Source organism: Ammospiza caudacuta, chromosome 14 (genome assembly GCF_027887145.1).
Source record: "Ammospiza caudacuta isolate bAmmCau1 chromosome 14, bAmmCau1.pri, whole genome shotgun sequence".
Taxonomy (NCBI): Eukaryota; Metazoa; Chordata; class Aves; order Passeriformes; family Passerellidae; genus Ammospiza; species Ammospiza caudacuta.
Genome location: NC_080606.1, coordinates 15,033,848 through 15,104,507, shown reverse-complemented (window position 1 = coordinate 15,104,507; position 70,660 = coordinate 15,033,848). Strand labels below are relative to the sequence as shown.

Sequence of the window (70,660 nt, the reverse complement as noted above, 5' to 3'; positions counted from 1 at the left end):
CAGAACGGGCTGTTCTGTGAGAAATAACTTCTAATTACCTGCATTTTCTGGACCCTGAAACGTCATTGCTCATTAGTGCCTCTCTCTGCTCTTACAGAGCTTCAATTGCAGCACGTTGTTAACGATTTCCTCTGCCCCCAGTACAGACACACACGTCCCTCCTGTCCAAAAGAGAGGCTGATTCTGTTCCAAAGAAATGGATTTTTAATTCAAACCAGCTCTTTTCCTAACAGAGCTGCCCAGTAGCTGTGTCCAGCCCATCCCTGTGTCCCATGACAGCCGTTCCCTCCCGTGGGCGCTTGGAACGGGGATAAGGAACGAGCTGAAAGCACACACCAAGGGTTTCTACAGGAACAAAAATATATAAAATATTCCCCCCTGACAGCAGAAAAAGAAAGATCTTGGAATGCTGGTGGCCAAACCCTTGGAAGCTCGCCCTAGTTTTATTCAGAGCAGCTTGAATCCCTGGAGCTGGAGGAGAGTCTGAGGAGCTTTTCCAGTGGGAGAGCCAGGGCTGGCCAGTGCTGGCCGCAAGGATTTGCCCATCAGAACCATTGCTCTTTGTCAGAGTCATTTACTTCCTAATTATGGGTCTTTTGCAGAAACTAAAAAGCAGAAAATGTGTCTTCCCCTCTAACCAAGCAGAGCCTCTGAGAAGTATTTTCCATGCAGCTGATGCTAAAAATAATCGTTGGTTTTCTTTGCTGAAAACTTCTCCTTCGTCTCTTGCAGCTCAGAATCCCTTGATGGACAGATTCCAGCAGCCTTTTTGGAGGGGATAAATGAAAATTATGAAGGAGAGGAACCTGGGGAGGAAAATGAACTCCAAGTTTTGCCTGTGGTGGTTTTAATTTCTTTGCCCAGTTTAATTTATTTGCAAAGACCCAAGGGGGTCTTTGTAGTGGTGAGTTCCCCTGGAGCAGCTGCCACAAGCTGGCACATGAAATTCCTTTTCCTTGCATGCAGAGGGAATTGAGTGCATTGTTTGTGTTCCTTTTGGAGCTTTGTGCTAAAGCCATTGCTCTCGTTTTCCTGGGGGAGAATCACCAGCACAATCTGGTGAGGTACAGTTAAATGTAGAGGTTATAATTTGTTAATTTAGAGCTTCCAGCAAGAAGAGCTACTGGTGTTGGAACATCAGCCTCAGGGAACCAGCTCAGCCTGGACGTATCTCCTGGAATTCTGTCACCTCTCACCCACAGGTGACTCACTGCTCTGTAGAGGCAGCACAAGTCTGAGAGTCACAGGGTGAGCTTGGACACATCCCAAACCATCCTGGGATCCCAAAGCCAGTGTCCCAGATATTGTCTGTGACATTGGTGCAGTCTCCCCATGAAGGCTGCAAAGAGAAGGGTGAGAATTTTCATGAGAACTGGAAGGCAAACCTAATGAACTCCGTGGGGAATTCCCGAGACCAGAAAACCCCCTCCCAACAAACATGATCAACCCCAGTCATGTTCTTCATCACATTTTCTTCATGAGGCTCTGCTTCCCCTTTCACTTTGTCTGGAAACAGCACCAAAGACTCCAGCAAAGAGAGAATTTGTTTGCATTTAAAATTAGGAGACTTTTAGATGAGATACTGGGGAGAAATCCTTCCCTGTGAGGGTGGGGAGGCCCTGGCCCAGTGTGCCCAGAGAAATTGTGGCTGCCCCATCCCTGGAGGTGTCCAAGGCCAGGTTAGACTCATTCTTGTCAGGTTTTTCATGGAATCACAGGACTATTTGGGCTGGAGGAGACCTTAAATCTCATCTCATTCCAACCCCCTGCCACGAGCAGGGACACCTTCCTGGTGTCCACCTAGAGTAGGTTGCTCAAATCCCTGTCCAGCCTGGATTTGGAAGCAATCAGGTGCTCTGTAGGACACGTGTGGGGTGTGTTAAAATGTGAACACAGGCTTAGGCCTGGGCCTAAGATATAGATCTGCTCAGAGAAAAAAATTAATTCTGCACCATTAACAACTGACAGCAAGAAATCAACAGCAGCAGTTGTGTCTCAGGTCTGCTCTGGGTGCTCCTGGCTGGGGAAGGATTCCAAGGAAAATGATTCCTGGTAGAAAACAGCCTCATGAAACATTTTATAATTTCAATAAGATTACAAAGACTGGCAGCACGTACAAATCACAACAGCTACAGCCCAGATTTCACTGGCTGATTGGAATAATGAAAAGCCACGAGATAGTTTTGCTCTATCACTGTTTCCCAGGATTCTAAACAAGCAGGACAAAGTCCTGGGAGCTGGTTTGATTTCCCTGCCCAGCAGCAGAGATGCAGCGATGTGTGCAAATGTTGATGGAACAGTTTGATTTTAGCTCTTCCTGAGAAACATTAGCTCAGCATCATCTGCTTGGGCGTTTTTGCCTTATAAAGCTCTTTTGTCAGCTCTCAGTCCTGCTCCAAGTGCCTGGATGTGCCTGGATTCTGCTGAAGCTGAGCCCCACCAGTCACAAACTCCAACTTTTTGCCCTCTGGAGCTACAGCTGAAGACCTTTAGTTCAGCAAGTTCTCAGCAACAGCAAAGGAGAGCTGGGAAGGAGCTGTGCCACCCCACAAGGTGGATTTGTCTCCTGGAGCTGGTGGGAGGAGCAGAGCAGGAACCAGCAGCTCCTGGAGCCTTCTTCCCATTTTGGAGCATGCTGTCCTTTGCTCACATCCCACAAGGATGTAAATCCAGCTGAGTGTTGGAAAGGATGAGTAACTCTTTACTCTTGTAAGAGTTCCTTTGGATAGAGGAGTCAAGATTTCCTTGGCAGCCAAAATTCATTGGCCCTGTTGGATTTTGTTTCTTGTTTTGACAGTTTCTCCAGTAGCTCTGTGTTTAGGTTCACTCCTTGTTTCTGTTTTCTCTTTCAAATCTGTCTTTTACTCCTCAGTTTTCTCTGACACCTGGGGAGGAAATGCAGCACAATCATGTCTAAGCTGTGTTTGCAGCATCCCAGTCTTGCAGAAAGAATCCTTCAGATTCTGGGATCAAACAACAGTTAAGCTACACCCTATTTCTCCACTATTTTTCCTTAATGTTTCACTTTTTAATCTCATTTTCTATCCATAATGTGGATTACATCACACTACCAATTCCTTGGATAGTATTTCCAAACAGTTGCTATAAGGGATTTACTCTAAATGGGTATTTCTAACAGTGTTTTCCCAGATTCAGGAGTTGGGAGAAGAAATATTTGTTGTCTTTGAGCAAAATTGATTTCACCCCATATTCCAGCTGTACTCGGAGAGGGAAAGCACAGCTTCCAGTTCCACTCCCCTTGAACCAGTACCACAACTTTACTGGAGTGAAATCCAAACCTTAACTGGCAAAATCACATTTTTCTAGGGGCATTTTCTGCAGACACATCCCACAAACAATTTGCAGTTCAGCTGAGATATCTCCTCAAGGTATCAGATCCCAGGAGTCCTCACTCCTGGAAAAAAAAAATATCCCACCAACTCCCAATGGGTTTTCATTGCATTGGAACTCTCAAATCTTGCTGCTTTTAAATGAGAACCTCTGAGAATCCATTTGGGAGATTGAGAAGAGGCATTTGGGATTGGGATAACTCCTCTGCCTTTAAGATCTGTTGAGAAAATGGAGCACAGGGGAGGCTCCACATGTACAACATCCCAGTGAGAAGTGAGAGAGAAAAACCATTCAGAATTGGCTTCTTAAATCAACTAATTTTAGACTAAAAGCAAAGTTCCTTCTTTCCCTTCCTCCCTGAAATCAGTGGAAAAATCCACACCAGTCCTATGATTCCCTGATAAATCAGGCCATAGGTAATCCCAGTTAGCACTGGGCTCTGACTAGGAAATGATAATAATCTGTGAATTAGAACTGGAATTTTCTCTTTCTCATTTCAGGCTGAGTTATTGGGGTTTGGGTTTTTTGTTTGGGTCTGATTTGGGGGTTTTTTTGCTTGCTGAGTTTACATAAAACTTTGGGGTTGAATTTTTTCCTTTCTTGTCTTCATAAGCAGAACCCAGGTGTTTCCCAGGCTCGTCAGTAACTCTCAGGTTCCTCTTCCACCTTGATATCAGCTCCATCTCTGCTTTTCCCAGGGTGTCTCATCATTTTGTGTGTGGATAAGAAACCTTTGTAGCCACCACTTGACCAAACACCTCGTCTGGAAGAGCTGCAGCTCATAAATTCATTGTGCAATCATTTTATTCTGAAAATTCTTGTACAGGTGGAGGAGAAGAAAAAAGGAAATGGTTGGCTTGTGGTCGAGACATCAGTGAAATTGTGTAACAGTGTCAAGATACAAAGATCAGCTCTGCTAATTCCTTTTTCTTCCTTTCTTTCTAGCTGGAAGGAGAACTGAAGTCTGGAAGAAGCACTGGGCAGTCACTGGATCAGGGATTTTGAATTAGCCTCATTAGCATGCATTAATTAGATTTCTGCAGAGCCAGAGACAGCAGGCTTCAGGAAAACGATATCCTGCCTTTTGTCAGCAGCTCACAGATGCCCCGGAGGAAGGGGAGCTGTGCCTTCCCTGGGGACAGCAGCTCCGGGCAGGAGGGATATTCCAGAGGCAGCACCAGCGGCTGAGCAGCTGCACCAGGGGGGATGCTCAGGCAGCCCAGAAAGCAAGAAATGCTGGAAGAGGTGTAGGAAAGGATAATCCTGCCCTGAGCAGTCCTGGCCTGGCAGGTGGCAGCAGGGACACGGTGTCACCACGGCCCCTGAGCAGTGACAGACCCAGGGTCAGGTGCAAGTGAAGTCAGGTGGAAGCTGCAGGCAGGAAATGCCCATTATTTGCTGGCAAGTTGGTTTTTCTCTTGCCAAAACCACTCTTAAGAATCCCAAGTCCTTTGTGGAGCTTCAGCCTGAGTGTCTGGGACTGTCTTTGCTGAGGGAAAAGTCACCAGGGAAGGCAGCAAAGGATTTCCCATAGAGGTGTCCAAAGACAGTTTGGAGGGGAAAATGCTTTTTTCTAAATAAGAGAGTAAACTTGGGCAGAAGCTGCTGAGACTGGCACAAAGACCTGCCTGAATTCCCCGAGGTTTCCCATTCCTTCAGGAAATACTCCCTTTGGAGTGCAAGTTGGGGATTCTGTCCCTTTATATAAATTTGGCCGTTCCTCCCCACCGCTCACCTGACTGGAGTGTGACTGCCTTGGCCAGAACCCAAACCAGCCCTGGTGTGTTGAGTAATCCCATGGGATCCAAATCCCACATCCCATGGGATCCAAATCCCACAAATCCCTGTGCTGCAGCTGCTGCAGAACCTTTGAACCTCAGAGTGTTCAGCACTGAGCAGGGGCTGCAGGAGCACACTGAGTAGGAGGTGTGGGGACACTTCTGCAGAACTTTGTGAGCATTTCTGCAGCTCAGAGCCTGTTCTGGTTTCTCTGGTTTCGTGCAGCTGTGGCTAAACTGTCATTAGCTCCTCAGATCTGCGGGCCACTGAGCTGTGACAGAAGCGTTTGTGCATTAGATAAAGATTCTGATTAATTATCTGAGCACCTCGTGGCCTGTCAGGAGCTCAGCCCGCCCAGAAAGGCTGTGGGGTGAGCTCTGCTTCACAGATAGGACCAAGAAACAGCAAGGGCTAAGATATTTCTTAATTCTTCTTCTAATTTCTCATGTAGGGCTTGGTCCCTTGGTCCCCTGTCCCTGTTGGTTTGGCTCTGCCTGTCCTCATGAGAGCCCTCCCTGAGGCCATGGGCCAGACCACAGCCCCAGAACATCCTCATGGATTTTAGGGTCTTTTAACCTTCCTAAAGACCACAGCAGTGCCAAATCCCTCCCTCTGGAACAGCAGCAGGTTCTCAGTCTGTTCTCTGTTCCATCCAGAGAGGGAAGCAGGGATGGATCTGAGAGCTCTCCCAGACTTCAGTCCCTGGCCCCATCCCCAGGCACCTCCTGCCCTGGGCTTGGATGAGCCCAGCTGGGACCTTCTGGAGGGCAAGGACCTGTCCTGGACCCACAGGGGACATTCCCAGCCTGGAATCAGCACTCAGGGTGATGAGGAAAGGAAAGAAGCCTCAACTGTGCAGACAGGACATGGGTTTGCAGGAAAAGGAAGGAAGATTTTTAGGGGGCTGCTGGAAGGAAGGAAGTTCCTGTGGGAGAGACTCAGTGACTTCTTGTGGAAAAGTCTGCAAGCTGCAGAACTCCCCAATCTCCCAGCAGGGATAACCAGCAGCTGTTCCATATAAACCTTTGCAACCTCAGCACCCCTTAATGGCCCTGAGCATGGGGCTCCCCACAGCTGCTCACAGCTCCGTTTGAGCTCAGCCTGGATCCCTCAGCCCTTTCCTTGCCTTGGGCACACTCAGCTCTGACCCTGCCTCCGGCACAGACCTTTCAGCAGGTAATTTCCCTCTGGGATGAGCCCTTGGATGCACAGTTTAATTTATTTCCAGGCTGATCCTGGCTTTTGAGGGAAGTTTTGGAGTCTTGTAGCCTTGTCTCCAATCCTGGCTCTGTTTGCTTTAACTCTGGAATTCCTGGCTGGACCCTGGGTGGGGATTGCTGAGGGGCTGAGCTGCCCCTCCAGGAGGGTTTCAGGGAGGGCTGAGGGTGTTCCCTGTGCTGGGGCCATCCCTGGATCCCAGGTTCCTGCTCTTTTGGGATCAGCCACCCTCCTGCTCAGCCCAAGGCTGTACCCAGACCCCTGAGGGTGCCTGGAGCTGCTGCCTCCCAGAGAAAGTGCTTGGGGCAAATAATGGATTCCAAGGTGTTAGAGGGGGAAATTTTAGGATTTGGAGTGGATGCAGGGCTTGACAAGGTGTTGGTGCTTCTCACATATTCCTAACGAAAAGAAAATATCTTAAGATTTCAGCTCCTCAATTTCCCTTTCCACGAGCTGCCAAAATCCTTTTTAGGCTCTCACCTGGCACATTTGGCGTGAAAGTCAAAGCAGGGCCCCTTCTCCTTCAATCCAGGGCCTATCCTGGTGTTTGTTTTTTTTTCTTTTAAGCATGAAACCCCCAATAATGGGGTGATGTGGCTCTCCCTTCTTCCCTGCCACCCATTTCTTGCTTCCCTGGAGTTCATCCCAAATTCAGACAATTGCATTTCCAGGGTAAATAATTTCTCTGACAATGATTTTTAGCTTCTTGGGCTGACTTGCTGTTTTAAGTTTATTTTTCAGCTCCCAGCTCTGCCTAAATAGAGTTTCCCTTGCTGAAAATGTGCCTTCAGAGCAGGAAGGAACTTGACTTTGTGAAGATTTATGGCCCTTTTAACCTCATTATGGGACTATTTGTAACAATCAGCTTCAGTTCCACTTGAGATAGTAAAATTTCTGTAAGCTCTTATTTGCCTCAGGCTGGAAGGTATCAGCTACTGAAAAGCAATGAAATGAAGGCATTTATCCACTTAAAACATTGCAAATGTGCTGTTAAAAGCTGGATCCTGTCTTGAGTTTTTAATGCAGAAGCCTAAGGATGTGGAGTTGGGAATAAAATGGAGATGGAGAAGAAATAAAAGAAAATGTTAATTGTTAAAAATACCAAAACCAATCAAATAATCACCAAAAAAACTCTACTTGAAGTAGTTTTAAATGAACTTTTAATCTTTTCTATCTGAAATGAAAACGAGATGAAAAGGTGTATGGAAAGAGAAGTTATTGAGAAGATTTGAGAGGAGGAAAAGAAGTTATTGAGAAGATTTGAGAGGAGGAAAAGATATTTTATTGAAACAAGGAACCTGATGAAATTTTGATACAAAGCACTTTCCCCACTTTTGGTCTGACACTTTTCCATCCAACCTGAATTTATTTTAGCAGCAAATACAAACCTAAGAGGGTTTAAGGAAAGATTTCCCTCAGCAAGTGCTTCATTTCCCCCTTTTTCCTTCTTCTCTGCTGGTTTATCTTTAATTAAAAATAGATTTAGAGAGGTGATGATAATGGGATCCTTTCCAGCCCAGGAGAGTCCATGACACAATTCATTTTCCAGAACTTATCTGGGACATCCAATGTCATTATCAATGCTTTCAATTTGGAATTAAATAACTTTCCAAATGGTGTGAAAGTGGTGAGGAGACAGAGTTTTGTTCTGTAAACCTCTAGGGAGAAACAACTTTGCTTGGGCTGACAGTTTAACAGGTGGTTTTGGTGTGTTGGTTTGTTTTTTTTGTAATTTTAACCACTTCTTCAAAGCTGTGTCTGCTTTGAAGGTCAGTGTCCATGGGAAATGGGATGAATTTCAGTCTGTGTCTGCCAGGGAGGCTCCTGATTTACTGTAGAATTAGGAAGACAGCAAAAGTTCAGCTTTTCATGCCCATAAACTGTTTATAATTGTTTGAAAAATCTGTTACAATGGCCAAGGGAACTTGGGTTCCCTTTGAGGGCAAGGACAGTCTGGACAAAGGGATTCATGAGGAGAATCACTAAAACCAGCACCTGTATTTTCAGGGTCTCACCCTAATTCCCAGAGTTTCTGCCTCTGGGATTGTGGCTCTGCTGTCTCAGTGCCAGGGGGTGACTCTGAATTGCAGCTTTGAGGCAATTTGAGATCAGTGAGCAATTTCTCATGGGAGGGGAGGATGGAAAATGGGCCCAGCGGGGGCTTGTTCCACACCTGAGCCTCATCCTCAGCTCAGAACCAGATGGGGGCAGCAGGAGAAGAGGAGTTTGTCTGATGAGTGGTTTAATAATTGGATTTAAGGTAGCTCTGGGTGGTTTTTGTACTCTGACCATCTTCCTGTGGAGTCTCTCGGTGCCATTTGAGGGGAGGGTTTGCTCCACACCCTGAGGAAACACAGCAGTGTTGGTGGGGGGAAATTTTCTTTCTGTAGGGATGTTTTAGAGCTTATTTGGACAAACAGAGCTGCATGGAGCAATAAACCCACAGCAAACACTGGTGCCAGGGAGTAGCTGATTTTACAGGATGGGCTGAAGCAGGGCTGTTAGTCTGAGCTGCTTAAAAGTTCCTTTTCTTGCCTGGAGTGTTTTCCTCTGGCTGTGGGATGGCAGCAGGTGCCTCAGCACTGCTTGTGCCAGGTCAGTGTGGGAATAATGGAAAATAAACTTTGGCAGGCTGAAAGTGTTGGAGGACAGGAAAGCCTGGAGGACAGGAGCTCCAGGGAGATCTCAGAGCCCCTTCCAGTGCCTGAGAGAGCTCCAAGAGAGCTGGAGAGGGGCTTGGGACAAGGGGATGAGGGACAGGACGAGGGGGAATGGCTCTAAGGTGCAGAAGGGCAGGGATGGATGGGATATTGGGAAGGAATTCCTGCCTGTGAGGGGAACAAGGCCCTGCACAGGGTGCTCAGAGAAGCTGTGGCTGCCCCTGGATCCCGGGGAGTGTCCCAGACCAGGCTGGACAGGGCTTGGAGCAGCCTGAGACAGTGGAAGGTGTCCCTGCCATGGCAGGAGTGGCATTGAGGGAGCTTCGAAGTCCCTTCATCCCAAACCATTCCAGGATTCTCTAATTCCAATCCTTTCCTTTGCAGTAGCTTGGAGGAGATAAGGAAGGATTTATTCCCCCGTGCCTGAATCTCTGCCTTTCCCTTAGAAAAGTGTGATCCATCCCTTGTTTTCTCCCTTTAATTAATTTGTGCCCTTATCCCTGACACGGCTGAGCTTCCTCCTGGGGCTGTGGCTGTTTGAATCCCAGAGGGATTTGGGCAGGATGGGCTTCCCCTGGCAGATAACTCAGATCTGGCTCTGCCTGACACTGCCTGCAGCTCTGGGCACTGCAATGACAAAAACCACTCCTGGCACGGGAATAACAAACCTTTCATCAAAGGAATCTGTCAGTGTGGAATAAAGAAGATGTCCCAGGGGAACAGGACCCTCAAAGCAGCTGGGGAGGGAGAAATGTGAATAAATGGCAGAGGATTTGCAGCATCTCAGGCTGCCTTGGATAAGCAGCTTTTGCATGAGCTGGTTTTGAAGAGCCCTCATGAATTTTTGTTTCCTTATCTTCCCTCTACTTACAGGGCTCATGTGGATGCTTTTCCTGCAGAATACCCTCAGGGTTTTGGTGCCTTTTCTGTCAGGGGATGAATTTACAGAAGGAAGCTCTGTCTGCTGTGCTTTCCTGGTTCCTGTGAGCTCCAAGGAGATTTTTTGTGTTCCACGGCTGCCCTCTGGTGCTCTCTAAACCCGAAGCAGGTCCCTGGCTGTCACTCAGCACATTTTCATAGGCATTTCATAGCCTGCAGCTACCGAGGGCTTGTTTCATGTTGCTTCTCTCGTGCCATTACTGCATTTGAAAGTATAATTCAGGACTTTAATGGACAGCCCCTAATGAAGACACCATTTTGTTATAACAGTTGTTTTTTTGCTAAAATGTGGTTTCTTAGAACTACATTTGTGTTCTTCACTAAATGCCTCACAGTTTCTGTACCCCTTTCCTTCCTATATATATATAACACTTTTGTGATGCACTGTACTTCACACAGGAAAAACCTCACAAGAAGTGGCCCTTTTCTTTAATTATGCAGCAATTAAAGCTCTGTTCCCTTGTGTGGGATGATGCTTTTGGTCCAGAAAGCCAAGCAATCAAATTAATGAATTTGGGAGCACCTTGGATTTGCCATTTCAAGGTGACTGAAATGAGAGGCAAAAAGCCTGTGAAATTCAAGGCTTAAAAGTGAGATTTTTGTCCCTGAGTGCACATATTAACCAGTGAATAAATAATATTTTCAGGAGAAGAGTGGGAAAATAAACTCTGTAAAGAGCATATTCCAGCTTTTCCAAGCCCCAGAGAAGAACTGATGGTGTGGATGGAATTATTCATCACTGGAGAAAGCTCTCCTTGTGCTCAGAACCCAAATCATGACATGGGTAAAATTGAGGAGCATCCTTTGTCACCTTCAGGGGTCAGACTTTTACCAAAAAATGCCTTAAAAAAAAAAAAGGTCAACGAGGTTTTGAGAGCTGTCCTTTGGGAAAGGGAGCAGGGATTTGTGCTTGCACAGGGGAGAGTCCTGAAAACCCCAAGATGTTGAAATCCAGGTCTCAGCACAGCATTTTCCGCCCTGAAAAGGTTAATTAATGAGCCCAAGTTCTAATGGCAGTGAGGGCAGAGCTCCCAGTCCCTCCCAGCCCGTGGAGTTTATTGACACAGAATTCCTGCAGCAGGAGCAGCACAGGGGACAAGGCACTTGTGCCTGCTGGGAATTGAGGCAAACAAAGCCCCAGTGCTCCCACAGAGCCCTGGCCACCTTCCAGGCCCCTGGTGGGAAAAAATATCAATTGAAACCTGCCAAAACCTCCTTTCTGGCATTGCTAAAAGGGGTCTCAAACAGTCCTGGTTTCTGAGGTTCAATGTTAATGTCTTGTTTCAGTCATTAATCTGTGAATTAAATGTGCTGCACTTTGGAGAGCAGGAGTTAGGTTTGCAGCAAAGCACAGAACACATCCCTGAAAATTCCCTGCTTTTCCAAGGCTGGGAATGGTGCCCCCCTCACCTGCAGGAGGGAGGGGGGAAATCAGAAACTCTGAGTAGTGGAATTCTGGCTTGTCACCTCCTGAAGCTTTGCTGGAAAAGCAGGAGAAAATCCCTGGAGAGGGGGACTGGCAGGAGCTGGGGTGAGGGAGCAGCCCCTTCTCCCTGGGAACACCTCCCTGGCTGCTGCTGAGCCTCAGGGAGCTGCAGGGTCAGTCACCCACTCACCCATCTTCGGCTGTCAGAGCTCTCCGATGGATTCAGGAGATCCAAATGGATCCTGGGACAGCTCTGGGACTGCTCACCAAGCAGGCCCAGGAAGTCTCCAGGAGAAGGATTATGCAGAAAATGGGATCTGGGGATGCTGCCTGGGCCCTGAGCCATTCCAGAGCAGCTCAGAGGAAATCAGCAGCTGCCTTCCCCAGCAATCTGCTCCGTGCAGTCTGGGCTCTCCATCACTCTAATGAGGAGAGGTGTTGTAAACTTGTAGCAGCAGCAGCTCAGCAGTGTTGTGCTCCTCAGAGCTGTGCCAGGCTCTCACTGCCTCATGCCTGGCAATTATTTAGGGATTGTGTGGGTGACAAGCAGAGCTGGGAGGTTCCTCCTGCCCCCTCAGCCCCACAGCTCCCCCAAAAGCAGCTGCAGTTTTTGCTGAGCTTTTGGCACAGGCACTGGTGTGGTTTTGGTTGCTGCCCCATTACCCAGCTCAGTCATTTCTGCAGCAGGGAGCAGGATGGGCTGCTGGGCTGTGGGTGCATTTTGGGCTGAGAAACGTGTGTGTGGGAGGTGATACCATCAGTGACTCTGGACCTGCAGCCTCTGCCCTCGGCGTGGGGCCTGCAGAGGCAGCTTCAGCCTCTGATAGCTGGGCTGACTGTGGCACAGTAACTCATGCTGGTTTAACTTCTTTTGCATTTTATGCTTAGTTTAGGGTTTTTCTTCCCTATCTGTCCTACATCACCTTCCTCTTCTGCCCTGTTAGATTTGTTTTCTAGCCAGCTCTGTCCTTCCCTCTAGTTCTTAAAAGCTTCCTTTCAATTTATCTCTTTATTTTTACTCTTCATGTCTTTCCCCCAGTTGTCTGCACATCCTCTTTTCATCTCTCTCCATTATTCCTTGCATCCTCCATTCCCTCAGGATCACAGAAGGACTTTGAATTGTCTCCTCTATTTTTTAATTAGGCAAAGCCTTCAGCCCAGCTTGGCTGATCCCACGCTCTTATTTTCCCCCAGGGTATCACATTTAACTGGTAAAACCATGCTCAGGGGAGGTTGAGGAGATGTTTGGGGAGCAGCAGGTGCCAGGCAATATCCAGGTGGATTTCCAGAGGCAGGTGGATGCTGGAAAGGCAGAACCAGGACTGCTCATACCTTTAAAAGTGTCCCAAGGCTCCCTCAGGAGGATCTGCTTGGAGTGGGTGACATCCCTGTGCCCAGGGCACAAACACAGGTTCCTGATGAGCTGTTCCTTCCCGGGGTCCCAGGAAGTGTTGGAATGGCCCTCCAGCCTGATCCTGGCTGCAGTGCAAGGAGCATCATCTGCCCAAAGATCCCTGCTCACATCCCAGTCCCTGTGTGCCTCCCTGTGTGCCCTTGGAGCCCAGGTAAGGAGCAGAGCCCCTGGCTGAGCCTGCAGAGCTCCCTTCTGGCTGTGCCATGCTGGAGTTGCTCATGGAAGCTGGAAGAAAAGATGGTTCCTGTTCAGAGTCTTACCTGAGATGGGAGAATTTGCATTTCTGTTTGTTGTGGTGTCTCCTGAGCCATCACAGAGGCATCAGAGAAAGGGTGGAGGGACACAGGGGAGTGTTGAGTTATCCCTGGGCCCTGTACCAGGGATGTTTTAACCTCAGTTCTCACTTGAAATGTGCACCAGAGCATCAAAGCCCAAAGAGAAGCACTGAGAGTGCCTAAAAATCACATTTTTGTTCCTTTGAAATAATTTCAGAGCTTTTATCTGGACCTCCAACACCGAATCCAGCATTGCAGTGCTGGTTTGGCATCTCAAGGCCAGGCAGGCTGAAGGTTGTGGCTGGATCAGTGGCCACCCAAAGTGACCCAGGGCACAGCTGGGTGTTCACAGCCTCCTTCCCACTGCTGGGTTTTTGAGCTGGGTTTTTGGAGGGGAAGAACAGCACTGTCACCACTGTGTCCATGAGAATCCCAGGGCAGGGGTGGTTTGGCACCCCAGGTGTCCAAAATGCAGAAATCTGCGCCTCTGGGTGTACAATATGTTTTGGTTGTACAGCTCTGTGTCTGGGGGTTGCTGTTGTTTTAAGGAAAATTGTCTGGATCGTTTCCATGGTTTGGGGGAAACCTGGAATGTGGGGATGGGCTGGGATGGCTGCTCCATCCCTCTGGGTTTGGGGGTGGCTTCAAGAGGGTCTGCACAGCCCCTGAAGGCTCTGCTGGGGCCACATCTGTCCCGTGGCACAGCTCTGAGGCCACTGCTGGGCTGTGTTCAAACCAAATGAATTTGGGCAGCCGTGTGGGTTGGTTTTCTCCTTTTCTGTGTATTTCTTTTCTTCTTTTCTGTAAATTTCTTTTCTCCTTTTCTGTGTATTTCTTTTCTCCCTTTCTGTGTATTTCTAAACAATCAGTACAAATTCCAGTCCTCCAATTAACAGAGAAAATCTAGATTATTTAAAGGGAAATCAGGTTTTTGTCAGCACTCTGCCCTGGCCTTTCCTCTGTCCATCAGTGTGACCACAAACAATAACTGCTTTAACATCAGGGACTACAGCAGCAAAGATTTAATTAAAAGTATTTCTGCAAGATTCCCTAGAAAATAAATCCTCATTTGGTCTCTTGCCCTGTATCTTCACCAGAAAGATTTCCATTTGCATTTCTCCTCTTGCATTGGGAAGCACAAGTGTGAAGTGATGTGTGGATCTGCAGGCAGTAGGAGCCGACCAAGAATTTGCAGCTCCTAAAAGGAAGGATTTTCACATTGGATTTTCACCTTAGAAGGGTTTTTACTTTTAGCCCAAGCTTTAAAAAGAAGTTGTTCTTGGGTGTTTGGCAGCAGCTTTGCTGCAGAAGTCAGCAATCAGGTATTTAAATAATGCCCTTTCCCCTCTGCCAGCTTTTCCTGCTTAAAAAGAGTTGCTATGGGAGTTCCAACTTGCCATAGCATTAGAGTTTGCCTATGAATCAAGAAACAAAGGGGACTGGATGAAAAGTCTTTTTTATCTGAATACACATCTTCAGCAGTGATCGCTTGTAATCGAAATTCCTGCCTGATTTCCTGCTGGAGACACCAGGCTGGCTGCAGGACAAGCAGAGCTCTCAGAAGTGATTTCTGGTCGCCATGGAGCTGGGAATAAACAGCTTTTTTCTTAGGATAGCCTCCAAAACACCACTGGGCTTGCTGGCTAACACACAGCTCAACCCCTGAATTATTTGCATCCCTTTGTGTTTCAATTCATCCTGGGTTTCCTTACTTAAAATGTTGATTTTTCATGTGGGGATGGAGCTTCCTTCCTTTTTCAGGAGCAGAAATCTGCACTTTCCACCAGCTTTTTTAAATTTTTCCCTGAGGGATTAAGTGGCAACCTCTGAGCCCACTTGTTTTTAGCCAGCGGGGAATGTTGGGATGCTGAGCTCCAGTGTCACAAAAATACCTGGGCAGGTGGAGGTTTGGGAAGAATAAAATTACAGAAAAAACAGTGAAATAACTGAGGTGGGAGGATTTTTTTTTTTTTCCCCTGGTGTGAGACTGCAGCTGGGCTCTGCTGCTTCATGCAGAGCGAGATGTGCCCTTGAGCTGCCCAATCTTCCTGGATGTGATAAACCCCCCTTAGGGGGCTTAGAGGGTGTTGCAAAGCTGAGCCACAGCTTTCAGCAGCTCCAGGAGGTGCCTGCAGGCTTCTCCCAGAGCCCAAAAAACGAGCTGAATTCTTCCTGGGAATGCATCCTTCATACTGGGACAGGCCCAGCTTGTCCAGTGCGTGTCACTGATGCAGACAGACACCAGGCTCTGGCTCTGGGCTTTATCCAGAGCTTATTGCAAAAAGGAAAAAGGAGAGGGGAAAAAAAAAAAAAAAAAAAAAAAAAAAAAGGAGTAAAAATATGCTTGTTATGTTTTCCTAAGAGAGCACTGTGGAATAGGATCTTTCACTTCAAACCCTGCAAGGAAAGGAAGTAAATTTGATCTCTGTTCCTTGCCTGGAGCCCTTAGGTTGCTTTCTGGAGCAGTCAAGTGAGACAAAGCCAGGAAAAATAGATCCTGCTGAAGCCATTGGTCTCCCCCTGCTCCAGCTGCAAGTGCCTGCTCAGCCTCAGCAGAGCAGATTTTCCTGCTGGAGCTGTGAAACTGAGCTGCTTTCATGGGGAAGTGCTTTAAATCTCCCATGTTATCCATTTTCCCCCTGAACTACTGAGCAGAAGAGCAAAGGGAAAGAGCAGCCCAGGAGAGGTGTGAGAATCCTGCTGCTGGAAAAGTCCTGTTTGCTCTGAGCCCTCGTGGGATCCTCAAACTGGGATTTCCTGCTTGGGACAGGGACAGGGCTCTGGGTGATCTCTGGTACCAGATAAAGGTTCTGCTCTCATCTCTGAGGGTGAGACAGCACTCAGGGAGCTCTGCAGGACTAGGGGAAGCATTAGGCACATCCCCATGGAGCAGAGGATGAGTTCCCTTTATAGGATCCCAGGGGATTAATGGGGCCTTAAAGCCCACCCTGTTCCATGGCAGGGACACCTTCCACAGCCCAGGCTGCTCCAAGGCCTGTCCAGCCTGGGAGCATCCAGGGAGCCCCTTTGGCTGGAGTTGGGGTTTCAGCAGCTCTCAGCTCCCAAACAGCTCCTGTCAGAGTGGAAACTCTGCCATTCTCCCTAAATACAGAGAGAGATGTGAAGATTGCACAGAGCTCCCACATGCAAGATGAGATCCTGAGCTCAAGGGTAATTCCAGCTCCTGCCCACTTCACACACCACAGGTTTCTCTGCCTAATCAGGATTTTTTCCATCTCTCTGCAATTTAGATCCACTTGTAGCACTCCCCTTGTACCAGGGTGTCCTTTTTGAGCCGTGGTGCCTCAGTGTGTCCTTTCCTGTGAGTATTCCCATGGGTGGCTGTCCTGCAGCACATTTTCTGGGGCCAGGCTCCGTGGGATCCCTGCCAACTCTAATCTGCAGCTCAAGTGACTTGGCACCCAATTCCCACGAAGCCCCTTGGCATCCTACACCTCCAAACACATCCCAGATACTCAGATTTATCTTTCCCTGATTAGGGCTCATCTGTTGGGGAGTTTCTGCAGATGTTTCTTTATTTAAACTCTGCTGGATGAAGGGAAGGAAGGAGAGAGAGACCCCTGAGGAGGAAGGAGAGGTTTCACAGCATCCTTTAGTGTGCAGCAGCTCCAATTCCAGGAATACATGTCCATTGCTCATAATTCTTTTTGTCTCATTTGTTCTTCCCTCCTACTCCTCCCTCCAAAAAAAAACCCCAAACAGGAATTCCCTGCTTCCTCCCTTCCTAATTAAATCTCCCTGCCTATGACCAAGGAGGTCTATCCATGTGGTCAAACCATGGCTGGATCAGCTCAGCAGGAAATTTGGTAGGAAAATGCAGCTTCAGCAGCTTAGCAGGGTTTATTTTTAGGGGTTGAACTCCAGGATGCAAAGTGCCAGACTCCTATTGTTGTCAGATGGCTCCTGTCCCACCAGGCTGGGTCAAACCTGTGACTCACAGCAGAGGGGGAATGGCTTTGCAAAACCTCCTGGGATTTTTTTTTCCCCTCCCCCAGTCTCAGATGTTGACGATAAAACCTCCAGTTTAAGACAATAAAACTTGTTTGCAGAACAGGTTCCCAGCTTTTTCTGATTAAAAAAAGTCCTGTTTGTAATCAAATCCCCCGTTGCAGCGTTTGAAAAGCACCTGAGGTTTTGGGGCTGGGGGCTCCTGCAGATGTTGGGGCTGCTCTGTTTGAGGCTGGCCAGGTGTGAGCCAAGCCCTGGATGGAAACAACAGGGCTGTGTGAGCTCAGCCCTGCTCCCTGGCCAGGAATCCTGGACTTATTAAACCTGGAGCTGTTCTGAGGCAGGATCAGGTTCAGGTGTGAGCTGTGGGCACCTGGCCAGCTTGGCAAGGGGAGGTGACCCCTGTGGAAGATTCAGGCCCATGAGTTATTTGGGGAAATTTATGATCTAATTCTGACACACAGCTTCCCTCCTCTCCCTCAGCCTTCAACCTTCCAAATCATGGACTTGTTTAGGTTGGAAAAGACACCTGAGATGGAGTCCAACCATTAATCCAGCATGACCATAAAGCATGATCCCAAATCCTCACCTTCCTTTGTAGGACAAGCTACTCTTTCTAGAATCCCATGAATTAATTCCTGGAAATGCTCGTGGAGTTATTCTGGACTCCTTCCTGCTTCCCTTTCTGCCCCTGTGGCTCTCCCAGCACTCTCTGGGACACAGCACAGCCTGGGATGCAGCAAGGATGTGATTCCAGGCCATCATCCATAGGGATGGGGAATCCTTACAGCATTTCTGGGGAAGTTTTGGGAACAGACAAATGCAGGTGTGATTTAAAATCCCTGAAAACACAAAGTGCTCCGCAGTTTTAACATTAGTCCCAGTCTGGCTCAAGGCTGAGGCAAGTCAAGGACTTCTCAGGAATTCAGGCATTTATTCTCACTGCTGGACAGGGGTTATCCTGGTTAATTTTTCCCTCTTTGCCTTGTGACTGATGCCCACAATCTGCCCTGCTGTGTCTACCAGGACTCCTGAGATAACTGTCCCTCCTCAGCTGCTAGCTCCCAATAACTAAAGGATGTTTTTAGCAGGTTTTTTTCATTTCTTTCCCAAGGACATGGTGCTCTATTAGCAGAAAGACTCTGCTGTTGTGAGAGCTGGAGTGCAAACCCAAACAGGTTCTGCTGATGAAAAAAAAAATGAGAATAAAGGGAGAAATTGTGTGGGAATCACCCTCTAATTCTGATGTAAACCATGGGTCTCCAAGGCTGAGGTGGCTTTGAAGGGCTGGTGGTGTCAGCCAGGGAGTTTCCATGTTCAGGAGTTGTATTTAAGATTTCATGTGGAAATACAAATCCACCTTCAGCATCCCCCTGCTGTTTGTGCTGGACGGGCTCTGTGGGGCTGCAAAGTTGGTTTAGAAGTTCCCCTTGTCCTCCCTCCATGGAGACCTTATGTGTACCAGCACAGGGGTGAATGGGATAAAGCTGTTCCCAGGAATTGGATCAAAAGATCCAGGAGGATTAAAAAAAAAACAACTCATATTGGCTGAGGTGGTGGAAATTAGAATTCTATTTAATTTTAATTTAGTTTGCAGAAATCTGGGGGGCAATGTGGCCTCCCAAGCAGGTGTTGTACAGCCCAAGGCAATATGGAGAGGAGAAAATGAGGCAGCCTCCCAAATCAATGTCATTGTCCTCCTCCCCTCAAAAAAGAGAAGGACAAATATCCTGTGAGCCCCGGATTTAGAAAGTATCAATGAAGGAATTGTTTAAAGAGGGAACTGGAGGATAAATATTTGGCTGTGGCAGGACAGTGTTTTACAGGTGTCTCCCCATCCTCAATCCTGCCTGTGATCCCTCACTGCTCTGCCAATTTGGAATGATGAGGTAATGGATGGAAAAAGACAGGAATCTGAACTGCCAAAAAGTCACTTTTATGCCTAAATTATGAAAAATTTCCCCAATATTCTCCTTTCCCTTGGATGAGGATGGTTCCATCATCCATGTCATCTCTCACAAGTGTGAATGGGGCTGGAAAATGCCAAATTATTCTCCCGAGTAACCCTGAGGGAAGGAGCTTTTCAAGTGAAATCATTTGCAATGCAAAATCTGGAGGTGAGTGCAGGAATTTCAGTTGGATCCTTTGGGCCCCTGTCTGTGGCCTCCAGCTGTCCCTGTGCCAGGGGGAAAACAGCAACCCTAGGCCAGAAAGAGAAAATTTCTCCTCCAGGTACTCCAGGATGTGATTGTTGGACTCAGGACTGAAATTTGTCCTTTAATAAACCTGAACCTTTTTCCTGCCCAAAACCTGAAAATGAGGCAAGGTCTCAAATCCCTTCCTGGGCCTGTCAGTTCCAGGCCAGGCTTAATCCTGGTTTTAAGAGGAATTTTTGTCCATGTGCTGGAAATTTGGTTTCTGATGGCTCTGTGGTTGTGTGAGCAAATCTCAGCTCCACTGTGACCTCGAGCTCTGAGTGGTGCTGATCATGTTATAAATAACAAAATATTCCCTGGAGCTGCACAATCAACTCCTGGCCCAGCTGGGTTATGGCCTGGGTTTATCCCAGGTCTTATTTTGGGGGGTTTTCTTTAGTCTAGGCTTTCAGTTACAGAGCAGCCAGAATTTATCATGTTAATGCCACAGTGCCACTAAAACAGGTTAATTTTTTTCTTTGTGTGACCTATGTAAAATCTGTAAATGATTTCCCAAGACTCTTCATCTGTGCAGCAGGAGATGTGAGACACCTCTTTCACAGCACTTCCCTCAGCTCCCTAATGCAGCTAATATTGATTTAGGATATAAAATAACAGCTCCTCTAGGGATCAGCTGCTAATTCAGTGTCATCCATGAGGTTCTCAGACTCCCTGAGCAAGATTTAAACCCTCCCTGGTGCTGAGAGGGATTTTATTCCATGGCACTTCCAGGGATAACACACAAGGCCACCTTTGGAAGCAGCACAGCCCCTCCAGTGGCCAAAAGATATTTTTAAGGTTAATTTCATTCTGCTAGCAATGTGTCATCCTTTGCAGGAAAGATGAGAACTTGGGGAAATATGAATTAAAATAGGTTTTTTTCTGTGTGTTGTGGTCTTAGGAGTGATCTAGGGAATGAGTTCCAAGAAAGTATTCCATGGCTGCAGAGGTGATTTGGGTTAATGATGGAAGAAATGGGGGGATTTGTACAAACCAAGAAAAAGGAAAGGCCAGTTTCCATGCTGAGGGTTTCCAGGAAAATCTCTGTGTGTGCTGGATGTACCCAGGATTTGAGAGGGCTACAGAGAAAGTGAAATTTAAATATTATTCCAGCTAACACTGTGTATTTATGTAAGTCAGGGTAAATGAGAACACTCACACGTTCTGTTTGTGCAGAAAAAACTTTCCTTTTTCATTATCCACACACATCCACAGAGATACAGAAAAGAGCAAACAGTGCAAAACATGGGCGTTGGTCACTTCTATACAATATTTACATTGCTCAAATCCCTCAGGCAGGGAAAAGCCAGCCCAGTGTTTTCTTAGGAACTGGACAGTTTTCTTGGAAAACATAGGCCAAGTGATCCCAAAAAGAAACCACCCCACTCCTTGCTTGTCCCAGTGGTTTAGGGGTGTGAAGGTCCTGGTGTTTTGCATGGAAATTAAATTTAAGAATTAAAATCAAGGACAGCCAGCAGTGTTAAATGTTAGTTTTAAGTGATGTTAAAGTGTTAGTTTGAAGTGATGTTTTCCAGAGGAAAAAAACAGGAACAGCTCCATGTTTTGCTGTGAAATGTGAACATTTTATAGTGCTTAAAGTCACTGTCTTAAATCATGGAATGGTTTGGGTTGGAATTGGCCTTAAAGACCATGGGCAGGGACACCTCCCACTACCCCAGGTTGCTCCAAACCCCATCCAGCCTGGCCTTGGACACTTCAGGGTTTCACATTGAGCAGAACGAGCCTTTAAACACACCCAGGTCCTGACAGAACAAACAGGAAAGGGAGAATATTCCCATGGCTGCAATCTGCACCCAGAGAAAAAGGAGCTTTGACAACTTTTGTGGGAGGCAAAGATGTTTTGGGTAGATCTTCCTCACTTGCTTGAGCCTCCCACAAACCTGATTTTCTCCAAGTGGCATCTCCATGGCACAGAATTTCAGGGGGATACAGGAGATGTGTACAAATGTCACAACAGGATGAGAGGGAATGGCTCCAAGTTGTGCCAGGGGAGGTTTAGATTGGATATCAGGAAAAATCCTTCCACAGAAAGGGCTGTCAAGCATTGAAACAGCAAAGTGGTGGAGTGCCCATCCCTGGAAGTGTTCAGAAAATGTCTGGATGTGGCACTTGGGGACATGGGTTTGTGGTGAACGTGGTAGGGCTGGGTTGATGGTTGGACTTGATGAACCTGGAGGTCTTTCAACCTTAATACCATGATTCTAGGGGTGATTCATGGTCCTTGGAGTGTCAGAGGGCACACACACAGCTCAGACCAGCCTGGGCTCTGGGGTCAGCCTGGGGGCAGCAGCATTCAGAAATAAAAATTACAGCTTTCCTGGAATTACAGCAAAAACAAGGCTTGGGCTGCTAATCCATGGAGAACAACTCTGCCTCTTTCTTCAATTAATGCTGAGCACCAAAACCTGCTTAGTGAAGTGAGGGCTGCTTTGTTCCTGTCCCCAAATCCTGCCCCTAGTGCTTTGGGGTGCTGAGGGCTCCCTGTGGCCAGCAGGTCACACCACAGGACACTTTCAGAGGACCACAGGACAATTTCCTGCTTGTGGACAGCAAACCTTCCCCCTGGGAATAGCATGGGATGGCATGGGGAGCTCTGCAGGTCACAGCTCCAGAGAAGCTGTCAGAGGTGCTGTGTCTCTCTGGCACAGGGAAATTCCTTCTGGGTCATCCCTGTGTTTTTGCTGGGTCGGGAATGGAGCCTCCCTCCCTCATCCACAGAGAACTTCAGGGAGAACCACCAAAAAAACTCCCCAGGGTTAGTTTTAGAGGGATTTCAAGGCTGGGTCCGTGCAGGGAGCAGGGATAGGAGGAGCAGGGCCTGGCTGGCTGGTGTGCACATGCAGCACAGGAACTTTCCCTCCCTCTGGCTCATCCAGAGCTAATCCATGGCTTTTACACATTACTTGTGCTGCCTCTTTGCCCTTGTGGCTCACAGATGTGACTCTGGATAGTTTGCCCTGATTGTGCAAAGCTGGTGGAGATTTTCACAAGATTTACCCAAGACCTGGCACCTTTCGCCCATCGTAGCGCCCGTGGTGGCACCAAGAGGAGCTTCCTGGGACTGTAGAACAAAGCCCTGCTTCCCCCTGTGGATTGGCACAGAATTTCACCAGGTGTGGGCACCCCAGGGTGGGTTTGGGCTGGGCAGAGGGCCCAGGAGCCTTTTGGAGCTGCAGCTTTTCCAGCTGGGCAATGTTTGCAAAGCTGGTGAGTGAATGTTATGGGAGGACTGGGGAATGGGAGCAGAGAGCTGGCTGGGAGCAAGGAAATCCATGATTAATGTTTCTTTAGGATCTCTGGGTGCTGTCTGAGCCTCTAAAGGCAGTGACTTTTAATTAATTTGATTTTGTTTTTAAACCTGAACTTGTGGCATTGTCTTTGTTGACAGCAACCCTTTGTCAGGGGGAGGAACACTCAGCTGCCCCTCAGCCAGAAAATCTGGGAATCCACTTTTCTGCCATCCTCTCCTTCCAGCTTGGCTTTGCTGACATCTGAAAAATGACTTTTCCTCTCTCTGAATGCATAATTGGTTATTTATCCACAAACCATGGAGTGTGTACTCAGTGTACCTGACCTAGAAAAAACCAGATTAGTCAAGACCTGTCCCAGCAGATGTGTCAGTCATCATGTGATCTCCATATAATTTATGAGGTCTTAAATTACAAAATAATGGATCTTTTCAGTTGGCATTTTGGCACAGGATGATAGGATTACATTTTATGTGAGAATATCCACCACAGCTCTTGCCCCATAAAACTGCAAACAGAAATTTGTAAGCATTGGCACTGGTTTGGTTCCCAAAAAGACACTCATTATGCTGGGATTACAGGCAGGCCATGGATGTGGGGCCTGGAGCTTGTCCAGTCCCAGGCAGTTCTTTCCCTCCTTGCTTTCACCATTTCCTTCAGAAGCCCAGACAGTGGTTTCTAGCCTGGATTTTTCTTTCTTGCCTTGGATTTTACCAGAGGAAGGTCTGTGGAGCACACCCAGAGCAGAAGGTGTCTCAGGGCTCTGGAAATGAGAGGTTCTGCAGCCACCAGACATGAGAACAGCCCAGTCCCACAAGGGTCCCAAACCCCACAAATTCTGGAATCACTTCTTGCTTTGCAAGAGTAAAGGAGCAGCTTTAAAATAAGATTTCCAAGCTGGCAGTTGGATGTTGCCTGCTGAGAACAAGCAGAGTGTAAACAGGTTTCTCATCTCTGTAAATCTGAATTAAGCAGGGCTTTGCCTCAGAGAAGAGCACTTTGTTATGTTCCAAATATTTTTCTTGCAAGTAGGAAGATGTTTTTAGGCACAGGGTGGGATTCTTGGGGCTGTCCTGGTCTGGAGTTGGACTTCCATGATCCTTGTGGGTCGCTTCTAGCTCAGGATATTCTGTGGTTCTAAATGCACCACTCAGTTTTTTAGTGAATCCTTCTCACTCTTGTTCCTTCTCTCTCCCACCCCTAGAAATGAAGTTTGTTAATAAATTCTTCCTGCTCTTTTTCCTTCCCTCTCTCATCCCTAAAAATGCAGCTTGTGTCTCATTAGGTTCCAGTTCCTGGCCAGGTTTGGGATGAGGTGCCCCATTTCTCACAGAGTTTGGGATGTGTCAGAGCTGCTGATGCTTCCCCAAACCTCCTCTGCCATGGGATGAAGGATTTGCTCCTTAGGGAGAGCCCTGCCTGGCAAATCCCTCTCTTTGCCTTTTGATCTGAAGCGAACAACTTCTCTGAAATGCACACTTCTCTGAAATGAGATGGGCTGATCAGCCAAAGGAAATATGGATTTTAAAATTCCCTATGGAGAGTTTGGCTGCAGTAGGAAAGGGGCACAGGCAGGAAAAGTGACAAGGCACTGGTTAAATGGAAATATTGCTGCTTCCTAAAGCCCAGCTCATCCCTTGGGCTGGAGGTAAACCTTTCCCAGCTGCTGACAAATTCCCTGTCACTGCCTATCCCTTGTCCTGCCACACTGACCTCATTCCACCAACTTTTTTCAGTGATCTCTCCCTGTTTTCACATTCTTCTGCTCCAAAGTGCAATTGTCTGTGGGTTTAATCTCCAGAAAAGCCTCCCAGGCCAGTCCTGTGTGCAAGTTTCCAGTAAATACTGCTGTAACTCAGAGCTGAAATACAATATTTTTGGCTGCCTTCATGCTCTCAGTGTATAATGAGTTGATCATATGCTTTTTTCCAATAACTGACATTTTAGGGCTGAAATAGAATCATTTTTGGGGTCTCTCAACCTTGGTTAGCCACTGACTTCTTTATTCAAAGTGAATGCAGTGCTAAATAAATATTCCCTTGGAAGCATTAACATTTTACAGCTGAATTCTTCTCACACTTAAACCTCTGTTGCTTTAAATGATCACATTTGAGGTGCTGCTCTTGTATCTCATGAGGCTTCATCAGAGAGACTTAAAATAGAGTTGAGTGGAAAACATCTGCTCAATTAATAATTTGTCTCTTTTTTTGGCAATAATTCCCTAGGAGTAGCTTTGCCATGGTAATGTAGATTGCTGAGCTAACAAGTTGTAACTTTATATTTTTTTCAAATGAAATTGTTCTCCTCATTTCTGTCTTACACTTAAGAATGAACCAGCCTGGGAAGGGCTGTAGAGCTTCAAAGATGAGCCAAGAGCTGGAGAAAGGAACCAGGTGGTAAAATGCAACACATACAAATAATTAATTTTCCATATATTTCTGCAATCTATAAAAAGAAAGGTAATAAATTAATTGGAAAACAAGACAATATTGCTGTAACCAGCTAAGAAAAGAGTGCAGCAAATTGGTTTTTGAGTTACCTTGAAGCTCTAAATACCCATTAAACAATCACAGATCCTCCCTTAATTGGGTGCTGTGACAATTCTTGTCCATATTTCAGTGGGATCAGCACTCCTGGGCCTTCAGCTGCCTCAGCTTCTGTATGGGAGCTTTGCCCTGGGAAGAACTCTGGGGTTTCAGGCCCTTCTACAGCTGACCCTACAGTGCAGCCCTTCCCAGAAATAATCATATAATCCCCTGGGATATAAAAGCCCAGGTGCAACAGATCATTAGTGAGCTCTTTACTCCTTCCCAGAGGTGGCATTAAAAATAATCAAATAAATTAAATGACATCTTAATCTGATAAAAATGAAACTTCATCTTTCAAAACTGTAGTAATAATTATCTTTTTTTCTTATTATCTTTTCTGTCACCAAGCAACTCTTTTTGCCTAATTGCTAAACAATTATTTACACTTCAAACCTCTCCATAAATTCCAGTCTCTAGGAAAACCAGGCTCTGCACTCTGGCAGTGGAGTAAGGAAAAGCCACAAGCTTTTATTATGCCTTTGTAAGCAAACATACATATTGTGGGAAGTTACTGAGTTAACATATGAGGATGAGGATGCACCTGCAGAAGGCAGAAATATTGGCAGGAATCTCTAAAAAAATGAAATTTTCTATTTCCCAACTGGTCCCATGTCAACTGCTGAGGGGGAAAAATGCCAAATGTTGGCATCTTCTGGTTAAAGAATCTGTTCTGTTCCCTCCTGAGTTGATGCATGTGTTGTAGCCTATCCATAATCTCCAAAGGGACATCCATTGGGATTTTCACACTTTGTGTTCACCTGTGGAACCTGGTGGGACCATCCCAGTGTGAGGATCTGTCGTCCCCCAGCAGCTTTTCTTCATTAACCCCACGTGTGAGCCCCCATTTTCTGGAGCTGCTCTTTGCCACGTGGTGTTAATCAGGAGTTAATGGGGGGTAACTCCCTGTGTAAACATCTCCCTAGAAATGGGATTCAGATGTGGGATCTCCCCCGTTGGTGATGGCCTGGTCACTGATCTCATCCTGCGGCGCCGGCAGCGCCGTCTTTGTGAGCGGCATCTCTGTCTTGAAGAGAGAATCCATTTTGATCTGGGTTTTGATGTTGAAGGACTTCTGGAAGGACTCGGAGGTGAAGTAGTAGATGAAGGGGTCAAAGCAGCAGTTGAGGGTGGCGATGCACAACGTGATGGGATACATGGTCCTGGCAAACCTCTCCAGGGAGCAGTTGGCGATGGCCTGGGAGCGCACGAGCGCATACAGGAACAGGATGGAGTTGTAGGGGACAAAGCACACGACAAAAATGGCCACGTGCACGATGATCATCTTCAGCACCTTCTCCTTGTTCGTCCCAATCTGGGACAGGGTGGCCGGCTTCCGTAAAGTCCGGAGAACCAGCGAGGAGCACGTGAGGTTGAGCAGCAGAGGGATGATGAATCCCACCACCTCAATAAATATGGTGATCTTGGACAGGTAGGTTTTCCAGATCCTTTTGGAGAACCCTTCGAAACAGGTGGTGCTGGTGTTGGACACGTTGGTGGTGGAGAAGAGCGAGGCCGAAATTCCGCCGCTGAGCACCAGGATCCAAACGCCGGCGCAGACGATGGCGGAATTCCTCCGGGTGCGGATGGTGCGGGAGCGGAAGGGATACACGATGGCCAGGAAGCGATCCACGCTGATGCAGGTCAGGAACAGCATGCTCCCATAGATGTTGGTGAGGAACGCCGTGCCCGAGATCTTGCACAGGCTGTCCCCGAAGGGCCAGTGCCTGTTGAAGTTGTAGAAAATCTTAAAGGGCAAAGTGAAGACAAAAAGCAAGTCTGAAACCGCCAGGTTGGTCATGAAAATGGCCGTCTCGCTCCGCATCTTCATGCGGAAGAGGAAAACGAAGAGGGAGGCGCAGTTTGTGATCAAGCCAAGGATGAAGACCACGCTGTACACGGCTCCGTACAGGTTATACTTGAAGGAATCATCTGTCAGGCAGGTATGGTTGTTGCTGTGGTTTCCCATGCCAAGTCTGGGATGGGCTTCCAAAGGCCTTCAAAGTCTACTTCAGTGACATCCATAAAATAAGGCAGGGATCTCGTCCCTTCCCAAAGGAACGCATTCCAGGGAGGTGGCTGGACTCCTTCCTACCACATCTCCCTCACGGATCCTTTCATCCTAAAGGAGAGAGAAAGAACTGCCATCAGTCTTGAACCAAAGTGGCTGTGCAAGAGAAATTCCCAAATTAATGGATGTGCAAACTACAGCAGGAATTAGTTTTCAAGCGAGTCTTTACAAATTCCAGTATTATTGGGGTTTTTCACAGTTGGAGATGGAATTTACTGAATTTGGCCTTTCCTTTTCTTCCATCCCTCTATCATCCTCCTGTTTGAAGGAGAATTATTGTTCTGATTAGCCAGGTCTATGGAAGGTGTCCCTGTCCATGGCAGGGGTTGGAACAAGAGGGGCTTTAAGGTCCTTTCCAGCCCAAACAATTCTATGATAATTCCAACATTCCCCTTGGAAAGGTTTTTCTTTAAAATCTGAGATGGAATTGGCCCAGTATCTTTGGAAAGAAATTGAACAGAATGAAACATCTGAAATTTTGCCCTAAACCTGTAACAGGAGGAGAAAAGCTGAAAGTTGTAGTGTTTGCTTTAAACTGTGCACAAAGGTGAGTTCTATGGATTTTCAACCTTTTGTGATGCAAAAGTATTAAAAAACTCTGCCAAAATCTATGATAAAGAGCTGCTTTGCCTTTTTTCCTAATTGAAAATAGGAGCATCCTTACACGTTTTCCAAAGTGGAAAACTGTTGTAGCTCAGAAATATTTACCAAAAACACTTCCCAAAGCCATGTTTCCCTTTTTTTCCTTGCTTAAAAATATCTGCAAATATGGTATTACTTCCAAAAGGAATTTTTTTTGCAAGTGTAAAACTTTCCCAAGAAAGATTCCTCTAAGCTCTACCAACAGCTGCTTTTCATTCCTACTCTTTGTTGAGGTTTGGAATGTGAAATTTGGGAAATCTCAAGGACTACACTCTTGTAAGACTCTGTCCCAACTCAACAAGCTTTGGAGACACGTGAAGTGAGCATGTTTTTACTTGGACATAGGTGCTTCCTGAACTCCCTGGATCATCTCTCCTGCCTATTTTAAGTATTTTTATTGCCTGTGAGAATAATCCCTTGGAAAGTCTCCTCAAGAAAAGTCATTCTGGAGCAAGGAGAGTTTGTGAGTTGGATCATGAGCTCAACACTTCTTGGAAATGTGGAGCAAAGCTGGGTCACAAAGGGAAAGACCTTTTCCTTACAAACTCCAGCTAACCAAATAAGAACTAGTTTGGAATCTCCTTGTAATCTAAGAAATTTAGGAGCTACAACTGGGAGTAATTTGGAGGCAAAACCCTTGTGAAGAGTGGGATCCTTTCCAGAGTGAGCCCCTGACAGAGGAGTTTCAGCTCCAAACCTGTCACTGAGTTGTGTTAAAGGTTGCAATGGCAACATATAAACAAATAAAATGGAAAACAAATCATAGTTTGGAGACAATTTGGGATGCAAATGATCAAAATCAGATGTTTTCTGTATGTTTTCCTTCTGGAGTTCTCGCATGCGAGCTGTCAGCCTTGCTGGTAAAATGGCAAGTGTTGGGAAAGCTGGGATAGCCATGGCTTTGTTAGGGGGAAGGGGAAGTTCCTCACCTGGGAATGCCTGGAGAACCACAGGCTTCCCAAAAACTGGTGCTGTGCCCCTGGGAGCAGGCAGCACCTCACCTTTGCACCTGGCAAAGTGACAAGAAAGGAGGATGCCCAGGTCTGCCTTCCCAGATGACTTCACCCTTTGGACATCCAAAAAGATGAATTGGAACTTGGAGGTCTCTCCTGTGGAGATGTTTTCCTCCTAAATAAATGGTTAAACGAGCTTTATTGGAAAACAAGCTAAAAACAGGATGTAAAATATTTAACTTTATGGGAAGGACTGAGTAAAATCTCAAGTGTGGGATTGAATTCACTTTCTTTGGATCTGGGGTAAAAGGAAAAAAGGAAAGGTCTTGCTTGAAAGTTCAAATGCCTTTAAATAAGAGCTAAGTTGGATTGGAAAGCTCACATGAGCTCCAACAGGAATAGCTGAGCCTTGGCTTAACCTTCAGCCTAAAGCATTAAATCCTTGTCTTGGAGCTCCCTCCCAGTGCAGACATCCCTGTTATCTCCGTCAGGAGTTTGTGTTTATGCTGGAATGTGACTCCCTGGGTGTGTGAACCCCAGGTGTGCCACACTGTCCTGGTCCAGGGTCCCCTCTGGGGAGATCTCAGAGGGATTGGGTGTCCTTGGAAACCTCACACAGCCTGGGAGCCCTGTGGAAACCCCACTTTCCAACCTGGATTTGGGTCCTCGAGACCCAGGTTTGAAAGGTGCCTCTGGAACTCTCACCTTTGCTGCTGACCAGGTGCTCCTTGCCACCAGCCTGACCCAGATACTCCTCACACAAGAAAAAGGATGCTCCATCACCTGACTCTTTTCTCCCTGCTCTGCTCCAGACAGCCCCAAGGTCAAATCCTGCTTTTTTTCCAGTGTCTAATCTCTGGGAATTGCCTGCCAGCAATTGTCTAGTTAACTTATGGGCTTTAAAATAGAGCCTGCCTTGTTTACCTATGGAACCCTGAGGTGTTTAAACAAGCTGACAAGTGGCTTTGAAACCCAGCCATGTGCTTTAAATTCTGTAGGACGAATCCACAGATTGAGTTTTCCCAGTGTAAAATTCCCTTTCCTTCCTTTCCACTATGGATTAAAGCAGTGGGATGCTCTTCATGGACAACACTGCTGTTGCCTTGCTGGGAAAAAGTAAAGCAATATATTTTTTTAAACTGAGTAAATATAGGATGACAAAGTAGGGGTTTTTTATATTTCAGGCAGGGTAAAGCTTTAAATCCTATATTTCAACTGGGGGCCAGTCCAAGAGGGGATGAATGTAATGGAATAAACCCCCTGTTTAGTGTGATAAAATTCAGAATATTCTCTCTCCTAGCAGGGATGGTACCAGCAAACTTCCAGCCATGCCTCACAAAACTCTGTAATTCAGAGTGAAGATCAGCAGAGTAGCTCCAGACTTTGCTCTTTTATAGCAGAAATATCCCATCCTCCATGGACTGAAAAGAGAGGAAAACTTGGTGTTACTTCCTATGGTGCCTGAGTATCCTGTTTACAATTCCTGTATTTCCTTCTCCCAGCACCCCAAGACACCTCCAGACCGCCAGACTGCAGCTCCATCCAGAGGAGCTGTTTGTCAGAATAGGAATTACTGCAGGGAAAAAACAAATTTAAAACCAGCCCTGTCATTCCATTATCCCATTGTTCCTGCTCCACACTGATCCCGTTCTCCACATGTGCAGCAAGCTGAGGTCAGAAAAACACCAGCATGAAGTTTGGGGCTGGCATTTTTGGCATCATCACATTTTCTTTTAGTCATGTGAGGTGTCAGATGAGTGGAACTTTATCAGTCTGGACGTGAAGGACACCCTGGGTGTTCATTTGAACCCTGGCTTTGGGAGGTCTGGCACAGCCCTGATGGGAAAACCTCCCAGGGCTGAAGGATCTTTGCTGGATTATCATGGTGTGTACTCAGGTTATCTCTCTAATCTTGAGAAACAAAGGTTTATAGGTAGAGAAGCCAAAACCTGCAGGACAGTGGGGTTTGGGGGGTTTTTCTGAGTTTTCTCCCAGGTTATGGCACCACTCCTTGTGTTTTCATAGGGTCTCAGCCCCTGGCATGGAAATAAATAGGGATTTTCCTAGGGCACAGCAAGAACTTTATTTCTACCTTCTCCTGACAGAATTCCATTTACTCCAAGGTGTGCAGCTCCCTGCTCCTCACCCCATTGCTACAACACCTGTGGGATGAGTAACTTACTCCCACCACGGAGCCCAGGGTTCCAGCTGTACAACAAACTCAGCTCTGCAGTTTCTTGGCGTTTATTTCCTTCCTTTGTTCCATTTTAATTAGGCAGAAGGTAAAAATAAGGTTTTTTTTTTTTTTGTGGGGGGATGTTTGGGGTTTTGGCAGATTTTTGCAGAGATGGTAATTCTGTGTAAGTCTGTAGGGCTTGGGTTCTGTCAGACTGGTGGCTATAGATAAAATAAGTAAACTGCAATTGTCTGAATAGATAACATCAAAACTATTTTATATTTTTAAAAAACCCAAAGCCTTCTTCTTTATGAAAAACTGAACATCTCAGCTCCTGCAATGGAATTTCCACTTATTTCTATTTTCTTTTGTCAGTAAAAGTTGGTTTTGTTCAGGGAGATCTCTGAGAGTGTGAACTGGCAGCAGCTTTAAGGACAAACCTGCAGTCTGGGGCAATCTGGTGGCAGATTTTTCCCTGTTGGAGGCTGCCAGGGCAGGAGCTGGTGCTGCACTCTGCTTTCCCAGCAGTGTGGGTTTATGGAAAGCTGGAGCAGCTGGAGCAGGTGATGCTGGATCTGGCTCCTCCAGAGAAAGGTGCGGGGATGGGAAATAGCTTGGGACACCAATTTTGGGGCTGGGCTCAGCTCGCTGAGTGCTGAGAGCGCTCCATGCTGGCAGATTCCCAGTTCTCTGCCCGGTGCGGTGCGGTGGGAGCAGGGGAAGGCCGGGATTAGAGGCCGGGAAGCGGAGCAGCTGCCTGTAAACAAAGCTCCATTGACGATCCCGAGCGCTGGGAAGGAGAAACGCTTTAATCTCTTTCATTTCCTAATCCTAAGTGATGTATTGGAGAACAGTGGGGAAAGAGCAGACACAAGTGGGACTTTGAAGTCCACGGAGGTTCGTGGAGCTTCAAAGCGCCATTCTCGCCCGGTTTATCGGAGTGAATGCCCGGCCGGTATGCCGGGCAATGGGGACGTTTGCGGGTGATTAGCCTAAAAAACAGGGCAGGAAGGCTCTCATTCATGGCTTTGACACTTATTGTGCTCAGTGTCACCGGACCTGGCGGTCCCCAGCCCTTTTTGCGGTGCGACATCGCCTCCTTTACCTGTGGGAAGCTGGCGCTGGGAGGGACTCGCTTCAGTGAGGTTTCAGCAGATGGTTTTTCAGAGAAAAACCCCAAACCTGGGAGGCTTGGGGAGGCATCGCCTCTCACTGGGCCGGGAATGAGCGCAGGGATGGGGTGGGAGCCGCTGCTGTCCCCTGGGCTGGGCTGGCCTTGGCTCCGGGGACCCTCGCACCCCCTCCAAGCTCAGCATCTCCTTTCTGTTGTGCACCCCAATTCAATCCTTCTCCAGGATGGAGCAGGGAAGGAAACCTGAGCCTCTCAGCCCGAACCCTAAAGGCGCTCTCCTTTTTTCTCCCTTTTTTTTTTGTTTTTAATTGCTGAGCACCGCCGTTGTCTCCTCACTGTCCTCTGAGACTTACAAAGCATTTCCTGCTCGTGTTGCCTTCTCTGGGCTGTATCTGTTTTGGATTGAGCTAATTAAAATGTTTCCTTCAGAAGAGATTCGCGAACCGCCTTAGCCCACATTCAGCCACTGATCCTCAGGGCATGACTCTCCTTTTGTTTGCACTGGGAATGTCTCTCTCCATTTACATCACCCTTTAACCCTTGGCGTGCTCTGCCTCTCTCCATCCCCAGCAGCCTCCGGAGGGGCTGGGCCGCCGCCAGGAAACGATGGGATTCACCCCAAACTTCTCGGCCAAGTTTGCATTATTTAACACTTGTAAGAGCGGCTTTTTGCCCGGCCTTTGGTGCTGGAGGAGTGAGGGAATGCTGCTCGTTTGGAGCCCCAGGGATTGCTGGATAATGGCAGTGCTGGGTTCAATAGGGAAGATTTAGGTGCAAAGAAAAGCTGATGAAGTGCTGAAAAGCAAAGTTACCCTGTCTGACCAGGTTGTTTTCACCCAGGAATAATGTCTGTGGTAGAGGTTGCCGTGTCCTTGATGTAGCTCTGGTTCATTACAAAGTGTGGCTAAGAAAAAAAAAACAACATAAAAAAATAAGAGACTCCTGTTTCCCTGAGCCACTGGGGACTCCAACAACAGGCCTGGGTTTATTTGCTCACAGCTCCAAAAGGTTCCCAGTCAGCCCTGCCCAACAAGCTGCCTTTCTTTGCTTTCCCTGACACAATTTCCAGTGGTTCCTCGGCCATTCCTTGCCTTTTTTGGCTCCTTGTTGCCTTTCCTCAGCTCCTCTGAGCCACCTCATCCTCATCCCCTTGGGCTGGATCCTCTGCACTCCTTTTGCTGAAATACGAGAGCTGAACTTTCTCCTCCCATTATCAGAAATTATGGACTTTTTTTGCCTTGCCTTGCAGCAAGAAGGTGCCAGCACAGCAGCACAAAACCAATTTCACCTTGGCAGGGTGGCCTGGCTGGAGGGGCTGTCTGGATTGCTTTGGGTGCTGGGCCAGTCCATCCATGGGGCTGGACAAAATCCGTGTTTGGGACCTTGGGGGATCTGTGCCCTGCATTATTTACTGCAATGGGTTGATCTAACAGGGCCTTTTTCTCTTTAATGGCTCTATCCTGAGGGGAAAAGGGGAAATTTTGAGGATTGTAGAATCCCAGGATGGTTTGGGTTGGAAGGGAACTTAAACCCATCCTGTTCAATCCCTGCCATGGGCAGAGACACCTTCTACCGCCAAGCCTTGCCCAACCTGGCTTTTTCTGTAAAATGGTAAAATAACCAAGAAATTACTCCACAATGCAGAAATATCCAATCTCAGCTAAAGATCTGATTTCTAAGAAGCTTCACTGCAAAGCTTCTGCAGTGAAGCTTCTTAGAAATCAGATTTCTAATTATAAGATGAGGGCAAGGCAATGACATTTTGGCATCATGCAAGGCTGGCTGCTGCTTTTCCTGCTAAATATGGTTATATCCATCTGTAAAACATGCTGGGGAGGAAGAGGGTGAGTTGTCTGCAGGTTCAAGAAAGGAAAATGGGAATATTATGAGAGGAAAAGAAGAGGTCTGCTGTGGCTGTGGGTTTAAAGCATCACAGGGTCTCACAGCCTGATGAGCTCATGTTTTGAACAGAGAAAGGATCTGCTTCTGCTGCCAGAGCACACCTTTGTCTCAGGGCTCAGGGACTGATGAATGTCTCTTAATTTCACTTGCCAACATAAAGAGATCTTCCTTTTCCTACCAACCAAACACATCACAAATAATCCAGCAAGTTTTCCTGCAGCAGGGTCAGCTCAGGCTGGTCTGGCTCTGGAGCAGGGTGGATCTTTACCCCTTTGATGGGGCTGAAGTGGGAGCTGGTGCAGGAGGAAGCCTCGCTGAGCCACTGTCTGCTCTGGGAATAAAGAGCTCCTCTTTTCAGGGAGAAAATTTCCCTTCTGTGGAAAGTGGTGGCTCCCCTTCCCCGAGACTAAATCAGATCCTTATTTAGGGAGGAGGAGCAGAGTGAGGCTCTGCACACAGGCTTGACCTGGAAAGACCTGCTGAGGGTGGCTGAGTGCTCCAGGAACCATCAAATGAAAGAGATTAAAGCCTCTCCCCACCCTGCCCTGCCGGCTCCTTTGGGATCCTGGAGCACCACTCCAGCCACACAGCCCTGACCAGTAACACCCAGACACTGGGAAATATCAAAATCCCAAATATGCTGTAAGAAGGCGAGGGGCAGTGGCACGGATGGATCATGGACAGGGCATCCACCCAGATGGCTCCTCCAAGTGCCACAGTGACAGAATCCCAAATGGCTTTGCCACGTCCCCTCCAACAGTGCACCCTGTCCCCAGGATCTGGCCCAAGCTCTGGATAAGACTGATTTAATTCCTGCTCCTGTGCTCCAGCCACGAGGTCACTCACTGCTGGAGGACTGATCCATCTTCCAGCTGGGACAGCATCCTCTCCCTGCCCAGGGAATGTTTCCATCCCTCCTCCTCAGCAGCCCCAGGTGCAGCTTTGCAATTTTGGGCCTCATTGCAATGCCCTAAATGAAGGTGAGGGCAGAACTGGGGCATTTCTTGTGTTTGTCTGTGTGAAGTTGAGCTCTTGACTCCGGAATTTGGAAGAATCCGATTTTTATCAGTTGAAGAGGATTCTCATTTTTAGCCTCAAAGGATTCCATGGAAATGTTTGTTCAGCCTCCTCTCCCACCCCCTTCCTCCCTCCTCTGTGTTTCAGGACTTTCTTTTAAAATGCAGAGGCTTTGAACCCCCCAAAGTACCAGGGTTTCCTGCCTGTTTTTGCTTTTAGGGAATGCTCCTAAGGGCAAGAAGATGGAAAAGTACTACAAGGGGGGAATGTCCTTATCACCGAGCTGTGAACTTTGCACTTCCCATCCTCTGGATTTGACTGTTCTGTTCCTATAAGGCAGCAACACAAAAACCACACACAATTGTCTCCTCTCAAACAATGATTTGGGAATGTCATTAAAACCTCCAAACTCTTCCTGCAAATTTGTCTGCCATGTGCTTATATTGTGTTAAATCCTCTCTCCTCCAAACAGCCAAATCTTTAAATGATGTTGTTCATCGTTCATTTTACTTCAGACACCCGGGGTTTTTTTAGAGCTCTCTTTCCATTTTTCTCATTGAATTTTGCAGCTTTCAAGGAGTAGATTTTAGCCATGAATGGAAGCCAAAGCCATAAATCGAATTTTTAAAGTTTTCAGTATAATATTTATAACTTAATTTCTAATGTTTATGTATAGTTTATACAAAAACATTAGAAATTAAACATTATAGTTTAACCAGCCCTCCATTAAACGAAGGTGAATGCCACATTTCTATCCAACCCGTTATAAACCTAAAGTGTCTTTATGACACTGACTTCAAGTACAAAGCTGTAACCAAGGGATCCTTTTTACAAACACGCAACAAACAAGAAAACAGAAAACTCCTAAACTTGTCACCTGCAGTGCCACAACAAGAATCTCGATGGCAATGGAGAATCGCGCTGGGAGTCAGAACCATTTCCACGCAATCTGGAGGAGCAGCTCGCACGGGAATTACTTTCCCAAAACTTGGAGCTCATCTTTCTGCCTTTAAGCAGCCCCAGCCGCGGCAGGGCTGGAGCAGGGGGAAGGGGAAAACACCGCGGATCTGCAGTGAAACCCGGCGGGATTCATCCCCCACATCCATCCCATCCCTCAGAACCCCCGCCCGGGGCTGCCATGAAACCCGGCCGCTTTTCCTGCCTCGGCAAGGGGAACTTACCGGGACCGCCACCATTCCCAGGGCTCAGGGCTTCCAGGGGACCCGTCCCTGACAGTCCTTTGTGTCCCGGGGACACGAACCGCGCAATTCCCACGCGGGAATCCCACTTTGTCCAAGTTCAGCCGCTCATCCTCAAACTCCGCGCTGGGCGGCAGCTGCCCGGCCTTTGTTCCGAGCGGGACCGGGGCTGCCGAGCGCCGCCGCTGCCATCGCGCCTTGGGAAATCGGGAACCAAGAATGGGCCCAATGTCTGGGCAGGGGCTGTGGGCAGGGGGAACTCCTGGGGGTCTCCATAGGAAACGCTTTCCATTGGGCAGGGATGTGTTATTAGCGCCGCAGCCCGCCCCGCCCCGGGTCTCCGCTGGGTCCCTCTCGCGGGGCTCTATCCATGGATTCCCTTCCAGAGCCTCTCCCAGCTCGGAATTAGCAGCTTAAGGACAGCCCGACAATGAGCAGCGCGGATTTCCTGAGCAATTAGCCCGGGAGAGCGTGCCCGATGGGAACGAGCCGGGAAAAGCTCCTCAAAGCTCGGATTTGCCTTCCCGCGGCCGTAATTGTTTTGCCTTCCAATTAAAAAAAAAAAAGAAAAAAAAAAAAAAAGAAAAAAAAGTAAGGAGCAGAGGGGGGAGCTGAGAATCGGGAGAGCACTGGGTAAGATTAGGAAACTGCAGAGCAAAGTTGGCCGTGGAAATAAAACAGCAAATATTTCCCTGGGCAGATTTAGAAAGGCGCTGTTTGTTAGGCTGGGGGTTGTTGTTTTGTTTTAAATCTTCTCCGAGGAGCTGACAGGAGCAGTCTGAGCTCTTGCCCTGAATCGCTGGATTCCTGCTGGAAAGCCGGTCAGTTTTCCTTCTCCAGGGCCATAATTACAGATACTCAGAGAAGCGTGGCTGCGTCTGCCTGGGAGCTGCCCCGCGGTGAATCTGCCCTCCGCCTAAAAACTGCTTCTTTTCCCCCCTCTTACCTTCGATATCAGCCCTTCAGGTAGGGACCAGGCTCTTCTGGCAGCAGCAGCAAGGCGGCGGATGGTTCATTTTATTCCCTTTTCAGCCCTCTCTGCTTCCATGGGGCTGAAACGCCGGGGCTGCTGCTAAAGCCCAGCCTCCCCCCTAACGCGTCTCGCTCGCATTGTGTTTGTCTCTCCTCTTCCTCCGCTCTCCTTGGCTCTCCCCACAGGCAGCCAAGGCCAGTAAACAACTCATTGTGAAGCTGCGAGCGATGTAATTCCTTGGGCCGGTGGCCACCGTGGCTGAGTCGCCTCTGCAGCGCACCCGGCTGCTGGCACGGGCTTTTATCGCTCCATGCAAATAACTTCCTGAATATCTCATGTAACAGCCCAGCAGCTCCGGGCTGCTCTGCCCCAGCCCCTGCGAGCCCCCGGTGCAACGAAACACAAAAACAGGAGCGTGGATTCGGAGCGAGAGCGGTGGCCGTGCAGATGTTTCCTGCTCCCGATGGGCGAAGGTCCATTTTGTTTGTTCGGTAAAAATAGAGGCAGAAAATGTGGGGGAATGGTGGCGGCGTGGCCAAAGGCATCGCTGTCCCCGAGTGTGGGGATGGCAGAAGGCTCAGGGTGGAAAACCCAGCCAGTATCACCGGTACATTTGCACAGAAACCCATTTTCGTGGCTTGTGGGCATTTTCAGGCGGCTGCATGGAAATGCTGATCCCTGGGGAGATGCGGCCGCTTTTCACACCCATTCTCATGCAAGGCTGAGACCTCTCAGTGGGAACCCATTGACCAACACCGCCGCATTCGAAAGCTTTTTTTAGGGAAAGAAGAATATGGGGAGCTGGGTGCTCTGACACAGATTAGGATGAGCTCACTGAAAACTTTTCTCAGATTAACATCTTGAGTCTGAGTTTCAAAACTGCCTGGGCTGGGCAAACCCATCAGAGAGAAGGATGATGGCCCCTTAGAGATTAAATGCAGCATAAATCTTAACCCAAAACTTCTGTGCCTCTTCGAGAATTTAGGCAGAATGTGGTGATTGTGCCAACTTTGCTGCTGCTGGAACGGACCCAGGCAGCTGTGCCTGGCTGGGATGTTTGCTTTCTCTCCGCAGTTATTGGTTTAATTAAACTCTCCTGACAAAAATCTTCAGCTGTTGGGAACATCAAGGCCTGGGAGAACAACTCCTTAAAATGTTACAGGAGATTGGGAATGGGATTTATGCTCTTTGTGGAGTTCATCCTTCTAAACCACCGTGGTGATTCCAGCTTTGTATCCGTCCCTGGTTGCCATTAAATCCAGAAGTTGCAGTGAGCAGGTTATTCAGTCACCACTTGGTTTAGGATTTTTTTTTTTCTTTTATAAGGAGCATTTTTTCTGCTACAGCCAGAACTAGAAGCTGGAAAAGTGCAATCTGTAGGTTGAGCCATGATGGTGTTCCCTAACCTATAGGGATCACATTAAAACCTGAAAATTCCAATTTTCTCTGGATGGAACGTAAAATTTTTGCTATTGATGAGAAAGAAAACATCCCCAGAGCAATATATTCCTGCTGCCCTCCAAGGCACTCAAAGTAATCCATGGATGCCTTTATCCTTCTCCTCCTAAATAGGCCAAATGTTGTGCTATCAGCCCACTCTGTGTATTTTCATTTAAATAAATAAAGTACAAACATTTCCAACACAGTGCCCTTAAGAGAGGTTTATTTGCCAAACATGAAGAAAGGAGGAGGCTGCCTCTCCTCTTGGTTCCAGTTACAGACGAGTGTTTGCTTTAAGATGGAAAAACAAGGAGCAGACTCCTGGGCTCTTCATCTCTGCACAACCCACTTGGTGTCCCCACCCTGATCTCATGGTGTTCGTCCTAGACTTGGGACAGGGTGGGATTTAGCGAACTCTCCTTGTTAAAACATTGGCAGGACATCAATAATCTGGAGTTATTTTGGAAAACAAGGGAAACTGGGCTGTTATCTTATTGGAAAGGGTGGCTGCTGAGAAGGCACAATGTTTGGAAGCAGAAGTTTTACCCCCTCTTTGCAGAATTTGCTGCCTGTGCACAGAATCCCCATGGAAATGGCACTTCTGGGCTGTCTCTGGTTCTGTCAGTGGCTTTGGGACTGAGATGTGCAATTCCCATTGATTTCATCCAGGCAGGAACACCTGAATTTATGGGATAATTTTGCCCGGAAAATGAGCATATTGCATTTCCCGGTGATTAACACTTAATTCTTCTGCTGTCAAACCTGCTGAGTATTTTCACTCAATCGAGGCTTTCTTGTGCCAATTTTCCTACTTCAGGGCACTTAGGAGCCCTCCAAGGAGCCAAAGAGCAGAACCCAAATCCAGCTGGCATTTGAAGGCCACTGGAATATACATGACCAAGGCATTAACTTTGTTTTTTAATTTCTCCTTCCCTTCCTGTTCTTTCCTGCCCCAGCAGAACTCATTTGTCATTTGGGCCTTAAATATTGCATGGCTTTGGAGGCTTCCATGGAGCCTTCCATCCACAGAATCCATGAACAGGCTGCTGTGGCACAAATGGAGCATTCAGGGGTGGCTTGGTGGCATCTCAGTGGTTTAGGAACCTTGCCTGGGGAAGGGAATACCCCCGTGAGCCCCAAACATCAACTTTGTGCCTCAAATTGTTGTATTTGGAATTTTTTGCCTGTCTGCAATGCATTCATGATGTCCTGTCTCATTCTCTCATCCTGTGGCTCAGCTTCTGAAGATCTCACACTTTTAAAGCATCAGATTTAGGACCACAACTCCTGTGGAATAATGTTTAGTGTCTGGGTGACCCCAAAGGATCATTACTGGGGTGATTAAAGCAACAGGTTTAATTGTTTGAATGAGGGGTTTAATTGAGGGTTTTTCCAGGAAAACTAAAGGAAAAGATCAGTAATAGTGGCATTTTCCTGGGGGAAAAGAGAAAAACCATCACTTTACAGAACCAAGGTTGGCGATGGAAAAGATTTTAAAGGAAAATTCCTGAACAGAACCAGGTTGGACTTGGAGCAACCTGGGAAGGTAGAAGGCATCCCTTCCCACGACAGGAGTGGGAAAATTCTCTTCAGCCCAAACCACTCCATGATTCTGTGATTCTCTAACCTTTCAAAAACTCATTAATGCTGCAGAATTCATAATGTTCCGTGGTTTGTCAGGGCTTCCATTTGAAACCTTTTTTGAAAAGTTTTATAACACAGCAACCAAAAATCTCTTTGGAATCAAATGGAAATGCAAAGCATAATCTTTTCAATTTTGGGTTTTTTTTAATAAGCATTTAGAAGAATTTTTAAATAATTTTAAGTGCTGGAGAGAGATGGCAGAGAAGAAAAACAAAAGGGAAGTGCTCATTTGAAGCCGTCCCCTTGCAATTTTAAAAAGGCCTCATTTAAAAACCTTGGTTTGTTTATTTATCAGCACTTAATGTTCCATTACTTTCCTATCCAACAGAACTTTTTGCCAATGGATGCCAGGATATTTCTTCTCTAAATGTTTAGACCTTTATGTACTTAATGCACTTAAGCAAAGGCAGGATCATGAGCTGCTGAAATTGGGGAAAAGGTAAAATAAAAATTTGTGCTGTTTGCTGGGTCAGGCAAATCCAAACCTCTGGTGGCACCAAGGCCTGGACTTTAATATCCTTCCAAACCTCCCATTTTGTCCTCAGCCTTTGCTTTTATTTTATCCCAAATAAGTCAAGAAAGTCATCTCTGCAGACAGAGTCCTCTCCTTGTCTCCAGCACTCCTCACTCCTTTGCTTTCCATGTCTTACAGGAATTTCATCTGGCTCTTCCAAGGTTGTCTAAGTAGTTTCAGAGCCTTTAATTCCTCTTGTTGATGGAGAAGGGGTTCATTCTGCAGACTTCCCTCTCATTCCTCATCTTTCCCATAACATGGAGCCATTTCCAAGCCACAAGCACATCAAGCCCACTGTGTCTTCTTGCAGAAATGTTATCCAGGAAAGAAATTCCTGGTTATTCTCTTCTCCAGAATGAGTTCAGAAACTCACCATGTCTGTATTTTCTGTGGGATCTGGGTTTGCTGGCTCCTTTTCCCCAGTTCTGCTGGGACAGATCCCAGTGGGAATGGACACTGTTGTTTTGAGAGGAGGATGCAGCTACTCTGAAATCTTATCCCTGGCAAAGGGAGCAGGTGTTTTCCAGCAGAACCCTCTGCTCCAGCTGGCCAGAGCCTGGTTCCCAGGCTGTGACATCACTCCTGCCTGACAGTGCCCAAAGGGACACCAAAACCCTTCTCTTTTCTTCCCCTCCTGCAGAGCAGGGTTTTAATGAAAATCCAGAGAAGTAGAGTCGGTTTATTGGGGTTTTTCTGAATCCTGGTGACTGCTCCTATTCCAGACATGGTGGAGCCAGGGCTTTAGGCAGGGACAGTGGACTGGAAGGTGATGCTGCCCATGGCACAGGGGTTGAATGGATGATCCTTGGGGTCCCTCCCAACCCAAGCTGTCAGTGCCAGCAGGAGGTTCCACATCCACATTTCATCCCTCACAGCTTCCCTGGGCTGAGGCTCTGGGATGGCTCTACCTGGAATGTGACTTCAGCAAGTGCTGCTGTTTTCCTAGAGGAAAATGAGGCTTTTTTTTCACAAAAACCCCCTGGGAAATGTAGAGAGCCGCCTGGTGAGAAGAGCCACCACAGGGCAGAAATGAAAGAAGACACCAACAGAGGACTTGCCCAGGGCTCGCTGCTGTTCCTAGGCAGAAGCACAGAGGGAGGTTAAATTTCAACAAACCCCAAGGACAGGAGAAATCAGGGAGTTTATTCTGTGTTCTGACAGCAAAAACTCCCAGTTTTAAAGGGCTGGGAGCACCCCAAACAATCGAGGGCACAGCCAGGCAGGAGCACAATTCTGCTGGGCATGAATAGAAGGAAGAAGCAGCTGAATATCAGGAAATGTTTGGAACAATGCAGAGATTGGGCTTCGCTGGAGGCTCCCAAGGGAAGTGGTAAAAACCACAAGGGCTGAATAATGGAAAACCAGACAAAACCATGGTGTGTATGTCATGGAGAGAAATCCTTCAGCACAGGCCTGGGGAATTGTCAATCCTCAGGGAGCACAGCACTCATAGGGAGCTCTGTGATTGTGCCCAGCCAGGGTCAAATGCCCAAATTGTGCCTCACTTGTAGGACTTGGATTAGCAAAGCTCATTAGCAGAGCTAATCTTGCCCAGCCTGAGCTCTGCTGGTGCACAGGCTCCCAGTGTTATGCAAATCCAAGCAGGTTTATTTGTGTTATGCCACCACTGCTTCACTCCCACTCTCCAGTTGTTGCTGGGACTTTGGCCTCCCCTCAGCCTCTCTAATTGCAATTAAGCTTTTGGCAAAAAGCAGTCAAGGCTGTCTGCTCTGGGTTTGCTTCATAGCCCTGAATGGTGCAGATATGCATTTCTTCGGGAATGGCCCCAAAATGCCTCCAAAATGGCCCCAAAATGCCTCCCTGCCCATCAGGGAGTCCTCACATCCCCCAGCCCTGGTACTCCAGGACCTGACCTTCTTCCTCCCAACCCTCCTTTCTCCAGCCTGTAACAAACACTTGGCATCCACTGGAAGTCCAGCCTGAAGTTCAGATTCATCCCAAAAGTTCAGATTCATGACCCAAAATTCCTGCCCAGGCTGACTGCTGTCCCACAGGATCTCCTGACAGGAGGTGGGCACTTCTTCAGGACCACCAGGTTGGAAATGGAGCACCAAGCAAAGAAATCCAGGAGACAAAGCAAATAAAAGCTGCTTTGCTAAAAATATTTTTACTCCTGAGGGAAGAAGAGCTTCACCATGCCAGGGAGAGGCCTCCCTGTCCAGGACCTCCCTAGATAAGGATGGAATTCCTTCTATAACCTTTCCCTTTGTTACCAGAGCTTTGTTTTGAAGAGGAAAGCAAGCCAAACAGGGCAGTGGCTCTATTTTTGTCCTTTTACCTTTCCTCCTGATGTCCTTCCAAGCCTGGGGAAGGTGTGGCTGCCCCAACACTCCCCTGTAGCAATGGGGAGCAAAGACACACAGACCTCCTTGTTGCTCCAAAGAAGATCATTTATTGAAACAAACTGAGTCTTTTTATACCCTAAACTTAACCAAACTTAACCAAACGTAGCAGAATTTAACCAAAACAAGCACTCATTGGCTGCCTGCCACTGTGGTGTTGTTATTGGTGTGTTCCTTTATCCAGTCAGATCTCTGTGTGGTGTCCACAGGTCTCCCATGGACAGGATTTTAGCTTTTATTTTTCTCATATATTTGTAATCCTGCAATTCTTTAGTGTATAACTCTAAACTCCATGTACAGTGTTAGCTGCTGTTCTCCCATTTTGGGCAGACACAACAATTCCTCTCCAGGTCTGGCAGTCAAGGACACCTCACTGCCTCAGGCCCCAAGAAATGTACAACAAAAATGAGTTGAGGGGGAGCAAACTTGGGGTCAATTACTTCATTACCTGAAGATGCTATTGGAAGATTAACCCCCAATATGCAAACAGACCAAAATTTAAAAGTGTGAAAACCCCTGACCCGTGGTCCATTTTTGGGTGTAGCCCCTCAGGGGCTTTGTCTGCCCAAAATGTGCCTTTAGAAGGCCCTTCAATAAACAGAACCAATTTTTATTCCCTTAATTTTGCCTGGCCTCTGCTTTTAGGTAGCCCAAAAAGGCATCACCCCAACCAATGCACAAGGCAACCATCAGCCAACTCTCCAGCCCACATCTAATCCTTCCCAGAGTGCTTTCTGGTGAACAAATGTGAAAAATATCCTTATTCCTATTTCCCACACATCCCCACTCTGGGGAACAGCTCTCCATGAAATGTGAGACCCTCACTCATAATTCATGGGCTTCCCATTTATCACCCCTAAGTGACCAGGGAAGGACAACTGCACCTCCTGTGACTTGGAGCCAATACAGGATTTTCTCCTGGGTTCCTGTCTTCCCTCCTTGGCTGTCTTGCTTTTCCTCTGGAGAAGGATTTACCTAAAGCAAGGATTTTACTCAGCATTTAATAGTGGTTGTATCGAATGGAGTGAATAGACTGAAGCAAATCAGCCCCTCTAATTTTACAGAGTCTGATTGAAGTCTTTCCTGCTGGTTTCTTGTTTCTGGCAATGCAATTTCATGAATTATTAATCATGCTGGACTCCCCCAAGCCATACTGGCTGTGGAATGGGAGATAATAGGATGCTTTTCTTTTTAATAACAGCACCTGCAGCCCAACTTCCATGGGAGCTGCTGTCCTGGAGTGTGTCCTCTGGGCTTGGAGATCCTTTCATCCATCCCTTCCCCATCCCTGCCCTGTCACAGACACAGATCTGCTCAGCAAGAAGAAATCTGGGAGGATTGTCCCCGTTTTCAGCTGGACAGTGACACAGCCATGGCCAAAGGTTTGCTCAGGCTTTGGTGGAGCTACTCTGCATCTGTTGGAAAGGGCTTGGATTAACGTCATGCAGCCCAAAAGCCAAATGCCCCAATTCCAATTCCTCTACCCGGGGCCTGTCCTGGGGAGGGTTGGGAAGGTCTTGGAAGTGCTCCAGCCCCAGCTCCAGCCCCATCTCCAGCTCGAGCCCCAGCTCGAGCCCCAGCTTCAGCCCCATCTCCAGCTCCAGCTCCAGCTCCAGCTCCAGCTCCAGCTCCAGCTCCAGCTCCAGCTCCAGCTCCAGCTCCAGCCTCAGCTCCAGCTCCAGCTCCAGCCCATGCAGGGCAGATTTCCACAGCGGCACAGAGAGGTTTTCCCTTGGGAGCCCTGGCAGTGGCTGCTCTCAGCTGTAGCTCCCAATCAATGTTCCCATGAGAACTCAAGGTGACTTTTCGGACCATTCTGAGCAGGTCCTATATTTATCCTAACCGTGACACATCTTTAAATAGCACAGACACATGGCAGGTCCCTGGGCAGAGAGTTCACCACTGTCAGCTTCCCTTGGAGCACTTTGTAAAGGAGCAGATCCTCCCTAGATGCTGCTCTGATCCCACATTTTTCTGACCAGCAGGGATTGCCAGAGCCTCTCCCTTCTCTGTCAAGTCATTGTTACACCTCTTCTGTAAACATTCTTTCCCCTCTTTTGTTCTCTTTAGCTTTCCCAAAACCCCTCCTGCCATTGTCCAAAATCCTCCTGAGCCTCTCACAAATCCCCAGAATGAGTGAGGTTGGAAAAGCCCTCCAAGGCCATGGAATCCAACCTGTGCCTGATCCCCACTTGTCACCAGCCCAGAGCTCTGAGTGCCACCTTCAGGTGTTCCTTGGACGATGGCGACTCCAAACCTCCTTGGGCAACCCCTTCCAATGCTTCACAAGCCTTTCCATGGAGAAATTCCTGCTGATGTCCACCCTGATTCCACCCGGGGCCCAGCTCCTGTCCCTGTTCCCTGGGAGCAGAGCCTCCCCTGGTTCCTCCCTCCTGTCAGGAGCTGTGCAGAGCCACCACAAGGTCCCCCCTCAGCCTCCTTTTCTCCAGCCCTGCCTTTGCCCAGCTCTGGAGTTAAACTTTCCCCTGGTTCCAGGAGAACACATGGTTTTGCTTAAGCTGTGCCGAAGGAATTCCGAGCCGAGAGTCGTGGATGTGGCTGTGCCAAGGTAAAGTAACCTCTGCTGTGAACTTGGACCATCAAAGCTCAGCCCTGTTTGTTTTCCTACGTATGGATTTACCAGCTGCTGCTCTCTGACATTCCCTGAGGTTTGCTTTTCCCAATCCAGACGTCACTGCTGGGTTTGTCATCCCACGTGCAGGGGCAGCCAGGTATCCCAGGAGGCCTCTCCTCCACCCAGGGATCCAGCAGGGAATCCCAATTTACTCTTTGGACCAAATTTACTGTGAGGGGAACAGGTACAATCAGTGTTTAACACACTCAGCCCCCAGAAAAAGGCTTGCAGAAATCTTAATAGAAGCTGTGGGAAATGCCGGGGGATCCTGGAAGAACTGCTGGATATTTTATATTCATTTTCTGAAATGTTTGCTCTGAAAAATTTATTTCCTTGGAGATTTCTCTGTTGGATTAGAGAAAACAAGGAAAAACCTGACTGTAGAAGTGTGTATTTTTTCTTGTGAGACACCTGACTATTCCTTGGGATTAATTTTGCTCTGTTTTGAGGGAAAGCTTTGCACAAGGGGCACATCCTGGAGCTGTCACAACCACAGCTTGAACCTTGCCATTGGCAGGGAACATTTGTGTTCCCAAAGTTTGGGATAACCCCCAAAGGCTCCCTGATTGCTTGTGTGTCCCTTGTCCCTGCCAGGGGATGGTGTCACTTTATCCACACCCACATCCATGGATTGGCCCCACTGGATAAGGGACAACTGGAACTCTTTGTGATGTTTGGGATTCAAACCAACGGTTCCCCACACACCTTACACTGTCAAATAGGGGTTTGAGCCTCAATTATCAGATTTGCATAATCTGGGCAAGAGCTCAGGTGTGGTAGGACCCCCTTGGTAAAGGATGAGGAAGGTTTTATAAAAAATAATTCTGTTTTACAGATCTGCCTTGACACAAATGAGGGTTTGAGACGATTTTCTTGGCTTGTACAAGTTGGTCCTACCAATAACAATGATTTCACACAGTGTCATTTAGAATTTGTGTTCTACCTGGTCTCTGAGAGAGCAATGGAATTGATTTAGGATGCAAACAGAGCCCTCCAAAGCTCAGAAATGCCACAGTTTTGGTTGTCTGCTGGAGTTTTGCACCAAAAAATGTATTTTCTGTATATTTTCTCTATATTTTCTTCATCTAGTTTTCTCCACAAGCTGCCACTTTATTTGGGTGCACAGGATGAAAAAAAAACAGAGCTTGAAAACCTTGCTAAGTCTTTGTAAAGAAAGAGTTTCTCCAGTTCAGAGGTTTTTCATAACTTGCCAGGTGTCAAAGGGTTCCTCAAGTGACATCAATGCAGATTCTTGGATCAAGCTGAGAAAATGACATTTTGAATTAAATCTGGGAGCTGTTCTCAGTGACCTTTAGAGTGCAGAGAAAAAGAGGTTTGAGATGTGGGTCCCAGCTCTCCCTGCTGATTTCAATGACTTTGTGTCACTCCTGGAGATATTTGAACACATTAAAAACAAGGAGCACGTTCAGGATCCCTGGAGCCCCAGGGAAGCATTGGGAGCATCCTGGCTGAACCCAGCTCCTCACCTGCAAAACCTCAACCTGTGCTCCTGGCACATGGCTTGTCTTTGTTCCAGAGATCCACAGGCAAAAAAAAATAAAAAAATTAATTCATCTGGCACCAAGCCTGCTACAGCCTCAGGGTCAGAATCCAGGGAAAAGCATCTTCAGGGAGCAGAGCTGGGAAGAGGAGTCTGGGGGAGTGGGAGGTAATTCCCAGCTCCAGGCAGAGCTGCCTCAGCCTGGCAGAGGCACAGGGGACAATGCCTGTGTCCCTGTTTTCCAATGGGAGGTTGGAAACTAAGAGTGGAGAAAGGAAATTTCTGCTCCCTTTTCTTCCAGGGAGAAATTCCTAGGGAGGAACCAGAAGGGAATCCTACACAAACCAGTACAAATGAGATAAAAACCCTACAGAATGAGCCATGGGACACAAATACAGCAAAATCTCTGCCCACCAGGAGCAGATGGGCTGGTGGCTCTCCTTTGTCCCCAGGCTTTCCCTCAGCCCATACCCCTTTGGGTTTGTTTGTTTGGGTGAGTTTTCCTTAATCTGGCAGGGCTCTGGAGCTGCACTGAGCACTGAGGCTGCTCTGGCTCTGGGCGAGCTCCACAAACACCCAGGGCACACACAAGTGGCCGGGCAAAGGCTCAGCCCTCCAACCTGATGGGTAAAAATAACCTGAGCAGAGTCTGGGAGGTGAAAGCACCCACAGCACGTCCCCAAACACAAACCCTTTAATGAGGTCGAGCCACTGGGGCTGGCCCAACAATTTTAGGGGCTCTGGTGGCCAGGGTCCCCATGAATGGAGCGCTTGTGGAAGGCCTCCTGTGCCACAAGAGGGGAGGGGAGAACAAGACTCAATGAAAGCTTTTAGAAAGCTCTGCTTTTCCAGGCCACATTTAACATTTAAACTGCTGCGAACTTGATACCTCCACATTCAAAATCCTTTCATGACAGCAGCACACAGAAAAGAGGAGAAAAACCTGTTTGGCTTGATTTTCAGGTAAACTTAGACTTCTCCAGGAGCTTTTTTCCTGGCTTTTTATATTAGTGGAAGGCAGGTAATTTAACACATTTTTACAGGCTCGCAGCAGTGTCAGGGCTGCTCATGATGGGAAAGACACTGAGGGGCTGGAGCATGTCCAGGGAAGGCAATGGAGCTGGAAAGGGGCTGGAGCACCAGTAGGGGCTGAGGGAGCTGGGAAGGGGCTCAGCCTGGAGCAAAGGAGACTCAGGGGGGATCTTGTGGCTCTGCACAGCTCCTGACAGGAGGGGACAGCCAGGGGAGGCTCCCAGGAACAGGGACAGGAGGAGAGGGAACAGCCTCAAGTTGTGCCAGGGAAGATTTAATTTGGATATTTGGGAAATTTCTTTATGGAAAGGGTGGTCAGGTGTTGGAATAGTCACCATCCCTGGAAGAGTTCAAAAAATGTGTGGGTGTGTCACTTTGGGACATGGTTTAGTAGCAAAGTGGCAGTTTTAGATTAACAGGTGGACTGGATGATCTTTTCCAACCTTAGTGATCCCACGATCCTCTGATTCCTGGGGGGTTTGTCTTCATTTGCATGTTTGCATTTGCAACAGCCTTGTGTCAGAAACAAACACTCAGATATTCCCAGTGCCATGGTGGGGTCCTGGCCCTGCCAGGTGTTCCTGTGTCCCCTGGCTGCAGCTGCTGCTGCCAGGGCAGCTCATCCTGTGCTAATTAACTGATGGGTAACGAAGCAGGGGAGGCTGTCCTGTGCCAGCCCCACTCTGAGGAACTCTGTCCTGCCCAGGTGTCCCTGCCCAGGCAGCACAAGCTGTGAGCACCCCTGGAACTCACCCAGGAGCCCAAGTCACGTCCTGCAAACCTTTGGAGCCCACAGAGCTCTGGCAGCCTCCCCAGCTCCCAGCGTTTGTTGGGTGTTGCCATGGAGAGCAGGAGCTCTTCCTGCCTTGCCTCTGGCTGCTTTTCCAGCCTCTGTGCCGAGGGCAAGGAGCACAAACCGTGCAGGGAGGCACGGAACGGCTGCAGAGAGAACAGGCTGTGCTGCTGTCCTCAGCCAGCAGTGCCATCACCCACCTACAGCCCACAGGTGCCTTTGTGATGATAAATAGCCCTTGGTGGCTTTCCTGGCTTCGTGCTGGGGGTGTCCAGGTGTCTCAGAGCTGCCAGGAGCAGCCTGGAGCCTGTGGATGAGCAGGACATGTAGGGGAGCCAAGAGGTGCTACCTGCCTTCAATTGCATAAATTGCTGTTGCCTGAGAAAAAGGGGAGATTCAGGAGGAAGGAATTTCTCCATGGAAAGGGTGGTCAGGCATTGGAAGGGGCTGCCCAGGGAGGTGGCAGAGTCCCCATCCCTGGAGATGTCCAAAGAAGGCCTGGAGGTGGCACTCAGAGCTCCAGACTGGTGACAAGGTGGGGATTTGGCACAGCTTGGCCTCGGTGATCCTGGAGGGCTTTTCCAACCTCACAGATTCTGTGAAAGTTGGATTGGGCCCACAATGTCATGTGGGTGCTCAGTAAATTCCTGCTCTCTGGGGCCAGGGGCAACAGGAGATGTCACCTGCTCATTCCTGCAAGTGTAGAAGCTCCAGCTTGCACAACAGGCAGTGGAAGGAGAGTAAAACCCTCCCTCAGAGCTGCCAGGGAGTTCTGCTGGGTTATTTCAGTCCTTGGACATGGTCAGGCAGGAGTTTGGCTCAGGAAGGGCTGGAGCCAGGTGTTCCTCTGGCACCACAGGAGCATCCCTAAGCCTGGTGCTGCCGGGATGGGATTCAGAGTAGCCTGAGGGGCTCTGGCAGGTGCAGCTCTGCAGCCATGTGGGAAATTTGGGAATGGCTGAGGCAGGAGGTGATGGAATGGTGGGGGACAACCCTTCCCTGACCTTGCTCCAGTGAAAACCCAAGCCATGGAGTTTAAATCATCCTGGTGTGGTTGAAGATCCCCTGCCCATTGCAGAGTGAGATGGGCTGGAATGTCCTTCCAAGCCTGGGGACCTGCAGCAGGGCGTGGAGCGGCAGGACACAGCCCTGGCTCCCCATCCCAGCCTGAGGAGCTCCTGCTGCTCTTGGCAGCTCCCAGGCCCGCCAGGATTTTGGGAAGTGCTGGATCAGCTGTGGGTGGGACTCACCTGGGCTATAAATAGCTGTCCTCTGCCAGAGCAGCACTTGGGCTCAGAGTCAGCAAAATATTCCAGCACGTGCTCACTCACACCCAACCCCTGGCAGAAGTGGAGCATCTGCTTATTTTCAAGCCTGTACTTCTAAATTTTGAGGGCTGGATGGTGCTGCCATGGGATGGCCAAGCTGGATGTCAGCTCTGATGGGTTTTGTTGACTACCTGGACCTCCAGGGAATGCTGCCTTCAGCTCTAACACTTTAAAAGAACAACAAATAGTCTAAAGCTGAATATAGGGGAATAAACATTCCCACAAGTCATCTGCTGTTAATTTAAAGTCAAATCAATTCATTTCAATCCAAAAGTAGCAGAGCAGCTTTCAGCCTCTGAAGACCATTGAATATTACACTTGATATCATCAGTAAAAAGGATTGCAGGGCATGTTTTATTTCACCAAGAGCACCGAGTGCTTTGCCAAACTCTGTCTCCTGAGGGTCACTGCAAATGTGTTCTCCTGCTTTTCATACAATGTGGTTGTGCAACTCTTTAACTATTCCTGCAATTTTAGCTTGGAGGCTTCTCTAATGCAAACGTGTCTCTTGGTCTCACAGATTTATCTCCCCCTAAATAAATGAATTATGAACAACCTTCCTTTCTGGGCCTGAAGGGGCTCCAGGAGAGCTGGAGAGGGGCTTTCCCTGGAGGGACAGGACATGGGGGAATGGCTTTAGGATGAAGTGAGATTTAGGTTGGATATTGGGAAGGAATTCTAGGCTGTGAGGATGGAGAGATCTTGGCACAGGGAAGCTGTGGCTGCCCCTGGATCCCTGGAAGTGTCCAAGGCCAGGCTAGATGGGGCTTGCAGCAACCTGGGATAATGGAAAGTGTCCCTGCCCATGGCAGGGGGTTTGAAATGAAAAATCTTTCAGGTCACTCCACATTCCATTCCATGATTCCATAACCTCACATGTGCCATGCTGACACAGGAGATTTTTACCCGAAATATGGGAACCAATTACTTCTCAGCAGAGAAAGTGCAAAGTGAGGAGCTCACCTAAATCCCTCAGACAAGTTGGGCTGTGCCAGGCCTATGTTATATTAAATGAGGAAACAGCAAATGGACATTGCTTGCTTTAGACCTTCAATTACCTTTTCTTCTGCCTCATTTGGAGGAAAGACCTCGGTGGGAAGCAGGAACATTGGGCAGCTGCCTCTGAGCCCTGGGTGTCTTTGCCATCTTTGATTCCCTGCAGCTGCTCAGGGTGAGTCCATTTATTTCCTTAAAGGAGGAATTCCTATTTTCACAGGGTGATTAGCAGGCTGATGGAAACATGGAGAGAGCAGAAACCCAAATATTTGGGCAGAGCCATAAAGCACTTCCCAGAGCCAGCCCCACAGCTGCAGCAAACACTGGTGGTTTTTGGGTGACACATTTATCCTAAGGGAGAAATTGCTGGAATAGCTTGAAGGGAGCACTGTGCAGGGCAGAGCTGCACTGACAGCCACCAACGGGATGTTCTGGCCTCTCTGAGCTGTTCCCAGTCAGTTGTTGTTGTCCTGGTGTTGAGTCCCTGTAGGAATGACGGATGTGGTGGAGCCATGCCGGAACACATCAGCTTGGCTGGGACAAGGGACAGCCCTCGGGGGGCAGAGAGCTCTCAGATTTTGGGTGGCTGTAGGCGTCCCCCCATGGATGTTCTCCAGGGCTGGGGATGATTCCATACATCTTCCCCTGGCACATGGATGCTCAGCAGAGCAGGTGCCAGCCCAGTTCACGCACTCCGGATTTAATAAAGATCCACAGTGTTGCTGCTGAAAAGTCTGAATCAGTCGAGTCCTGCTTGATCTCTCCCTCCCTTTCAGCCTTCCCAGCTAATAATGGGCACATGGAAGTGATTAACAGAGCCTCGTGTGGCTGTTCCTTGTTGTTTGTGCTCCCTCAACGTGAGCTTTATCTCCCAGCACGAGGGGGACGTGTTTGGCACATTGGACCCGCCAGCTTTGCCAGCTGCAGGGACAGCACCAGCTCCTCCCCACGCCGCTGGAGCAGGGAATTTCTGATTTTCTCCTGGTGATAAATGTGTGGCTTTAATAACCAAGATAAGCTCAGTCTTTGCCTGCTCTGTGCAGTCTTTTTGTCGCTTCTCCTTTGCTGAGCAATGCCTGAGGTGGGTTTCATCTTGAGCACGTTCTTGTGGTGACCCTCTGTGTCCTGCCATCCATCAGCAAGTCCTGGTGGATCCGTGTCAAATGCCAAAACTGAGGACAGAGGGGGAAAATCAATGAAAATCTTAGAAAAGCTTTCCATGTCCGTTAAGAAATCTCATTTTCTTTGACACACATTTACTAGAAAGTTGGAGCTCGGCTCCACGTTGTGTCCAGCTGGCAGCCAGTTCACAAAGTCATACAGAAATTGTTTGGAAACCCTGTTACTGACAACAGTAACCATTAACACACCCAATGAGCTAAAAAATAATGCACATATGGGTGAAAATAAATCCAGGGCATGTGTCTGTTTTGCAGAATTTAAAGGAAATTAGGAATCATGGAATCACAGAATGGTTTGGGTTGGAAGGGAACTTGAAGCTCATCTTGTTCTGCCCCCTGCCATGGGCAGGGACACCTTCCACCATCCCAGGTTGCTCCAAGCCCTGTCCAACTTGGCCTTGTAAGACTGAAAATAAGGAATAATGAAGATAGTGATGAATCCTGCCGGGAGCTTGGGTGGATCTCACACAGTTTCAGATCTTGGTTAAGTTCTACCAACCTTTTTCCTTTTCTACCTTCTTTTGACCCAACTTACTTCAAACCCTTCTCAGCTGAAGAACAGCCCCCTGGAAGGGCTGCTGGCATGGCTGGATTTTCTTGGGCTTGTTTGCATAACTTTGGATGTGCTTTTTAGGTCTGGAGTGCTTGTTTTGATCTTTGTTTGAATAATACTTGGAGTGTTGATCCATGACGTGGTTTCCTACAGCCTCCAAAGAGGCACAAGATAATAAAAAAGATGTTGCTGGGTTTAGGGGTTTCTTTAATTAATTCTTTAATTTCTGTCTTTAACCCAGAGCTGCCAAAGCCACCACTAAACTGTGTCCCCAAGTGCCACACGTCTTCTAAACACACAAAGGGCATTTTGTGGCAATTATAACTTAAATGATTTGGTTTATCTTTCTTTGTGGCTGGAAGTCTGGGAGCTTTTGGGCATTTCCTAAATCCATTAATTTATGGGAAGAGCACCACTGAGTGATTGGGAGCTGTGGAAAATCCTCTCAATGAAAAGCAAACCTAAATGCAGAGACTGAAGCAAACATTCATGAGCTGGTAAAACCAAATGGTTCTGTTTTCCTTTCTTATTCCTGCATTTCTGGGAAAGAAATGAGGAATTGTCAGTTAATAATCCTTAAAAATGGTAGCAGAGATTAAATCACAGAGTACCCAGGGCCATCACATCCATCTTCTCTCCCTGTTCTGGGCTTTCCACCTTGGAGTGGTGGAAACTCTCCATTTCCACCCCCATTTATTTCCACCCCTATTTCCTTGGAGTTTAACCAAGCACAGCTTCACCTCCCGGGAGTGTTCTGGGGGTTCTCCCTCCAGGGATGCACCTGCTAAGGAACACCAGTAAATCTGGTAGGACCCCATAGTATGGGAAGAAGAGGGGACTCAGCTTCTCAGCACGAAAGGGGACACACGTTGTACAAAGAGACACGCAGGTGTGTGGGGACTAATGGGATCTCCCCACCAAAAACCCCTTTTCCTGTCTGTTGGACCACAAAACCCAGGCAGCAGAAACACCTGGTGCTCCAGGGGCTGTTTTTCAGGTTGATAAAACAGGAAAGGAGCAGTTGTACCATGAAGACAACACAGCCCAGCAGCACCCAGGCCAGCACACACCTCTTCAGTTCTACTCCTTGTGTAAAATCAGCCTTAGAATGGGCTGCAGTTGTACTTTTGTCTAGAAATAATAAATGGCAGAGAAATGTATCACCAGAGAGTCACTCTGGTCTGATCTTTGTGGGCTGCCCTCATCCACAAAGTACAGGAGCTGATGCCTTTGGAATACTCCCTTGGGATTGCCTGGAGTGCTCTTGTCCAAGGCAGACCCATGGCTCATTTGCTGGGCCAGCAATGAGCCACAAAGATCCTTTCCATGAATAAAAAATTCCCAATTCTATATCAGTGTAAGATTTAGTTCCTCTCCTTGTTCTGAGTGACTCTTGGACTGTTTGGAAGGAAGTGATCAGGTATTCTGGAAATTCAATTAATTCCCTAGGTCACAGGGTAGTCCTAAGACAAGGAGTTAAACTTGTTTCCTTTTCCCTTGTTTTTAAGCTCATTTTCATTGTGTCCAGAGCATAGCTGAGATAAGCTCTGCAGTAAACACACATCAGGACCACATTCTGCAAGGAAACATATTTTTGTCCTTTTTTTCCCCTCAAACCAGGGCTTTAACTGGATCCTTGTCTAATTCTCAAGGTCATTGTTAAATATTTTAAATACTTGGTGAAATGCCAAACTATTTTCATTGCCTGAAGTTTTCTCCTTGGAGAATGCTTGCAGACAAGGAAATGTGTCATCTTCAGCAGTTGTGTCAAAGAGAAACCTGCCTTGACAAGCATTTTTGTGACTCGGGAACTTGTTTTATTTATATTGAGTAGGGCTCAATATTTATATTATATAAAGTTTTATTTATATTGAGTAGGACCAAGTGTCTTGGCATGTATTTAATGACCAGCAGCAGTATTTAATTTAATTTAATTTTATGGATTTAATCTCTGCAGCAGGACTGTGGTTATTATAGATTTTATTTATTTGGGAAAATGGTTTTATTGCTGTGCTTTGTATTAAATCTGGGCAGAAACCATCATGAGGCTTTAGATGGGCCTGGATGAAGCAGGGGAAGGCCTGATGGCCCCTCCTGCTTAGGGCACATTCCCTCTGCAGGAACATCCACAGGGCTGGGGAAGGCAAATGGGAGGAATTGACAGAAAAGTGGATTTTTCCTTTCTTCACATCCAGTTGTGGGAAATCATTTTGCAGTGAAAGCCTCTCCAGGCAGGGCAAGAGCTCCTTGGTGGTTTGGGTCAGGCCTTAACCTACACTGGAATAATAATGCCTGAGCAAGCCTGGGTCTTGCCACAGCTTGGTTTTATCTTTTCTCAGTTTTATCCTGGGAAAAAAGGAATTAAGATCTTTCTGTGACACCCTTTCACCATCACTTTCCTCGAGGAAGGAGCTGAGGGAGCTTAAAAGAGGTTGGAGTTTGCCCCAGGCCTGTGCTCTGGAGTGCGTGTGGAGATTGATCAAAAATGCTCAAAGGATGAATTTAATAGTTGGTCTGATTGGGAATTCTGATTTGCTCGCAGGAAGGAACAAACAGAACTTTCCAAAGCTGGATTATGAACAGGTAACACATTTGTGTTCCTTTTGTGAAAGCAAGGAGGAATTATCAGTCAGGAAAGACATTACCTTGACTAAAACCAATAATTTTTATTTCCTTCCAAACCCTAATTTTGATTTCTGCAGGTGATTTACAGTGAAACTCCAAAGCCTCTGGGAGCATTGGACATTATCCCTGTTACAGGGCTGGCCTGGGCTTCATTCCCCTTGGCGTTTCCATGAACAAAGGTGGTCAGGCATTGGCACAGCTGTGCATGTGGCACTTGGGGACATGGGGCAGGGCTGGTTTGGCAGTGCTGAGGGAATGGTTGGCCTTCGTATCTAAGAGAGTTTTTCCAGTTTAAATGATTCCCTGAGTTTGGACCATCCTAATGGTCCACTGGCTGTGGGGACAATGTGGGGACAATTTTGTCCCAAGTGTGGACATTTCTGGTTGAGTCTGTGACAGTGAGAAGAGCACTGAGCAGAGAAGGGCAGGACATGGTGTGGGTCTGGCATCTGCCACTGTCACCAGCAGAGTGGCCTCTGATGAGGCAGGAAGGGCTGCCTGGAGGTGTCTGCTCATAATTAAATAGCAACAGCAATCATCTTGAGGGGTTTAATGAAAAAGGTTACAAAACATGGCTTGCTTTGTAGAGAAAACAAAGATCTTTTATTTTGCAACTAATTAATCCCTTCTTTCCCCCTTTGTGGCTTTTTCCCCTTCCCAGGAAAGAAGAGAGTAGAAATTGAGATTAATTTCTTTAATTTCCTTGTCCTTAATAAAAATTTAGGGAGACCATAATTCACATGAGCACATTCCATGGAGTGAGGAGAGAAGAGTGAGGGGAGAGGATGAGATTCCCAAGATTTAGCAGGTGGAGCCATCACTGAGCCCCAGAGGAGATTGGAGTGACGCTTTTTGGGGCTCTTGGCAGTTTTGGGGTATTGATGTGGTTACAAACCGGCACTGCTTTAGGAGAGAGCCAAAAGGTGGTGACTAAAAACCTGACTGGATAAAAACCTGACAGGATAAAAACCTGACTGCCCCAAAACCTGACAGGATAAAAACCTGTCTGCCTAAAAACCTGCTCTAACCAGCAATAGAGAGGGGAGGTGTCAGTGGGAATATTATTTCTTTATGATCACTTCTCTGGCCCCCTCAGTATTTGTTTTACACAGCTGCCTCCAACATCTGCTTTTCATCTCTGCTCTCTGGCCATGTAGGTATTCAAAAATGCCTTCCTTCTTCCAGCTGCTTTCTGTGCCTCCTGCCTTGTCAATGAAACGTGCAGATAATTGAATTCAAAAATCACTTTAAAACAGGTTACTGAGTCTTTTACATCCAAATTATTAAAGGAGTAATGTCAGCTGCCTTCTACACAAGGGAAGATGGGGAAAAAGAGCAGGATGAGCCTGACATTTCTCAGGAATCTGAAAGGAGGCTGAAGCTGTTCTGTAGCTCCAATTTGAGGAGTTTTCCTCCACCTTTCTACTGGATGGATTTTAAGCTGTTTTCCAACCCTTCCTCTGAGCACTTGGAGCAATCAGATCCCAAGCTGTGCTTCAGCCTTTGAGCCCAGGATCCACCTTGGGAGCAGTGGGATTCCTGGGAGAGCAGCTCCCTGTGGCCAAGCATCAAGCCCTGGTGTCAGAAATCCCTGCTTTTGGCACTGCTTGGCATGAAAATGTCTCAGTCCTGGCACGGCAGGTCCTGGCAGCTTCACCCTGCTGAGAGGGGGGTGTTGCACAAGTGGGGGTTTGCAGTTATTCCATCTCACTTTCAGCCTGAAATGCTCTCCCTCCTCCCTCCTCCCCGGGACACGCGGGGTTGTTGCTCTTGGATTAAGGAGCTGCAGCTCCGAGGCTTTTCTCAAAAGCAAATACAACTTTTGACCTCACTGAGGAGCAGATTTTGCCTGGATCCAAGGCCAGCAGCTCCACTCGTCTCCTGATGCCTCCTCCCTCTCATTTTCACTGCAGCCTCCTTGGAGAAAAACCTTTTTCTTCACAGAAAATCCCTCTCCTTTTGATCTTTTTCCCATTCTTTTTTATTTATCTCCTTGGGCAGAGCTTGCCCTTGGAATAACACCCCTCCACACTGCAGTAACTGTGCGTCCCTGGGGCTGAGCTTCTCCTGCATCTTGGATCAGCCACAGAACAGGCAAATCTCCATTTCCTCATGCAGATGATCAATAGTGAGGTTTGGAGCCCAAAACTGAAAATTAGGAAGAAAATACTCCCAGGCTCAGGGGTGGGGCTGGTCTGAAGCATAACCCACCTTCCAGCCCAGAGGAAAAATGGGGTTTGCATCCCTTCCTTCTCCTTCTCCTTCTCCTTCTCCTTCTCCTTCTCCTTCTCCTTCTCCTTCTCCTTCTCCTTCTCCTTCTCCTTCTCCTTCTCCTTCTCCTTCTCCTTCTCCTGTTTTTTCTCCTCCTCCTCTTCCTCAGAGTTACAATGGGCAAACAGCCCATCATAAGGAAAGGAGAATGGGAAAAGCTGCCAGGTTATGGCTCTGATGTCTAAAAGGTGTAGGGGATTTTAAGGAAAGTAACAAGGAGCAGAATTGAGGCCAGGTGGGATCAAGATGCCCAAGGCCTGGAGGTCCCCAAACCAGCCCTGAGGTCAGTGTCCACCTGGATTCACATCCCCGGGTTTTGTTTAGCAGGCAGAGGAAAATCTCCTGTGCTTCTGTGTCTTCTTCCATCTGAAAATGTAAACTATGGTAAAGTATCTGCTTATAGTGTGACCTCTTCACTTGAGTGGGGGTTCTGTTCTGGGGTGAATTCCAGCAAACCATGGTGTTTACAAGGAAAATGCCTTTTTTTGGTGTTCTCATGCCCGTTAAAAATCCTTGGGGGAGAAGCTGGAGAGTTTTCATAGCTCACCTAGGGAACTTGAGGGAATAAATATTCCTACTCCACCGTTTTAAAAAATAGAAGAAAAAAGAAATTAACTAAAATCAGTTTTACATAATTGCTTGGTACCACCTGTGGTGCCACATCTGCTCTGAGTTTTAAACCAGTGAGGTGCTGGGTTCTCCACCCAAACTTAGGTTTTACAGCAACAGCAACAAACTCAGCCCTACCAGGGCTTGGAGCTGGCAAGAGGTCGGGTGCCCCAGGTCATTATTTCTAAATTCCAGGAGGGATTTAGCCCACTCTGGGGACAGGGCTGTGCGGGACAGACAAAACCTTTCCCGAAGGATTCTGGCTCCCCACTGTGGCAAGAGCAAGAGTTGGGCTGGGGAATGTGCCAGGGGAGGCAGCCCTGGGTGGTGAGGTTGGAGCTGCCCGGGAAGGTGATGGATGGGGCTTGGAGCAGCCTGCTCTGGTGGAAGGCATCCCGCCCATGCAGGGGGTTGGATTAGATGGCATTCGTAGCCCTTTCCAACAGAACCATTCTGTGGTGGCCACTGGCAACTGGGAGTCGCAGTCCCTGGGAGGTCCGGCTGCTGTTCCAGGAGCTGCTTCTGCACAGGGCTGGGGGAAATGACAGTTCCTGTGAGGGACAGGCAGTCCCACACTTCCCCATGGTCACCCGGCTCTGTAAACAAACTTCCATGTGCCTGGAGACAGATCAGAGCCCGGGACTCCATCCCTCTGCTCCTCAGCACGCTCAGGGAAAAGCCAAGAGCAATAGATTTATGGAATCCAAACATCACAAATGCAATTTATTTACACTGCTGACGCCAAAAGGAGAAGCAGATGCTTCTGATTTGGATGCTTGTCCAGCCTAATTTCAGGAAAACATGGGGGTCAGTGTGAGGGAAAGGAAGGAATCAAAACATTGACTGTGTCACCCCCAGTCACAGTCCTGGTCCATCCCTGTCCCATGCTCGCTGCTGCGTGTGCCAGCTCTCCAGAAATAGCCTCCAGAGCACACCCAATCCCATTTTCCCTAATTCTGCTGTAAGATATCCATCCAGGATGCCTCCTGCAGGGCCAGAGGGTTGCAGAGCAGTGCAGGGCTCTCAGTGTGGCTTGTCCTGACTCAAACCATCCTGGGCACAAGCCCATCCAGTGCCACCCCTACCATGGACACCTTCCACTGCTCCAGGCTGCTCCAAGCCCTGTCCAATCTGGCCTTGGACACTTTCAGGGATCCAGGCGCAGCCACAGCTTCTCTGGGCACCCTGTGCCAGGGCCTCCCCACCCTCACAGGGAAAAATTCCTTCCCAATACCCCATCTAACCCTGACCTGCTCCATCCTAAAGCCATTCCCGCTGTCCTGTGCCTTCGCCCCAAGTCTCCAGGCAGTGCTGGAGCACAGCCGGGTTTCCCTTCCGGCTGGTTTGGTCTCCCTCTCCCAGCAGAGGGCACGATGTGCAAGCGAGAGCGGAGATCCTCGACCAGGAGCGATTCCAGGAATGATGCTGCAATCGGGAACAAGAGCCAAAAGCTCCGGCTCAGACGGGACGTGTCGGACACAGCGTGTGGTTGGGGTGGCCAGGGCCACTCAGTGCTCCCAGCCGGGGCCAAACACCTTCCCGCGCTGTCCAGGGCACTTTGGTTTCGTTATTAAACACCCCCGGAGGTCCTTTAAGTGGCATTCAGAGAAACGGCTGTGAATGCAAGGAAATGGAGCCAGTAGCTGTTAGAAGAAACCAAATTGCCCCTAATTTTCCGGAATTTTGATCTCGAGAGAGCAACATTTCCCAAGAACATTCAATGTCTTTTAACGTGATTTACTGCAGGGAGCAAACCCATCTCCTCAATTCAATTGGCTCTGTGGGTGGTGTGAGGTCTAAATCCAAGTGTTTGGATTATTGATGCTTCAGGAAACTCATCTCTAAAAATGACTAAGCTGTAGAAAAATACCTTCCTGTCCGAATCTTTCCTTCTGCCTAGACTATTATCAAACTTTGAAAGAGGTTTCCCAGGAAAAGTAGAAGAAAAGTTCCCTTCTTGCCTTAATCATTAAGTAAGGTAAACATGTTGTGTAACCTCAGCTCTAATTTCAGGATTTTGGTCATTCCTATGACATGGGAATTTCCCTTTCATGGGCACCTTTATGTATCTGTTTCAAAAATTCTTTTATTTCACCTTTCATGATGCTGCTGCAGTGATGCAAGTCTTGGCTGACCCTCACAAGCAGTGAAATCTAAACCACTTTTCTTCCAAGAGGCAAAGTTTACACAAATCCAATGTCCTGGGAGAACCTCTTGTGAGAGGGAAATGCCTTCCTTCAGCTGCCCCATGCCAGCTGTGATGTGTCCATCTGGAATTCCCTGTTGCAGGAATGGGTGCATCTCCCTGCACCCAAAAAAGGCTCTTGTGGTCCTGGAGAGGATGGACTGGGGGCTTGGTGCAGGAAATAGCTCCAAGATAAACACAGGTGGTCTGGAGAAGCTGTGGCTGCCCCATCCCTGGAAGCATCCATGGATGGACAAGGCTTGGAGCAACCTGGGATAGTGGAAGGTGTCCCTGGCCATGGCAGGGGGTGGATTAGATCCACCCTTTCCTACCCAAACCATTCCATGATTTTGTGATTCCAAGCTCTTGGCAAAGGCAGATTCTGAGCTCTTCTGCACAGAATGGCCTGACCCCACAGCTACATCGCCCACCAGGAGCCAGCCAAAATGACGTAGGGAGTCATATCCAAGTGGAACATAAAAATAGCTCATCTGCTTTAGCTGAACTGTAGAAAACCCTCTTTATTTCAAGGATTTGGAATCTTCAGATGACGATGCGAACAAGGGCAATGGAGGGTCTGTCCTTGACTGCAAAGTGCTTTGGGTGTCCCAGCCATGCAGATCTCTTCAATCCTGGTGTTCTGCCCCAGAATTTCCTTGGGGAGCATCTCCTTCCCTTTCAGCCTGGCCACTGCCACAAACCCCAGCTGCTCTCAGGAGGGACATTGGGTTGTCAGAGAATCATTGAGGTTGAAGTGATCTCCAAGATCACCAAGTCTAACCTGAGCTGTTCCATGTGCAGAGGTGGCACCAGCCAAGGGAAAAGCTAAAGCCGCTCATTCTCCTGAGAAATCATTTCCTCCCCTTCTGGGGGTGTGCACAGGGCAGCTCTTGGCCCTGGGGGACAGCAGGAAGGGCTTCCTCACACAGCACCCATCAGCAGCACAGCAAAACCACCAGCAGCCCATGGGTCTTGCCTGGGGGCTTTCTGCTGACGGGGCGGACTCTTCCATTTATCAGTTCGATCATCCTGTGCAGGGTTTTGTTTCCTCTCCGTCTGCAAAGGTGATCAGAAGTGGGGCTGAAGGGTACCAGCTGCCAGGAACTGCACCACAGCAAAACTGTGACTCTGCTGAGACGGGGCAGGAGATAGAACACCCCCGGTGTCACTGGGTTCTCTCTGTCCCTCTTAGCCAATCAAGCAGTCAAACTTGGGCTAAATGTTCACTATAAAAACCTTGCCAACGTGGGCTGTAACAAAATAATAATCTCCTCTAGATCTCTCTAGCAGAACCTCAGCAAAAATACATAAATAATGTCCAGGCTTTAACAAAATACATTTTTATTAATTACAGCACTTCAAGTAACATTTCATCTCTCCTGGGAGTCTCTCACTTCAGGCTTCAGGAGCAAGAACAGGTTATCACAGTGCATCAAGTTATTAAGACATCCTTCCTGCTGACGGGATCAGCTTTGATTGGGAATGTTCATCCAAGGGTTTAATTGACTTGATTGCATTTCTGCTGTGATTTTACTGATCCCCAGCCCTTGGCAGAGCTTCCTTTTGAGTCTCCTGAGAAGCGAAGTCAGTGGTCAGCACTTGCTGCTGGTGCTGCAGCCGTGAGCTGGGGATGGCAGAAAGATCTGGGAATGGCACAAGGATTTGTGAATTGCAGAATGATCTGGGGGTGGCAGAAAGATCTGAGGATGACAGAATGCCTGGCAGAATTTCAGTCTCTCCTCACTACAGCCTGTACCTGGAAGTCCCACGTGAAGTCAGGAGGATTTGGAAGTGCCCATGGCCATGTGTGCGTTGGGCAGTGTCAGAGGTATCTGGAACATTTTGTGCTTTGCTGGTAAAATCCCTGAGTGTTGAGGAAATCCCAGGAATCACCAGCTGGGAACAGCTCTCACACATCCACCCAAGCCCCAATGTGGTCAGAAGGACATTGGTGGCCATGATCTTCCACACCACTGCCCTGGGAGGTGGGACAGCTCTGCTAATGCCAGCAAATCCCTCCCTGCCTCTAAACCCACAGCCATGGCTCTGGGTGCAGTACATGGAACCCTCCACACAGGGGGGGTTCTCAAACTCTCTCTCCTAGGCTGAAGCAAACAGCTGCATTGCAGCTTTCCACCCTTTATTTCTGAAGAAGGGTGTGAGAGAAGCTGTTTCCTCTTTGCTGTAACAGCCTCCTAAAAACAGCTCTGGTAATGTTCCAAAGTGTGGCATCTCAGCCCAGCTCTGTCCCAGGAACTCTCCAGGTGGGGCTGATGCCCTGAGCTCACCTTGGACATCTTGGTGCTCACCTTGTCTCTCCAGCCTACCTGCAGAGCCTGGGGGTCACCTGAGTTAGGAATATTTTACGACATAGATATTGTCTTCAGTAAACAACTACACAACTCTTGGCTCAACAGATCCCTGAGGAAGCATTTAAGCACCCTTTTTGTATAAAAAATAGTGGGGTTGATTTACAACAGTGAAATGTCTTTTGTTTCACCTCTACAGTGAATAAAGTCTAAATAAACACACACCAGCTGTGGTGTCTCAATGCCAAGGGGCTCCTCAGCCCCAAACTCTTCTCAATAACAGCTGAAGAGTACCAGGAATCAGGAAGGTTTAACCTCCCTGGAGAGCCTTTGTCCTGGTTATTGAACAGTTTCCAAATGGTTTGAAATTGTGTTGAAGGGCCTTGTGTCGCTCCAGCATTCCCAGAAGGACACCCTACTTGGATTTGAGTCTAGACCTGGGAGACATACTGAAAAATATCTTGTAGTAGATGTAGACGTTGATAATCCTCAGCAGAATTCCCAGGATGTAGCTGAGGGACCTGAGCAGGGCCGTGGCCGCGCCGCAGAGCTGGAACAGCAGCCCGAGAGGGCCAGGGCAGGGAGAGGAGGCCCCGCCGGCCCTCAGGTGCTCATCCACGAGGAACAGGGCACACTCTGTGGCCACCAGCACCCAGATCACCCTGCACAGCAGCCTGGCCTTCCTGACAGTCCGCAGGGGCCGTGACTCCAAGGGCAGGAAGGTGATCAGGTAGGCCTCGAAGGCCACACAGCTGAGCAGGACGCAGCTGATGTGGGTGTTGGCCGTGAGGAGGATCGGCGCGATGGCCGAGGCCGCGGGAGAAACACCAGCACCAAAACTCCCCAAAACCACGTCAGAAACAAGGCTAAGCAAAACCAGGATGTCTGCCTGGGCCAGGCTGGAAATGAGGACTGCTGTGGACTTGAAGGAGACCTTGGCGGACTGCAGGAGGATCATGGTGTAAGCGCTGCCCAGCAGCCCCAGGAGGGTGCTGACGGTGTTGGAGGAAGACAGGACGAGGTATTGGATATACTTCAGTGCTAGGTATCTCCTGAGATCTTTCATGTGGTCTCTTTCCATTGAAATGCCAGTTAGGGAAGAATATCTGGAATACATATAAAAAAACCCCCAGTGATTAAATGTAAAATTAACAGGATGCATTCCAGGCAAATTATGATGGATCTGCACTTGAACAGGCGCATTCTGGTGTCAAGAACAGGTTGGAAATGATGCCAGCTCAGGACCTGAGCTTGTATTTACACACTCATATCATAAATAGGAATGAAATTTGTAAAGTGCCTGGATATTTTTAGGTAGCAGCATAATTTGCCTAATCTTGCACTCTAGGGGTCTAAGTGTGAACTATCCTTGTTTCTGAAAGGGGAAAGCCAGAAAATGATAAGCTGCCGTTCCTAGAAAATATTAGAATAATCTCCAAATTCAGTTCTAACAAAAAAAAAATAAATAAACAAGGAAATTGTTATCTAAATGGGAGAGATGAGATAAGGAAGAACAATGTGGGTTTCTCACAGATAAAGCAAATTGATTGAGCCCAGCTTCCTCCTGTATCAGGGTGATCAATCCTGGTGGGAACCAGGCAGTGTCACATAGCTTGAATTTTCTGAAGAGTTTCAATACTATTTCATGAGGTATTTTTAAGGAGGAGCAAGGTAAGAAATGTGGGTGAAGCTGTGGTTAAGTCATACACAGCTGGATGGGAAATTGAGGGAAGGCTCATTCTCAGGAATTTGAGGAATGATGTGTCAGGTGGGGCTCTCCAGAGATCTCACATTTTGTGGTTTTCACAAGCTGCAAGAAGGAACTCAGCAGAATTTAGGCCTTGACTGAGGTGTGTGACCAGTTTTGAGAGCACCAGCTCAAAAAAGGTGTCACTGAAGAAGTTCCAAGGAAGCTGATCCTCAGAGATTGAGCCAAGTGTAACAATTCCATTTCCTTCCTATTGAGCAATTATCTCCATATGTAAATTCCCAGAATTCCCAATGTCAGCACCTTGGAGCTAGTGTTACAGAGCTTTTCCAGTGCATTACCCAGCAGGTCTGGGTGGTTGCTTAAGTCATCACCTGGGTTTAACTTTGCTGGGACATGGGAAGATGATAAGCGATTCCCATGAAATGTACAGAGCCAGGTTTTTGAGACTGGGATTCCCATTGCTTGTAGAGACTTGACTGGTACCAGGCTGACTCATGTGAGATTCACATGCGCCTGTTCCCCTTTGTCTTTGAAGTGTCTGATCGAAATTGCTGAAGGATTACTTTGGGGAAGAAGTAGGAAAAGAATTCTGCCTGTATTTCAGCTGAGTCAGCTCATCCAACCCTCCCTTCCCACAGTGATTAAGTGGAAAAACGATTTTGCATTTTGTGGCAAAAGCAAATGATCTTAGAGGTCTTCTCCAACATTAATGACTCCATTATTGGTTTGACCCTTTGTTTTGATATAGAGCACCAGAGCAATTCCAATCTAATGGAACAAACCCTGAACCCACAACATGGAACTTGTGCAAGTCCCCAGCTCCAAGGGGAGGAGAACCAAGCCATGACAAGTCCAGCTGAATCCTGATTTATCTTCTTATCTTCAAGCAAGTTACTCCTTTGAGAGGTATATTAAGGATCTCCTGTCATTATTTTTTTCTTGCAACCTACTTCTGCGTCCATTTTAATGAATTATATTTTTGAGGAAAATAATTACATGCCTTGATAAAGATCTTTGCTCACTTTAGGGCTGGATTTACAGTAGATCTTATCTATGTGGAGCATTTGAACTCAGAGCTTCTGGACTTGGGCTCCTACCTTGCCCCAGGGTTTGGTGATGAGCCCAAGGAGGAGCGTTAGGAATCAGGAACAGCCGGAGAAGCCAGGGAAGGTGCCCAGGGCAGAACCCTGAGGAGCTCAAAATGTTTCTCCCAGCCTCTCTTCTTGAAACTTCAGCATTTTCCATAGTGCTGCCAGCATTTTCCATAGTGCTGCCAGCATTTTCTGAACACCACAGTGTCCTTTGGGAAGGAACTGGAGCTTCTGGCTGGAAGGTGCCTTCCTGCTTTCTGTTGGTGACAGCCAGAGGTATCTGTCCCTTCATTCCATGGCTGCCCCTCGAGGCAGGGTCGCTGCCAGGGCTCCCTCTTGCTCCCTCCACCTCTTCCAGACTATAATTTAGGGGTTAAAACTGTCATCCAGAATGCAGCAGAGCCAGGTTTGATTTCCTCCTTCGCCTCAGGGGTTTGAGATGTTTATCTCCTGTGGGTGGATAGGGATTGTCCTCGTGCTGAAGGAATCTGGGCACAGTGTGAGAAAACAGGTGACACTCTGGCCAAGGGTTGGGGATCAGGAGCAGCCCCATGGGTCACCACAAGGGCATTTGCACATGTCTTATAGGGAAGAGCCATCCCAGCTCCTGGCACTTGCTCCAAGGGCTGTTTGGACTCATCTGCTCCTGTGAAATGAAGCAGAGCTGGGAGATGTTCCCAGGAGCTGGAGCTTCATCCATGGAGAGTTCCAGAGGCCCCTGGCAGAGTTTTGGCACTGCCAATGCACAGCCTCCATGAGGACAGGGGCTGGGCTGTGGTAGGAGGAGGCAGGGAATGCTGTGAGGGCACAGTCCCTACTCCTGTCACCAAGTCATGCCAGAGAGCTCCCTGGGCATGGCACTGGTCAGACACAGCCTCTGCACAGGTAAGAGAAAGGTAAAATTGGGTGAGGAGCAGGTGCATGAAGAGAGCACAGGCAGCGGCTGAAGCCACAGTCTCCTCCTGTGTGGCTCACCTGAGCTCCCACTACCAGGATCCCATCCACGGCTTCCACCAGCCCACAAATACATTTGGTGAGGAGAGAGCAAACCCTTCCCTCTGCCTGCACCTGGGCAGTGGGATCACACCAGCTATGAGAACAGGAGTGGGGAGCTGTTTCCTGAGTGTTTCCAGAATGGCCACACTCAGTGAAGGAGGAAACCTGAGCTTCATTCTTTTATTTACAGTTTTCAAAGCAGCTCTTGTGGCTTGTGGTTCAGGTCACCCACAAGAGGATTCCTGCACATGGGCAGGGACACTTGGACAGTTTTTGGTCAGGTGAAATCTAAGTTCAAGCTCACAGAAGGTTTCCTGAACCAACACTTTGTGTTTTCAGTATGCTATTTTTTTTTATTTCCACAGAAATCTCTCCTAACATACTTCCCAAATTCCAGATAATAATAACTGCTCATTTGTCATGAATACATTGTTGTAGTCTAAGGGATACCCAAAAGTACCTCCTGCTCTTAAACAAGTAATTCCTTTTGAAATTCCTCCTGGAATGATGTCAAAGAATATAGAGAAGAGGAGAACAAATTAAAAAGACAGATTAGCACTGAATATCCCAACAGTAACAAGGTGCTATTCCTCATTTGAAAAGGAGAAATACTTACATTTGTTGGAAGAAGCAGCCAGGGATAGTTTTCTGCATCCCTGCACTCTGTGGGATGTCTCAGCAGAGCTGAAATTGCCGTTTCCCTTGGAATGATTCCTGGTTTTTATACAGAGCACCCCGTGTTCGGCTCCACGTCAGAGCCGGGGCCACGGGATTTGTTTTGCTGGGCAACTTCCTCCAGAGCTGGTTTCACAAGGATTACTCACTGGAATCATGGTGCCCATTAACTTTCAGCTGTCTGGAAAAACTGATGGCCTGAGTGGAAAAGGAGTCCCAGACACTTCATCACACACAGGCTGGAGCAGATTACAGGGGGCCATGCCGGGCTTGTCTGGGTGCTGCGTGGGCCAGCACAGGTTATCCATGGTTATCCAAGAGAGAAACCCTCTGAGCCCAGCAGGGCTGTCCCTGGCACGGCTGGACCGGGCTATCCCGCAGTGTTTGTGTTGGCGTTGCCTGGGACACCCAGGTTTGGCGCTGCTGACGCTGCACTCCCGCTCCTCATTGTTCTCCAGAGCCGGAGCCGAGTCCTTCCCTGTTTCAGGAAATTTCCTCCCGAGGCATCGGTGAGCAGCAGAGGAGCAGAGGAGCATCCCACAGGCACGGTGGGGAGCAGCACAGGGACACATCCCCAGCCACACACGGAGCACAGCTCCCAGGCTCTGGGTGCTGATCCCACACCTGCGCCAGGACATGGAAGCAGAAATTGAAAAGCAGTGACTCTGCCTCGGTTCTGATCAGCCAGGAGGGTTCAGTGCCTGCCCCACACCACCCTGCCATTCCCTCAGCGCTTCCTGAAGCCATGGGGAGCTGTGGAAGGATAAAGCAGTGGAAGGATAAAGCAGTGGAAGGTGGAAGGATAAAGCAGGATAAAGGTGGAAGAATAAAGCAGTGGAAATTCCAGGTGCTGCAAAGGATGGTGCAGGGATGGAAGCCCAGCGCTGTACTCCTCACCTGGAGATGCTGGAGGAACATCTGCCAAAGGCACCCTTGGAAACAGGGACTGGGCTGGGGGGCAATTAATAAAATTTGTGCTTGGATTTCATGTGTAAATATTCATTTTTGTATTTGATTCTAAGGAGCAGATTTTGCCAGGGACTCTCCATAGCAGTTCTGTGTTTTAAAACTTCTGCTACACTTCACAATTTCTATTACCTTTTACAAGTCCTATTCTATTTCACAACTTCTGTTGTATTTGCTTTTTTTTTTCCTTGCATGCCATGATGATACAACATACAACAGAACCAGCAGCTGCAAGAGCACAAATTCTGCAAACTGGCCACACTTTTCTCAGCAGCTCAAAATTTCACAATGATTTGGGGCAGATAAAATGAACTTGCCATTCGCTAGGGCACCACCCCTTTGGTGAGATTTTCCCCTGTGCCACCCACCCCGTGGAAACAGCAGGAAACTCCCTTTTTGGGGGAGGTGGGAGGCTGAGATTGGGGATCTGGCCCTGGCCTGTCCCCGGTTTCACCAGCCATGGGGAAAGTGCTGGAATCTTTAATCAACTCAATCATTTCATCGTTTCATCCTTACCTCCCCCATGGCTGGTGGCTCCTCCTTGAATCCCCCCAGTGCCTCCACAAACAGAACAAACACAGCTTTCCCAATGAATTTCTGTTTGCTGGGAGCTGGTTCCCAGTATTTTTCCATAACCTGTTTGTTTTGTGCTACACCTTTGTTTGAAGGCCGTGCCCAGCTCCCTACAGTGATTACAGTGCCCTTTACAGCTGAGAACTTTCTCTTCCTTTTTTTTTTTCTTTACCCTCAGCTACTGAAGTTAATTAGAATTCAGCACTATGGCACTATGTAAGATAATTTCAGTTTTCTTCTGTCTGAAGCACTTCACTTTTGATCCATGAGTTTCCATGAGTTTCACCTTGGCAGCCACAGCTCTTCTGGGCCCAGGGAAATGACATCATCTGGATATTTTGTATTTTTAGGATGTTTTTTAACACACTTGAAGATTTCGAGGAAATTGAGGGAGGACAATTTTCTTTGCAAACAACTTTGCAGTTTGGCCCTACAAACCAGGAACTGATCCTTGTTCCTTGGTGCTTATCCAGTTATCTGGTCCTGATGGTTCCATCCTGATCCCTGGGCTGATTGATGGCTCTGCTACTCACAGTCTGGGCTGCTCTTCTCATGCTTTCCCTTGGTTTTATTTTCTCTTGGGTTGTTTGAGAAAGCAGAACAGCTCCTGTCAGATCTTCACCCAAGATATCCTGGTTTTCCTCTCGTGAAGGGTCTCCTGCCTGGACATCTGACTTGACATAATTTCCCATCTTTATTTTCCTCAGGGAATGTGAATTTCTTCAGCACCTTTTGTGACTCCCCCTTGAAGTTCTCCACAATTCTGCCTCTCTCTCACCTGGCAGAGTTCAAGAAGCTCCTTTTCAAAGTCAAGCCCAACTGAATGATTGTCTCTCCTGGCTGGAAAAGGGAGAAGGAGAAGCCAGGTCAGTATTTGCAGGTGTGAGCAGGGGTTGGGTGACACAGGGCAGAGTCAGGAGGGCAGGAGTGACCTGTCACAGCTCCCACTGCCACCCAGCCACAGCCACAGTCAGAGCTCCACTGGCAGCAGAGCAGCAGGAGGCTCCCAAAAGTGCTGAGCTGACCCTCATGCCCTTCCTGATGGGAAACCAGCAGATCCTGCATGCTGGAGAAGCAGAAATTGGCAAAGGTCAACTGTCCCTGCTGGCTCAGGTGTGGATGTGTGACCTGAGTGTACCTTGTCCCTCTCTCAAGAACATGAGTTTCCCTTTTTCACCTTTTGAAAGAACTCATCAACAAAGGAAATCATCATCTCGCTTGTTTTATTGCCATTATTCTCCATTTTCAGGGCAGAAAAGGAAATTACCTTTTAACGAGAGCAAATGAGGGATAAAGCATTACTAATGGAATGTTTGTGCCTTGTGGACAGTAATTCCAGACATAAAACAGGATTTTATCAGCCCCTTCTCAAGAGCTGGCAGGAAAGACTTCCTTACAGGGAGACAGGGAAAAGGTTGATGGCACAATCCTTTCTGTGAAGGTGTAGAATGGATCAAGATTACAGAAAAATGCATAAAGAAGTGCTGGTGATTCATAGAACTGGGAGGTACGAGATGGTTCAAG

General features: G+C 47.9%; 1 protein-coding gene across 2 annotated transcripts; it reads right to left on the bottom strand.

Moving 5' to 3' along the window:
• Nucleotides 1–24,477: 24,477 nt before the first annotated feature.
• On the bottom strand, nt 24,478–37,392 carry LPAR4 (lysophosphatidic acid receptor 4). 2 transcript variants are annotated; one of them, XM_058814000.1, is made up of 2 exons: nt 37,119–37,392; nt 24,478–27,202 (listed from the first exon to the last, which is right to left on the bottom strand). In XM_058814000.1, exon 2 carries the CDS (start codon nt 27,047–27,049, stop codon nt 26,003–26,005), a length of 1,047 nt encoding a protein of 348 aa, XP_058669983.1. In that variant the 5' UTR covers nt 27,050–27,202; nt 37,119–37,392; the 3' UTR covers nt 24,478–26,002. The 2 variants fall into 2 exon arrangements, with proteins under 2 accessions (XP_058669983.1, XP_058669984.1); XM_058814001.1 differs by lacking the exon at nt 37,119–37,392 and adding an exon at nt 36,155–36,364.
• Between the last annotated feature and the right edge of the window lie 33,268 nt (nt 37,393–70,660).

Excerpts from the sequence above, each read along its gene's own strand:
- LPAR4 (XM_058814000.1), bottom strand. The coding sequence starts at position 27,049 with ATGGGAAACCACAGCAACAACCATACCTGCCTGACAGATGATTCCTTC.